General features: G+C 42.0%; 6 protein-coding genes across 7 annotated transcripts; 3 read left to right on the top strand and 3 right to left on the bottom strand.

Annotated features, from left to right (window-relative positions):
* Positions 1-998: 998 nt before the first annotated feature.
* Positions 999-5,514, bottom strand: cdca8 (cell division cycle associated 8). Its single transcript, XM_022747217.1, has 11 exons — positions 5,441-5,514; positions 5,041-5,133; positions 4,757-4,885; positions 3,527-3,567; positions 3,306-3,381; positions 3,088-3,155; positions 2,870-2,952; positions 2,663-2,761; positions 2,164-2,293; positions 1,795-1,881; positions 999-1,693 (listed from the first exon to the last, which is right to left on the bottom strand). The coding sequence occupies exons 2-11, from the start codon at positions 5,129-5,131 to the stop codon at positions 1,658-1,660; spliced, it is 840 nt and encodes a 279-aa protein (XP_022602938.1). The 5' UTR covers positions 5,132-5,133; positions 5,441-5,514; the 3' UTR covers positions 999-1,657.
* Positions 5,515-5,631: 117 nt separating this feature from the next.
* cunh1orf109 (chromosome unknown C1orf109 homolog) lies at positions 5,632-8,615 on the top strand. The gene is made up of 4 exons (XM_022747218.1): positions 5,632-6,095; positions 6,856-7,035; positions 7,119-7,237; positions 7,918-8,615. Exons 1-4 carry the CDS (start codon positions 5,827-5,829, stop codon positions 7,956-7,958), a joined length of 609 nt encoding a protein of 202 aa, XP_022602939.1. The 5' UTR covers positions 5,632-5,826; the 3' UTR covers positions 7,959-8,615.
* Positions 8,616-8,801: 186 nt separating this feature from the next.
* LOC111223245 (claudin-4-like) lies at positions 8,802-9,991 on the bottom strand. The gene has a single exon (XM_022747312.1). The coding sequence runs from the start codon at positions 9,526-9,528 to the stop codon at positions 8,839-8,841; it is 690 nt and encodes a 229-aa protein (XP_022603033.1). The 5' UTR covers positions 9,529-9,991; the 3' UTR covers positions 8,802-8,838.
* A 6,688-nt stretch (positions 9,992-16,679) lies between these two features.
* Positions 16,680-28,736, bottom strand: LOC111223032 (protein argonaute-4-like). 2 transcript variants are annotated; one of them, XM_022746998.1, is made up of 18 exons: positions 28,636-28,736; positions 28,237-28,357; positions 26,764-26,945; positions 25,748-25,884; positions 25,364-25,498; positions 24,548-24,635; positions 24,212-24,359; positions 23,961-24,080; positions 23,622-23,783; positions 21,219-21,352; positions 20,127-20,311; positions 19,840-19,999; positions 19,243-19,441; positions 18,579-18,722; positions 18,287-18,421; positions 18,084-18,185; positions 17,246-17,445; positions 16,680-16,827 (listed from the first exon to the last, which is right to left on the bottom strand). In XM_022746998.1, exons 2-18 carry the CDS (start codon positions 28,339-28,341, stop codon positions 16,719-16,721), a joined length of 2,445 nt encoding a protein of 814 aa, XP_022602719.1. In that variant the 5' UTR covers positions 28,342-28,357; positions 28,636-28,736; the 3' UTR covers positions 16,680-16,718. The 2 variants fall into 2 exon arrangements, with proteins under 2 accessions (XP_022602719.1, XP_022602718.1); XM_022746997.1 differs by having other exon boundaries at positions 21,219-21,367.
* Positions 28,737-37,424: 8,688 nt separating this feature from the next.
* On the top strand, positions 37,425-49,826 carry clspn (claspin). Its single transcript, XM_022747473.1, has 24 exons — positions 37,425-37,497; positions 38,323-38,440; positions 38,851-39,275; positions 39,398-39,550; positions 39,909-39,971; positions 40,065-40,137; positions 40,350-40,452; positions 40,699-41,276; positions 41,371-41,559; positions 41,765-41,928; positions 42,041-42,231; positions 42,428-42,480; positions 42,644-42,837; positions 43,330-43,867; positions 44,152-44,185; positions 44,413-44,524; positions 44,616-44,767; positions 44,883-45,044; positions 45,334-45,455; positions 45,934-46,064; positions 46,330-46,450; positions 47,645-47,724; positions 48,369-48,530; positions 49,370-49,826. Exons 1-24 carry the CDS (start codon positions 37,471-37,473, stop codon positions 49,493-49,495), a joined length of 4,071 nt encoding a protein of 1,356 aa, XP_022603194.1. The 5' UTR covers positions 37,425-37,470; the 3' UTR covers positions 49,496-49,826.
* A 5,973-nt stretch (positions 49,827-55,799) lies between these two features.
* On the top strand, positions 55,800-59,459 carry cunh1orf216 (chromosome unknown C1orf216 homolog). Its single transcript, XM_022747478.1, has 2 exons — positions 55,800-55,908; positions 57,804-59,459. Exons 1-2 carry the CDS (start codon positions 55,904-55,906, stop codon positions 58,927-58,929), a joined length of 1,131 nt encoding a protein of 376 aa, XP_022603199.1. The 5' UTR covers positions 55,800-55,903; the 3' UTR covers positions 58,930-59,459.
* Positions 59,460-70,498: the final 11,039 nt, after the last annotated feature.

Genomic DNA, 70,498 nt, shown 5'->3' on the forward strand with positions numbered 1-70,498 from the left:
GATGGATACAGATGGAAGGTACCAGGCCCAGTTTCAGCTGGGGGCACAAAGTTCCCATGCTGTGGCTTGGTAGCATATGATGCATGAGAATCCAGTGGGAATAGCAAAGAGTTATGCTTGTCTGTCTGGGCCCAAGGTGAGGCCCGGTCTGACCCAGTTCACCATCCCAGGCGGAAACCCTAACGAGCTCATCAGGCCTAACGAAGCTTAACAAGCTTCTAATTGGCAGCGTTATGATGTCCCCGAAGGTCAGAGAGCAGGTTCCTGTGCCAGGAGTGGAGAAAGGCTGCCACTTCCTGCCAACAGCATGTCACGTGGCTCACTAATGTCCCTCTGTGTAAACAAAGTCGTGAAAGGACAAGAGGAAGTTCTTACATAAGCAAAAGCAAGAGTTTGTTAACCTATAGAGCAAAATTACACACAAGAGAAAAGTGGACAGCTTTGGTAACAAAAGCTATTTTTAGGATACTTTGAGACAATTTATTCACGTCTATCACCAGTATCATAAATAAATCTCAACAGTGGAGCATGACAACAGTGATTTTCATTGTCTCCCGTAACTTTCCATATGATGTAATAAAACTCAATCACATGCACTACATTAAAATAGTCTGCTATGAGAATACAACCGTTAAATGTTATTACAACAGATCTCCATTGCTATTTTTCTCCATTTACAGTAGAACAACTGAAGTCACACTTTTTATTTTTAGCCTAGACAGAATGATTTTCTTGACAACTGAGAATACTTAGGAGAAGCACCGACTGTCTACCAAAGCAGCTATTCCAGACAACCAAACATCCTACAGTGAAATGCTGCCACCTACTGGTTACCATGCAAAGGTACAGCTTGGTGAAGCTTGAGCTGTCCACACAAAGAAGTCTTGTCTAGTGAATTGTGCTAATGACTACATGGGATTTCTTGTGTTAGAGTTACTCATCCACGCCCTTATTGAACCATCAGGTCTTAATGCCAAATAAACCATAATCACACAAACTTAGAGGTGCAGTCAAAATCCTTTATCAGTTTTGCAGACATGAAGATAAAAGTATGTACAAGAAGCATGTATTTGCACTAATAATGCAAATGCAAGCAGATTTATAGAAACATGGAGGGTCATTGAGTTCAACGGTAACAAAATGCAACATTTAAAAAAAGTAGGATTAGAGTGTATTTACAAAAGAACCAAAGAATGTACAGTAAATCGTATTTGCATGGTAGAAGAAGAAATGTTTCAGTTTGAAAAAACCTGAGGGATTTATCCTAACAGGGATTTCCCTTGTTTTCAGGAGGGGTTACAGGTGCTATTGTGAAGGGGGTGCGGGGGGAGCGACAGAAAATCACCAGTAGTTGCACCAGATTTCAGAAATTCCTGCAGGTTAAACTGGGCCAACAAAATGCTGATCAACTTTGAAGGACACTATAAAAACAGAAAAAAAAAGCAACATTAAGTCTACAGACAACCCATCCTGTGACATTCTGTAAAAGCCAGTAGTTACACTTGTACTCGCTCCATTCAAAAAGAATATCTGATGTTAAATATAAGTATATAAGATGAACCCCACTTTTCCTAAACTAATTTCTAGAAAAAAAATAATTTGTCTTATAATTTGGTAAACACGATGTCCTTTCTTCTCAGAGCAGTAGACGGTTAGGTCACTCTGATTTTCCACACAGTGTTGTTAGGCGATTCTGTAATTAAAAAGAAACCGATATGATGAGGGGAAAAGGCAGATACAAATAAACTGCTCTTACTCCACAGTGACACTACAGAGGTGATCAATACACGGTACCTTCAGCAACCGAATGCTCTTCAGGGCAGTGTCATCCAGTAGTGACAGGTCCACGGAGTCCATCTGACTGGCCAACAGCTGAATGCTCTGATCAACACATTATTACAAGACAAAGTGTTGGTAAATTAGCCCCTATGAAATTTAATTTCAAAGACAGATTTTGCAATAATAATTTAGACTTATATGCAAAGTAATTGTTGTATTCTAACTTCAAACATCTGATTTTAAAGCAGTCTTCATTTCTTCCTTCTAGTTATGTTCATAAGAATCTGTCCTTAGCTGACACTCCTGGTTAACACAATTCATTACTTGTATAAAATAATGTCCTGTAGGATCCACAACTCTGAGCCCAGCCAACTGTGCACTCACCTCTCCGTTGCCGATGGGGACGTTGATGACGATGTCCTCATTTCCTGCTGCAATGGGAGAGCCGTTGACTGAAATGCTATAGACCCTCTCTTTGTGGCGGGGAACTCTCACAGCAGGGGTCTTTGGAAGCCTGAGGAAAAGAGGGTCATGGTGAGTAACATGAATCCTTCACTGTGGGTAAAGTTTTACATTTTGAAAAAAAAAGAAAACACAAGATCCAGAGCAACAGCATTTCAATTAGCTAGCTAGTTGTGAGAACAAGTCTCCAATGCCCATTTAATGTATACAACTCATATAAAGATGCTAGGATCCACTTATAAAAAGAGCTAGTGCTTTACAGATCAACCTGAGATTTAATGCAATTATTTAGGTATTTATTTGCCGATTGTGTTCTATGAAAATAACAGTAAATGTGTTGGTGAAATTTCCTCAGTGTTAAATACTTATACTAGTATTTTATTAAAAACTGTTGCAGTGCAGATGTAAGTGTTATGCTTACCTGGGGTCAAAGCGTGGGGTGATGAGGGGAGTGGGTCCCATCATCAAAGAAGAATCCAGCATGCTCCTGGCAGGCGTCACCAAAGGCTTCCTGGACGATCTGAATCCAGAGACATGTTAATATTACATCACATTATTGGACAACTAAATTTCAGAAAAGGGGTTTAAAAAAGCAAAGAAAGGAAGAGAAAAAAAAAAACTTTCTTACCGTCTGATGGAGGTGCTCTGCTTACTGACTGACAGCGCCTTTGCCCTTTTTGATGTAGTTGGGGGCTTTCTTGTAGTTTTCCCCTAAATTAAGAACAAGCATTTTAACAACACAAAGGGACTGCACACAAATGGCACAGATACATTTACGATCAATGAGGCTACAGTTGGCTGTGTATTGTTTCTCTCTCATGTGACTGAATGAAAACGAGCCACTACCTTTCTTGTTGTGCTCGGGGTGTTTTCATCATCTGAACTGGATTTGGCTCCACCCTTTTTCTTTGACGCTGCGAGTTGGAGACAAAATAAATGGATAGGTTATTTTCCAGGCCATAAATTCTTGACTGGGTTGAAAGAATCTGGACAGATTAGCATCAATAGTATTGTCAATAGAACTTCAGTTTTTAGAACTGTTTTGAAAACAAGTTTTCACATACTTTTCTTGACTGATTTCAGAAGGACTGTGTGATCCTCAGCCACAACGCTCTCAACAATAGCAGCTTCCTCTTCTCTCTGTTAACAGACAGAAAAGAATCAAAAACTGAATGAGTGTATAATACAGCATAGGCTGTGCCTGCTAATGCCAAAGAGAATCTGAAACTTGTGTCACACTGTGAATCATGAGACATGGAATGAGATACAGAAATCATCGACTCACCTTCGCATCATCCACTGCTGGTGACTTTGGTTTCTCAGACTCTACAGAGAGAACGGTAAATGCTTTTAATTTAATGATGGTTAACGGGGCTATTTGTAAGTTTTCTCTGCCACCGAACGTGGTTTCTTGCCAGGAGTAGGTGGTGATGATTGTGGCTTGGCAAGAGCTTCAGCCATTGTTGTCTTTATAATACAAGAGGTTGTAATACGCCCTCTGAGAAGCGTGACATCTTCAGATTGGAGGCTACAGTGAGTAGCAATGGGAAGGTGACAAGACATGCTGATAAGGCCTGGGGCTGGCTGGTTAGCGTGCTAACTTCAGTAGAAGAAAAGAGGTGATAGAGACCGGAGTTAACACTGGTGTTGCTTTCCACCACTGGAGACAGCTCTTGGTGAGTAAAGGAAGTTTGATGCTGAACTTGCAATGTTTCTTCTAGACTGGTAAGTAAACAGCTGTAAATGCTAATGTTGGCTATGTAGCAAAAGCAAAACTTACAAATAACTCCTTTAAAGAATAAACCAATTTAGCTGTTAATTTGACAGAATATACACAGCTATAGTGCAGATGATACGTTTCATGCAAATGTGCCTAATATTTGCGACTACAGATATATGTATTGTGTACATATTTTTTAGAAATATTTCACTAGTGATTAATAAAAAATAAACATGTGTAAAATATTAATGCCAAAAAGCAACTCATACAATATAGTGTACAGGGTTCACCAAGTTAAATGGAAGACTTTTTAAGACATGTTTAATACCACATTGAATGCCATTTAATACTTATTTCACGGTCATACCTGCCAAAATATGAGACATCAATGAAAACAATAACTCCTAGTTATATAAACATGTCTAAAATAATCTGGACCTGGATAAGCAGCATAAAATGGATGGATGAATTAACCAATGAAAAAGTAACTCATTTCAGGTATACATTCGAATTTTACACAAGTCAGGTCAGAGGTCTGGAACAAAGTACTGGATTTTGTTCAAATCACATAGAAAAAATATTTCATAACTAATTTTACTGTCAATGGCAGGGTAGATGTTTAAGACCTTTGCAAGAGAATTTAAGACCTTAGAACAACTTAAATTAAAGACAAAGTCCAGACTTCTTAATACTTTGCAAGACCCTGATAGGATTCAGGAATCACAAAACTCAGTGTGTGAACAGTGTTCATAGAATCAGTGTAGTTTGGGTTTCAGAGTGTCTGTGTCAACTTACTGCAATGCTCCAACCAGGGCATCAGCCTGACAGCCTTGGGAAGCTTAATTAGTGCCATGTTGTAGCTGTTGTCAACATCTTTCAGCAGCTGATTGATCTTCTCTTTCAGTTGCCCAACCCTGGTTTTCACTACAAAAACAAGATTATTATACTAACCAGTAACCAAATTGGCTCCACATTGACAAACTACAACCATAACATGCTCCGTCATGATGCATTAGTATTAATTACAAAGTAAAGTAATAGCCACGACCACAAGTGAAAATATATATTATAATATATACCCTCGCTGTCGAAATCCTCCAGGAAAGCTTCTAGCTTGGCCGACTTAGGGTTGTTTTTCCGTTGTTTGGTGGTCCTTTTCCTGGGAGCCATGTCTGCATGGACATGCAGCGAGAAAGAGGTCAGTGCAAACTCGACAACTCGAAACACTAATATCATCAGATTACATTATTATCCTTTTAAAAAGAAACTGCAGACATGCGGCCGGCTGGTAATGAAGCTAACTTAACGTTAGCGAGCTAACCGTTAGTGCTAGTTCGTTAGCAACATCCCGAGTTTGCCCCGAAATTTGGCCGACTTGCTTTATTTTATCGTTTCATTCACACGCACAAACATGTCAAAGACTTAAACAAAGTATTTTTTCCAGTCATTGTGATTTATATTTGACAAACAATTCATTACCTGATTATGTTTTTTTCCCCCTCGGATCCTCGTCTCTCCCTTCTTCACAAAGTCGTTTTCAAATTTACGCGCGGGGAGGAGCCAACACTGCGAATCAGCCAATTAGGACGCGCGTTTTCCAGCGTCACAGTAAAATAGTTCTTGACCTATCATAGCAGCAAACGTCAGTATTTACATCAGGGGAACGGAAATGGTGTTCAAGCAACATGGTAGAAATGTGATGTTTTAGTAGCAACATATTTACACTACAAAGCGATTTAGAAATCGTATCGACGAAGTCTTTTGCTCCAAAACTGTTGAAAACAGACTGAAATACATGGATTAATTTATTGTACAAATGCAGCTTTCTTTTTGGTTAAACTAATGTATAAAAACCGTCACCTGAAATGTCCAAACCCACAGTAGCATCACTTCATCAAGCGCTGAGGAAAAGCTTCAAGAGTTTGGAAAACAATCAGAAAGTATGGAAGAGTGCGTTGGTCGAGTGCAGCCCTCTGATGGAGTCTCTCGGGAATTTGGCAGAGCAGTCAAGAGCGCTTTCAAACGTCCAAATCTCCAACACACCGCTCAGAGACTTTCCTGACCTGGAGGATCGGCTGCGTTTCAAACTCTTACAAGCCACGGACACCGTACTGGGCAAACTCAACGAGAAGATGTAAGTTACTGGGCAAATAGTGCAACCTATATTATGACTGTAATACCATGTAGTGCTATGTGCAGACTCATCTCTCTGACTGTCTACAGTCTACCTGAGATGTACAGCATTACAGACACGACTTATGTTTTTTTGCCATCTGTCTGATGTGGTTACTATATAATCACACATAACAGCAACCATGTACAGCCAGCTCAGCCTGTCCGAATATGAGCTATGTGCCTTTACTGACCCTCCAACTCCTAGTGACCCTGAGATTGAAACTTCCTCCTGAGTGGTATATCACTGTTGATTATTGGTATGCTGCTGCCATGTTACTGGCTTATTGCACTTAAAAACATTATGTCACTCATCCCACCAACATATACAGATTTTTGTTGTCACATGCCACCACTGATTATGAAATGGTGCTGTTATTTGTGGTTTATAAACTGAGTCACTCCTCTGTCACTAACAGATGCCACTTTCACTGTCATATTGTTCATCAATGGGGTACCACTCTTGTTATAGTGATTGATTCTTATTGGTATGCCACTTTGACTGGCATCTCGCTGCTGTTCTCCTGGCATGTGGCACATCTATTGTCACACATCTACTGGCATGAGACAATAAAACAAGTGGCACACCACTGGTAAATGGGAATATGTTACATGTGAGCTGTGCAATATCAGCTAAACAATAGTTTGAAACCATACTTTGGGGCACAGGGTACATATACTATCTATGTACCTATCCATCCCTCTCTACCTCTTTCCTTCAGGTCTTCTCTCCAGTCTGCCCGAGATGCCATCAGTAACCAGGTCTGTGCAGTCCTCCAGCTGTACGAGCAAAACACAGACAGCCTGGATGTACTCACTGTAACTGAGCGCTCGGCCACCACCCCATCTATCGCTGACATGCTGGAGTGGCTGCAGGATGCTGAGCGTCACTATCGGCAACAGTATCCTTTATCTTTGGGTTTGCGTTAGTTTTGGTTTGCAATATGTTCGGGGTCTTTTTTTTCTCCTCAACTCGTGAGTTCAGATTTCTGAGGAGGAAAACTCTGCTTCAGATGCTGAGAGCAGACAATCTCTCCCTTTTGGAATCTGCTCCCAAGAGATGGAAAACCTTGGAGTCTCCCAGTGCAGAAGACTGCATCACAGGTAAAATGTCCCTGTACAATATTGATTACTTCAGTGTAATGTTGATATGCAAAAATAACTTAATAATTTCATGTTGACTCTTTCAATTAAGGTTGTATTTACTTTCTAACCATTTTTGTTATTAATGTGTTATCCTTGTTTTACTGCAAAGTATTTTGCAACATTGTTTTGTAAAGTGTTGTGCAGATAAAACATGTACCTTGAAGCATTAGGTTACACCTTTAGAGACCATTTGAATCAGCCAACCTCTATAATCTGTAAATCAGGTACTGATGATGTATCATGCATTTCTCAGCCTTTTTTGGTTTTGATAGATATTTCATTTATTAATTTAGATAGTGGGTCAAAGCAAATGTATGTGCAGTCATGTGAAGCTACCTTTAAATATTTAATAGGAAAACTCTTTAAAAGTGTAAAACAAAAGCAAAAATGACTTTCACTAAGACTTTTCCTTTCATAGTTCATTGTCTTTTCAGTCATCCTCTGTATGTTGGGCCAACATGCATAAAATAGAAAATAAAAAAGTGGAAAACTTTTCACCTGACTTGGCAAACCCATGTTTTTGTAATGTCACTTTATAGAACGTTTGTTTTAGTTGAAGCTGGCCAATGCTCCGCATCGTTAAATAAATGGTGCTGAAGATCTGTAGGTGAATTAACTACTTCTCCGTCTTCTTTCAGATACAATTTACAAAGTGTCCTTCTTCATGGAGTCCCAATGAAGAGACTGCAAAGTAACATAAGTGAAACTCAGACCATGAAGAGGCTGGAAGAGAAGAACCGGATGAGAAAAACTAAACTAGCATCACTTAAACTAAACTGACTAAACATACAGGTGTACATTGGATCGATGCTCTTGATGCTAGGGTGAGGACTGGATTCTTATCTGGTCAGATAAAATGTCTCCAGATCTGTTCATGGATGGTATCGTATCTACATTCACCAGACTGTATGTACAAATATGTAAAACAAGATAAAGAGGAGGATTTCCACATATCTAAGTAAACCTCTGTCCACAAAAGGACATTATGGCATCATTTGATACTTGGTGTTGAATCAGTGAAAATCACTGTTCCATTTTGTTGTCTTGTTAATGACAAAACGATCCAGCACACAGAAGGAGAAAGACAGGTCCAACAGACAGGAGTTAGTTAAGTACACTTTACCAAACTTATTTTATTTCACAATTTTGATCTGTCCACACTCAGTCAAGGCTTTATGTGTCATATCAAGAGGTAATGACACTGTCAAAGAATATCACTGCAGTCTTCACGACACAAGCCATCATAAAAGCCGTCTTCACATTCAGACGTTTGTGAACGCTGTTGATTTGACAGTAAAGGCAGAGGGCTTTCTTCAAGCACTAATATAAATCACAGTGGAAGTCAAATTTCAAACAAACATGAATCTTTTGAAATATTGAAGACAAGTTTCACATTACAAAGAGATGTACAAACAAAGCAAAAATATAGGTTGAATATATATAATAAATATATAGATCTCAAATTCACCGACCTAAAACCTGGAAAGAACCAGAGTTACACAGTTTTTAACAGCATCCACTTCCTCCTCTCTACCTGCTGGTATTCCTTCCTCCCCCTCCTATACGTACTCCTTCAATGGGAGACTGTTGGTTGTGATAGGTTTAGGGGGGTCTGGTGCCGAAGCGGGTGAATTAGCAAAGCTCCGACCTATGTAACCCCTGCGATATCTGCCACTCCTCTCCATGAGGGGGCAGGTGCTGCTCAACACAGCCCCACTGATCATAAGAATGACTGCAGCTGCCCAGCCCAGATAAATCGCCTGACCCAGCTCTCGTTTGTGCATCAGGGGCACGTTGGGGTTGTAGAAATCCTGGACAACTGTGTTGGCAGTCCAGGAAACGGGAATCAAAACGCACAGGCCCGTGAGAATGAAGAGAACCCCGCCTGAGAGCGCGATACCGGCCTTGGCCCGGCGGTCGTCCCCAGCGCAGGTGGTGCACTTCATGCCGCAGCAGGACACGGTGCAGGAGAGCCAGCCCATGAAGATGGCCAAACACATGAGGGCCCGGGCCGCCTGGATGTCCGGAGGCAAGGCCAGCATGGAGTCATATGTCTTGCACTGCATGTGACCGGTGGTCTGGTAGATGCAGTTCATCCAGATGCCTTCCCACTTGATCTCTGAGGTCAGGATGTTGCTACCAATGAAGGCCGAGACCTTCCACTGAGGCAAGGCCGTGACGGCGATCGCCATGATCCAGCCGGTCACCGCGCAGGTGAAGCTGATCAGCTGCATGCCAGTGTTCACCATGATGACAACACTTCTTTAGACTCACTGCTTCTACTGAGTGATTACCAATCTTGAACTACTAGAGTTGTCTCTTTGGCAAGATCCTATTTTGTTCTTGTCCTTCTTTTGGTCTTCAAAGTCCGCTGCTTTGGTTTACTAGTCTTTCTGTGGTCTGGCTTTGCCAAGCTTCTTATGGTCCTCGCCCCAGTGTCAGTTTGTCAGCAGCCATTTTTCTTTTTCTCTTCAACATCTGTTCACTGTTTTCACCTCCACGTGTCCTGAAGTCACTGTGTTATGCAGATGTAATCGCCTGCTTTCTCTTGACAGTCATCCGCCTATTGAGAGCATCAGAGGCTCGCACACTTTCCCCTTCCTTTTCACTCCTGAGCTTGAGTCAATGCATTATTGAGTAGCCGATAGCTGTGCAGCCACCTGTGGCAGGATCAATCGGGCTTCACAGTCCAGGCCGTGTGGATGAAATGGATCTCAGCCAGGCTGGTTTCTTGTACGTGGATGTGGTTCTTTGCCTTCGACTGTGGTTCAAACCCAGGAGGCCGATTGTTGAACTGCACTGTATTTCAGTGTCACTCTGCTGGCTTGGTGTAGCCTTACCGAGATGGATCAGGCTGATATAACCTGATACTTGGATTCAAGGCCACTGATGCTGCTATGAGTGTATCCTGTCACAGCAAGGGTGAAAATAATGATGCTCGCTTACACAGAATAAAAACCGGCGTAGCTTTTTACCTCTTAGTCGACGGAAATCCAGTGTTTTGTCCTCACACAACAACTATCCGCTGAAGAGGAACAATTAGCTGTAAAAGAGTCAAAGAGGTTCTTCCAGTCACTTATTTGAGCAGCTTTTTAATCTGTGTTATGTAATTAAAAAATAAATAAATAAATAAAAAGCAGTTTTCCAGAGGGAAACAGGCAGCACACCTCATCAGACACTGCTGCTGTTTCCAGCTTAAGAGTCTCCTTGTTGACAATGAACGCGCCGGGGTCCAAGCCTTGACAAGGCCACTTCAGACTTCAGCTGCCGCTCGGCTTCACCCTCCCCCCAGCCGCTTCCTTTGGTATTTACGCAGCCCAAATGGGTCAATCCGGTTCCAGCAAGAGCATTAATAACAAATCAGGGCCGCAAAGTGAGACTTCTGGGTAAATAGAGCATCAGTTCATCTTTAGTCCCGCTGTTGACAGTCAAACCTACGAAAGCAACACTGAACCCCAGGGGAAAAAAAAAAAAAGAACACCCAGTGATGCGGGCGGGCGGGAGGGAGGGAGAGGGCAAAAGAGGGTGAGACAACAAAAGGAGGGAGGGATGGATGGAGCAGTGTCTGTAGGTGGATCACTTAACACAAAGACAATATGGGGGAGGCCTCTACAATGGGGATTACACACATTTGTGTTGCTCCATACCGCACAAACTCATGTATTTTAAAGGAGCTTTCACAAAAATTAGCTTCCATTTGCCCTTTTTGTCTGAAACGGCATTGAGAGGGAGAAACAGCTTTACAAAGCAGGCTCACGGTTCCTTTAACAATGAGGCTGAAATGCTGAAAAGCCACAAGAGAAACACACAGGTTACAGGTAAAAAGTCACTCACCTCTGTATTATGACACAGTTTCAACCCAGAATTCTGACGCTTTATTCAACATTGCTTTTTGTGTTTAATCTTAATTATTTCATCAAAATGAAGTGTCGCAAAATTGTGGCTGAAACATAAATGGTTTGAAATATATGAGGTCATTTATTATAGTTATTGTCAATATATTGTTAAGTAAACAGCTAGAGGAGAAAAAAAAATACTTTCTGTAACAGAAGGATGTGACAGCAGCTCTTTGTCTCCAATTCAGAAATTTCCCTTCTACCCAAGACCGCTCTCACTCAATCTGCATCACACTGAACCTTGGTGTTCCATTGTGCCGATGAATTAAATATCGTGGCATCAAGATCTGTGGTTCAGGTTTCCCTTTCTTCTGTAGCCTCCGCTCTCCTTGGTAACGGTGGTCATGACAACCAGCCGGGACACAGGAAACGGGAGAGGAGATGATACACAAAGGGAGGCAGAGGAAGGTGACACATACCAATGATGGCCATCCTGTGTGAATAGGATAGACAGATGTATGTATGTGTGTGTGTGTGTGTGTGTAGGAGCACAAGTGCAGAAAAGGATTGTAGTGAAATTACACTTTATCTTGCACTATCTTTCAGTCTTCTATGCATTTTAATAAATAGTTTAGATTCCCAATACAACTTATATGTCATAATATCATCACATAAGGGGTGAATGTGGTTTGGTGTTTTTTAATAACATTTTACACCTAAAAATACAGAATTTATGGCAAATGTGTTTTAGTCCAGAGAGGTCATACCTGCTGACTGCATGAACTCTTTTACCTGAGGCATCAGAAGGTGGAGGCATTGCCATCACAGCAACCACACCATCATTTCTGAAGTTCTCAGGAAAAATTAAAAGTTGAGTGAAAGATTTTGTGTCTGGCAACTGATAACTATCCCAAGACTTGAATGTGAAACTTTTTAAGACATAATTTTTTGTGGGTAGTTGCCTGAAGAGGACCTGCTAGTTGAAGCAGTGATAATAAAAAGGGAGCTGTGGTGTGTGCAGGTATCATGGATCTTTCTGTATCCAGCACCTGAGGTTTGGTGGATGTGCATATGACCATTTAGAATTGTTTTAACACGATAGGAAAACAAGTCTCTAATAAAATAACTAAAAAAAAAAATCATTAAAGGTGCTGTGATCACTTCATGCGACTACCATCAAGGTCAGGAAATGGTTACATCATTCATGTTTTACTGTTCTCAGTAATCATGTGATCATTTACCTTGGTAAAGAATGCCATCTAGTGACAAAACACACACACACAGGCCTTGGTGTTAATTGGTCAACTAGCTCCATAGAGGACGTCCAGTAAGAAACCATCTTCAATAGTACAACGTGTCATCAACCTGTCATCAATGATGAGAACACACACGCACACACCGTGTTATAGGCATAAAATACCAATTTATTACTTTGCACATTAACACAAGAATTCCCTGCAGGCTAAAAAAAAAAAAAAAAAAAGAAAAAAAAAAAGATTTATTTGAACATGTCACATAATAGCAATAACAGTGAGTGAATGGCCCTTTGCTGGTGGGGTGGGTGGGTGGAGCTAGAACATGCCCCGCCCTCTCACAACTGGTCAGAAAGGGTTCCGTTCATTCACAGGATTGGAACGTTCCATTCACGGAATTGGAATGTTCCAATTCTACGGTTCTATTGCTATTAGACAATCACACACAGCTTCAGAGACCACTAGCAGAAAAAAAAGAAACAGAGCAGAGCTGTAACAAACCCCCAAAAAAGGAACCAAAAAGGGAAAATAAAACAAAATTAAAATACACAATACACAATGTCAAATTACAAATCTGTTAAGATATAACAATATATCAAAGTGAGAGGAATTTAAAAAATAATTCATGCTCTCTTTCTATCGGGGCACAGAAAGAATTACCGATTTTTTTATTTATTTTTTTTAAAAAGGTTAAAAAGAGGTAATCCTGCTCCGCTGATGCCACGGAGACCCCTTCACAAAGAGGAAGTGCATTTGTGAGGGGTCAGCAGAGTTGCCATGGAGACAGGAGAGCCCCCCCCACCCCACCCCCATCAAAAGGTGTGGCCACAGGTACATTCCAGGAACGAGGAGACAAAAATGGATGCTCGCTACGGTAACCTGGCAAAGAGGAGAGGGGTTTCGGTCTTTAACGGGTCCAGGTTTGAAGAAAGTACCTCGTTTGAATTTGAACACGACGCAAAGAGCCGGCCCCCCCCTCACCTCAGAAAACAGCTTGTACCTCCCAAATTACTGACGTTTGTGTAGGAATCTTTAAAATACATCTTAGAGAGACTGGACAAATATTGCTAGCCTAAAACAGTCCCACTAAGTTGATAAACATTTACCCAAAAATAAAAAGGAAAAAAAAAAAAAAGCATTTATATTTTTTTCTTTCTCATAATAAATATGATTCCAAAAAGGTTTTTTTTCTTTTTTTTTTTAAAAAAGGACAATACTCTGGCATGCAGGCGAGCAAAGTCTAAATTTTGTTACTTTAAAAGAAAATTGTCTAAAGCCTACATAACTATTCCACCAAATGCACATTCCCACTGATTGATACAAGCAAATGAAATAAACAGAAAATTAAAAAAATAAAAGTACAGAGACACAATAGCGAGAGTAGACCAACAACCACAATGAGTAGAATTATAGCTTTGTTTTTCCACATTTGAAAACTAGAACTGGGTTTATATTGCTTTGCAATGTCATGTTACAAACAGGGAGTGATCATTTATCTGATTGGAGTTCAATGATCAAATCATGTGATTTACAACATCAAATCATTCCCTATTAGAGATGCCAGATGAATATTCAATCACAGCCCGCTTGGCTTGGTAAAACTAGTGCATGTTTGAGAAACTGATCTGCCCCTTTTAAACAGAGTAAAACTTATTGCATGCAATGCCTGGACAACACCCTCCCTATCCCCCACCCCCCTCCACTTGTCCTCCTCATTTGCTGCTTCTCTGCTCTCGGTCGATGCCAGCGCCCACGCCTTCAACAGGCAGGTGCTCAAACTCATTCATAGTAAACCTGCTGCTTTACGGGTGGTTTATTACAAAAGGGTTTTCACTGAGCTGTCCCCCCCTGATGAGGCGTGCACGCCGACTATTTCTCCAAACTCTCTGTTCTGCATCTTTATCCAATCGCAACACCAGGGGGCACCACTTGTGCAACTGTCACCACGTCACATCACTATCTTTTTCCCTCTGGTAACAGTTTGCTGAGTGTTTGTACAGGGGGTCCAAGGGCAGTGCTTATGCTTATTGTCAATTCATTTAATCCAGTGTTAAAAATGCATAAAAATAGGAAAAAAACACCGTTAAATAGTAGAGACTTTAAGATGGGTATACTTCAAATACACACAGAGTAATAGAAACCATTTTTAAAAAGTCTAAAAATTCAACTCATTGCCTATCGCAAACCGTTTTTTAACAAATCGCTTAATCTAGGTTCACTCCGATTACAATCCCTGATTGTCTCCAACTATCTGATCAAAACCAACCGATATCAGCTGAGTGACGAACACCGCGGCAGATCTGTCTAACCAGTTGGAGTGCTACACCACACCTTAAATCTGCCGCTAACCTTTACTCACATCAGAACCTACAGAGGAAGCATGAATTCATCCATCCTGGGGCCTACTTCTTCTCACCATAAGCCAGTATGCTACAAAAAATGTTTCCAACCCAAAGCTCTACTCCTTAACCTGCAGCTCAACAACCGAAGTCTATTCCTGAAGTCGCACTAGTAACTATATAACTGGCTTTGCTGCCATCCTTAAAATTTCATCACAATAGTAACAACATTGACAACAACGATAACAACAACAACATCAATGGTAAACTACTAATTCTAAAACAACAGTTTTTAAGATAACCACAAAACATCTTATATTAAACTTTTACAAATCTGCTTTGTTGATTCATATGTATAAATGCATAAAGGTAAGAGAGATTGAGAGTGCCCTCTGTTGCTTGCCTAGCGTCCCGGGTCAGTGCAATGAGTTGGCCAGTATTAGCAAAGGAGACCTCAAAAAACTACGTTGGTTTCCGGCCCTTGAAACTACAAAACTCAAAACTCAAAAAAAAAAAAAACGCAACGTCCAGCTGTGTCGTCATCATATAATCTTTCGGATAATCAGGTCCAAGGAAAAATAAGATCCTGCTTTTTCCACACAGAAAGCAAGGCTGATAAGACCATACTCTGTGTCTAATGCCTTCAGCCATCAACAGGTCCCAATACTGAGCCAGTCACAGGCCAGACCACAGTTACTACTGCTACACATCAGACCTGACTTCACTTACTACTTGAAATGGATGAAGCCACTTATTTTTCCTGGGATTCAAATGATGTTTTGAGGCACAAGAAGGAGCAGCTGGCTCCCAAAGGTGCGAATCCCACACATCTTGTACTAATGCACAGACGTTCAAAATGTAACTCAAAGCATTTCAATTAATAAGTGACCCAGGACTGCTACAAATACCCACCACCAGCCTCTATGAGGCCAGTTTAAGTCATATGTCTCAAAGTTGCTCTATAGATGTAAATATATGCTTATTTGTACTGTATGTGTGAATATAAAAACAAATCTGAGGCATTTACAGCAGTTATCTCCTTGATTTCCCTTTACAATTCAGTGGCCTGCCATGAAACACGTGAACACACAAACACACACTCATACAGCAGTACATGTATATACAGAGATGCACGCACACACACACACACACACACACACACACACACACACACACACACACACACACACACACACACAAACACACATGCACACGCGCGCACACACACACACACACACAGACTTGCGTATTCTTTGTTAAAATGGGAGGAAAGTAATAAATGGGCATGGACACCCTGGTCACCTCGCTTGTAAAAGACTGTAAAGGAGAAAAAGTTAAAACACACGCTCATAAAAAGGAAAAAATATATATATCATTCTCAAAAGGTCAACTCCCCTCCATCTCTTTTCATGTAGAGTTCCCTCCCCACTACCCAATAAACCCAAGACCTTGTGACAGATTTCGCCCAAAGGGGCTTTGAGGTAAAAGTAGATAAGAGTCCTGCTTAGCTGGGAGAGCTGAAGAGCTGTGCTGACAGATTGTGTCAATCCACTCCCTTGCTCAGTGTATTTTACAAACACAAGAGTGCAGACATTCAAATAGAAAAAACAAAAACAAACTAAAAAATAATGGCTCAACTTATAGTATGTGTGTGTATGGTTTGTTTTTGTTTTTTCGTTTTTTTTCCTTTTGTGCACTGGGAACCCTCGGGGTTCACAGTGCTGGATTGCTGGTTAGAAAGGCAGCTCAATTGGGAACGCTGGTTGGAGATTGTTCCATAAAACAGAAACTGCTGGACATCAAGACACAGCAGATTCTCCTGTCCAAGAGCTGCTTTGGTGCAGATTCAGAAAATGTAGAGTGAGTGTGAAGAGAAAGAGACAGACTACAAGGAGAGAGAGAGAGAAATGGGAGAAGAGAGAGACTGGCAAAAAAAAAAAAGGACAGAAAAAAAAAAAGAAAAAAAAAAAAGGGGGAATCCGCGGATGGACTGGCTGACGTGCTCGCTAGTTCAGGCGAAGTACATGGTGTGCTGGGTGTCATAGTGGATCTGAACTGCCTTGGCCAACGCCTGGGGGTCCCGGCCGTTACTCTGGCCCGACACATGGCTGCCTTCAGCGCTGGAATATAGAGAAAGGCAGCGTTTACTCCCCGACTCCATCACGAATGATATCACATCACAAAAAGCAGGAAAGGAACAGTAGAGAGGTGAAAACTAAGTGGTTGACGTCATAACATTCACCAGCTCCAGGAGGGTCCTGATTGACGGATTTAAAAGCTCAGATGTGTATACACTGTCTGATGACACATGAAAAAACAAGCAAAGATACAAATGCCTCTCGATGCATCGTTCCTCTAAGCTTTATCAAAGTTGGTTAAGTGGTCGAAGCAATTATGGTATTGACTATTTTGAGCATATTATCCCGTCAGCACAATCGCAGCCTTTCAAATAGTGTCACACAGATGGATTTCTATTCTAGTTTTAGTACATTTCAGATATGAGCTCTCCTGAACCACAACTATCCAGGAATCCCTTACCTGTCATGGTCTTTGTCCACCAGGTGGTAGCGGGCTCGGAAAGCCACTAGCCTGGCGTAGTAGGCTGGTGCTGGGATGGAGACGGAGCGAGTGCAGCGGACGTAGGTGTGGCACAGCTGGTAGGTGAGGAGCTGCAGTTCATCGGCCGTGAAACAGTTGTCATCCCACAGGACGTGATAGTGGGAGGGGCGACTGGTTCCCTGAGGGGGGGGGGGGGACATAATAAGTTACATGTCAATAGTGTCCTGATGATTTCATGAAACGCAGTGTGATGAGGTGGCCTACATTTATCTGGTGACACAAAAAAAAAAAAAAAAAAAAAAAAACACTTGATTTTTCTGAAGTAGACCAACCACTGTGCAATGAAATGTTCAGATCAGGCTCGTCAGTGAGTGAACTGAGGAGTTCTCCTGATCATGTGCTGTATCGTTACAAATCACTGCAAGTGTAACCCTCTTTTGTTTTTTGTTTTTTTTACAGCCATCTTTTAAATTTAAATTTAAAAAGGGAGAAGTGTTTTATGAAAAGATCTGTGGGTAGTGTATCACTTTAGATAACAGCCAAACCATCTGATGGGTCAAAGAAGCATCTCAATCACGCCGTTTATTGTTGTTAAGCATCATTACTGTGGTAACCACAGAGCAAAATTGCTGTAGCCCTGAAGACAATTTCCACTGAAATAATGGCCTTTAACCATAATTTTATTTTATTGTGCAAAATCCCTGCAACATTTCCAGCTCCCTCCAGGTCTCCACATCTCTTTATCAGCTTTGAAATAATTCAAAGTTGCATTTGAATTCTTATCAAGTTCAGCCATTTTATTTAGCGTATCTCTCACCTGAATCCCAGCATGGCTGCACAGGTAGAAGTCGAACTCGGACGGGTGTGTGATGGTACTGTCCACTGTGGTGCCGGCTGGGACATTACCGCTCTTCCCAACCTGTAGTGGGCAATCAGTGACATGACAGTTCATACAAAGCAGTGTTGTACAGTAGAAAATCATAACATGAACACGCCATGGCAGAGTGAACTCCCACTGACCCGCTCAGCTTTGTCAGAGCAGAAGAGACGAGTGTGGTGACGTTTCTGGACCACGATGTAGGTAATGCCCGGCCTGTAATCCTCCTCCAGACTGATACATGCCTTGCGGATGGCTATGAGCTCTGGCCACGCCACCTGAAAATACACAAAAACATGCATACACTTGAAAGGTAACCTATGCATAATGACTCACACTTAGTGACTTGGACACAAAAACGCCAAAAATATAACATACTTCAGACAAGTATAAAAATATGTGGTAAAACTCTGCTACATACTGCCAATCTCTCACCTGTTTCATCTGTCCCTCAGACACGCCGCCACGGTAGTAGATGATGCGTGTGGGCTTGAAGCGTGTGGACTTGTAGAACTGGATGAGCAGCTCCCGCACCATGTTGGTCAAGTCTTGGATGACCTCCTGGCTGAAGAGCTGCTCCTGGAGAGACAATAACATCTGATTTAGACTTGGAATGGAAGAAAGAAAAGGGGGAAGGGGGAGGTTCACAAAAAAACACAGTAAACTGCAGTTTATGGATCCATCAGACTTTGATGGAAGAGATGTGTCCATAAAACTGAGTTTAAAACTGACATGATTAAAGAAAATACTTAAAATTGATCTAAATAAGGTAGCAGTGAGCGGTAGGCTGGAACATGCCAAAGTGATTCAAACTCAATTGACAGATTTTAAGGAATTAGTACAAATGATCATCTTCTAGACAGAATGAAAATCCAAATGTCATTTTTAGGTCAAAAGATATTGAAGTTATGATCATATATGATAAAGAAAAGTCTCAAATCTTCATATTTGTGTAGCTAGAACTGGGTACTTTTGCTTGAAATTTCACAAAAACAATCAATTATCAGAATATGATTATTTTCTGTCAATAACCTAGTCAGTTAACCCTTTGACTGTTTCAGCTCACTCTCACTATTAAGTACAAACAGCGTGAAGTTACCTGGGACATGTCCTGTCGAGACGTTACCTGGGACATGTCTTGTCGAGACGTCTGGACACGCACTGTCGCGCAGTATCTGCTGGGGTGGCCGTCCATGCTGCCCACCACAGCCGCGATGGACGGCTTCTTCCCATCACCTGCTGGAGGATGTGTCACATCAGCACCTAAGAAGATGACCGGCTGCTGGAACACAGAGGGCCTGTGACCGAGAACAGGACGCACACAAAAGAGACTTTGAGTAAGAATATGATTTACAGTGCTGTGATGCAAAGTGTCAACCAAAACCAGCGTGACTAGGAAGAAAACTGAGGACAAAAAGATCCAAATATCATTATACAAAAGTTAAATGCCGACCAAATATTTACTCCTCAAGATTCTCAGAATAGAAACACCAGACTGAGTAAATGCCAGGAACTGCAAAATTTATATGAAGATTATGCAGATTAATACTTCAGTTCAGAATGCTCTTTACCACATGATTTCCAGGGGACTATTTATATTCAGAAAGCATCTCAGAAATCTCCAACATTCAAACCCAAGAAGCATTCCAGACTCCCATCTTGACTGCAACGAGGAAAATACAAAGTCCATGCTGACCTCTGATGAGGCACCAGGACGTTGTTGATGCCTCCCAGCTTGGCGTTGATCTTTAGGCAGAGGTTGGAGAGGGTCTGAGGGGACGTCTTCACTACGTTCTTCACCTGCACGCACTGGGTGGCCATGCCGAGGAGGGTGTCGCCCACCCGCTTCACTTCAGCTGCGGATAAAGACGGAGGTGACCAAGATCAATAACACAGAAATTTAGCTGAAAAAGTAATTACCTGTAGAGTCAAAAAATGAAGCTCATCCTACACATGAGACCCTCTTCAGTTTCGGTTCCTTACCATAGACGGGTGTTTTTCCGGGCAGAATGACCACAATCAGCTGCAGACCAACATAAGACATTTTGAGGTGTTTGAACATGGGCTCCACACTGTCAGCTCCTTGGGCGTATTTACAGAAACAAGGCTGGCCTTGAATGGGCATCCCAGCATCCTTTGAGATCTTTCGCAGCTGGTCAGTGAAGCTCCTAGTGACAAGCATTAAAAGCTCATTAGAAATCAGCAGTGTATCAGCAGTGAGAGCATAAGCAGAGACCATCTAAAAAATTCAAAACAGCAGGTACATGTAGATTTATTAAATATAAGCAAGATCATTGTATTTGCAGAGTATAATAAGTCAACGGCTAAACCATCACCTATAGAGGCTGTAAAACTCTTTATTATTAGAACATTAAGAGATAAAATGTGTTTCTGATATTTAGCAGTTGGGGTGATGTAAATGTTATAATTGGCCAAAGGTTGATGTAAAAAAAAAATAATAAAGTGACAAGTAATTTGTGTAGTGCTGTATTGGTAAATACAGAAATGGTTAAAGCCTGTGCCTCCTCCATTCTTGTATTATTCCACTAATTAAATGTGAAGTTAAACATTTTTCTTTTCTCGTCGGTAAATTCGGTGTTTTAGCATCTTAACATTTGCTGACATGCAAAGTAACATTAAAAAAAAAAAAAAAAAGTGCGGTAGAGCAACAGTCTGATGGGTATGTCATTAATTGTGAGGGTTTTTTTGTGATAATAAATGTCTGCAACAAATTCCACTGTAATCCATCCCACAGCTGCCAAGACATTTCACTCTGATTCACAAATGTCAACCTGCTGGTGGCACCAGAGGAAAAGTCAGGAGATCAACAAAGTCATTAAGATACACTGCCTTGGAACTATGAGTGTGTGTGTTAAAATGTCATGCCATGTATACATTAGTAGCTGAGATATTTCAGTCTGGACTGACATGCTGCCATCCTACAATAAGGTGTGTTTGTGTGTGTTATGTGCATCAACTGTATTTGCCTTATTTTGTCACCTTCCCTGGTTGTTGTTTAACACATTTCTGAGACAAGTCTCAACAACATAACATGACAAAAGGTCCATGACTCACTTGAGCAGGTCTTCCCGACACTGTTTCTGTGGGGCGAAGCAGGCCACAGCCCAGACCTTGATCTCGATGCCAGCGTAGAACTGCTTCCCTCTCATGTCCCACACGCCCTGGTTGGGCGTGGCCACGGTTTTATTCTGTGGAGAGAGTCCCTACTCTCTTAGTCAACCCCCCGGTTGGATGAACCAATACAAAAGGTACTACAGCCCAACCCACACTTTTGATTTCCCTTCCATTTGCAAACAAACATAATGTATTAAAACCCCACCCAGCCCCCACTGTACATTGTCTCTACATTGAGTCTACATTACACACTGAAAGGGTCCTCGCTGGTACTTGATATATTCGTACCAGTTTCAGATTTTTCTAATATTGTATAGATGTATTAAACAGGTCTGATATTCTGCACAAGACATCCATTGTGAGGCTTGTTTACAAGAGAAAGGATCACTTCCTTATTGCATGTAAATATCTGGGATTTATGGCTTCTCATATCAGGAGCTCTGACATGAACAGCGAAGCGAACAAGCGGATTGCATCTACTCAAAGAGACATCATTAGGTGAGTGCTCCTACGTCCGGGTTTGGTTGTGAATACAAATTCAAAATGCAGTGGCTTTCAGTTAAGTTAACAAGATTTGCCAAAGGCCATTAAGAGCTTTCATTCTCCAAAACAAGTGACCACAGTGAACTACTTGAGTGTGCCAAGAAAAAGTTAAGAGCTTCTCCATCTCATTACAAGATTGTCTCAAAAGTCTTTAACGTGATCATAGGTACAGGATTCAAAACTACCTAATAAATGATCGGCAGCAATATAAAACATATCATCACAGTGCATGTTACACAGCAAACATACTGTAGCCTTTCCCATCTCAGTCTGTGCATACAGTCTCATCAGGGAGCGCTCATCTCTTAGTGAAAACTTTGATGCAACTGTATGTACATCAACAACCAGCATGCCACGGAACAAAATGAAGAGTGAGTGTGTGTTTCATTCATACCAAGTGATCACAGAAATGGGAAAAGCTCTCAGTCTACATTTAAGGGTATTTCACCGGAAGCCGATTAGACTCGATATCCCAGCAGGCAAGTGGCCAAGCCTTTGAGAGAGAGAGAGGGAGTGTTGTGATAGGATCTTAAATTAACCAGCGTATAGTTCAGGCAGCCAATAGTGGGATTTAAGCTCGGTAGTGGCGCATAAGTGCTCTTTTTTTTTTTTTTTTCCTTCTTCTCAAGCAAGAAACTTCTTTTATTCTGAGGAACAATTTTCAGTGAAGTTCAGAGCACCAGCCAAAGAGGGAACCAATTTCCCCACAGGGATCATTAAAGTTTCATCTCGTCTTAGCAGAATCATTAAACGCTGTATCTGATTGGAGAGTTATATTCCAGCCCCTGTAGTATTTATATTAACCTTTTGATTTTCAGATGTGGGATGAAGTCAGATTTACTCCACGAGCTTTAGTGAATATTTCAGACACATTTTACTTTGATGCTGGGTGGTTTTGAGTCTTATCGTCCTCCTGTTGGCAACACATTCATTTTCCCCCCCTTACACACACAATCCTTGAATCCCAATGCAGCCGTTCACATCTTATAACAAGGTACTAATGTAAGAGTCAGAGTTTTTGCAGAAAATGGATAAAAGATTTTCCCAGATACATCTTCTGTTGACAAGCTGGATGCAAATGATTTCCTTTCAGGTCCATACAGGTCTGCTCAAAAATGTTTACACTTCTCTTCTGTGTGAACCATACAGTCTGGATCGGCTGATTTGAGATTCAGAGGGTGAATCTCAGCAGTCTGCAGCAACTAGCTCCTTGCCTCATTTCCTCCACCTACTTTGACACTACTGAATGTGACGAGTGAAAAGCCAAGCCCTCGTCTACGTGCAACATAATATCATTTACATGCTTACAAGCAGTGTCAGTGAAGGGAAAGAGTATTTTAAAAAGGAGATGCACGCACTGAACAGACTGCTGAAATGCACCAAAGGATTATAACAAAGGGCAAGTTCCAGATCTTTCAGGTCTGCATATTTTAAAATTGAATACCAGATCTGGTCACCACCTGAATTAATCGCTTCAAATAAACTTCAAGTTAATCTTGCATGTAATGGGAATACTGTGCAACATAAACCTTGCTTCAGACAGCAGCCTCTTTTTAACCATTCTGAATATGCATTAATGTTTAATTAGCTGTGGCTCAAAAATCCACCGCTCAATTAATTTGTGATAAAACTGTATCCAATTATCAAAAATCATTTAGCTCATCTTTCTGATTAAGGAGCCCCTTTAAACCTGGATCTTGCCCCATGACCCAGCATTCACTACATGATGCCCCCCCCCCCACCCTGTGCGTTCCCGGTCAGACTCATGCCCCCAGAGTGCAGCCCCTGCCCAGTACTCACCCTGCCACAGTCCCTCCCTGTGTCTGTACTCACCCGGCCCCCATACTGCAGCATGGGCGCTGGGAGAACACGCCCTGTCACCTCTGTCATGTCATTGTGCACCACAATGCCAAACTCCTTCAGGTAAGGGTCTGGGCCCCCGACCATGCTGTTGCTTTTGACCTGGGGAAAAAAAGGGTGAGGAGGAGAAGGAGGACATAAAAGTTTACATGAACCATTAAAGCAGAATATTCTTCTACGTTTCTCATATAAAGTTTTAAACCTACAGTTCCTTAAACTAGACGTTAGCTGATCTACTTGCTTTTCTTGCTCCAACCCCAAGAGGGAAACGGCACTCACCAGTCTGCTGATCTCCTCTTGTCTGTCGGGGGCTGAACGAGCTGTAGCTTTAATCATCGTGGATGTTTGGTTGTCTGTCAGTTTCTTGATACAGCGCTGGCCTGCTACAATGTTACAGACCTACAGAGCAGGAAAAAAAAAAGAAAAGAAAAAAGAAACTTATCAGCAATTACACAAAATCAATCAGATTTAAGGAACAACAGCGGGAAATCACCAAAAGGGAGAACGTCTGAAAACAGTCTCTTTCGCACCTCCAGGGGAAGATAGGTGTGCTTCTGTTCCTGCCCCACTTGCAGACAAGGTAAATGTGGATACTTGAGCTGCAGGTTGTACTTCTGCTTGAAATACTGAGCTACTGTGCACTCCATGGCTTGGCCGTTCTCAAGCTGTAAGGGGAACCTGTGAATAAATGGAATATGGAGTCCGTATGAGAGTGTAAAACAACACAAAAAAGGAAAAAACATGACCATGACTTGTGAATAGATTTGATATCCTTCACAATCTTATGACTTTTCACTACACATACAACACTGGTCTTGCTGAGATATGAGGGCAAACAAACTGATGAGTGCAAGAATGGTACTTACGTTTGGTGGCTGGCAGGTCGGCGAGTGACATTACACACACGATACTTCCTCTTCATCTGACCACAATGTGTGACCTCAACTTTCAAGCCTGCTCGAAAGACACAATGACAAAATTATGAAAATGAGCAGGACCCTTCTCTCACCATCTGCAATTTCAAATACTTTGATATCTTTTCTTAAATCTAGCTGGTTGCAGTTGCACTCCTCTGTTCCTCTGCAGGCATTTTCAGGCCATGGTAAAGATAAATGCTGACAGGGCAGCCAGTTGTGTAGAGGGGTTTTTACAGCTCTCTGCAGTTTCCTTTCAGACATTTGTCATAACTCAATTAAACAAACCACATGAAGCATACAGACAGTTTACTAGTGTGTACCGTTGAAAATATGGCCTCTGAAAAATACAAGTAGCTCCTGCAAGGTTACTTTAGTGGCTCTTTGTGCAGTAACAATAGCAGAGATGAAGACAAGAAGAGACCAGAGCTGCTTCAAACAGCAGTGGTTTTTGCATCAAATTAAATGTGAACACTTGTGAATCTCATGGATGTATTTTCTGATGTGAGACTCTCCAGTTTCTGTTAATCCTTTCTTCCCCAAGGTTAAGAAACAAGTCCTCAGCACTGGTGGAGATTAAGCAGTGAAAATACAGCCATGAGTATGTGTCAGGAGTGGGTGCAGTTTCTTTACTTCTTTGACACTGCATAAAAACAAACATGCGTGTGCCTCGCAGGCTCACACCTACATGTAATCTCTGAGGTGAACTGAATACACACTGAGTCATACAAGTTGTGTGTAGTGTGTGTGCTGGTAACGAGTGCCCACCTCTTATTTCCTTAGTGAATTTGACACGCTGCGAGTCCGTCAGTGGTTTGGTCTGTTCGTTGATGTTCTGGATATCGAGCACCTCGCACATGAACTCTATCACAGGCTGAGCACGGTAGAAAGCAGTGGCTGACACTGTGGGGTAAAAGAGATACGAATTTATTTGTGCATAGAAAACACGTTAAATCTTACTGAGCAGAGTATTGAGTTGTGGCAGAGGCTGCAGCATTAGACACAACAAGACTCATCATATCAGTTAGTTAAAACTTACATGAGGTAACAACCAGAGAGAGAACACAGTAGGTGTAGTCACACACAAGGTGATTGTTTTTATGAATGGATTCAGAGCAAAGTTAAAATCCCCCACAGCGCTGAAGGTCTTACCATCGATGTTGAGCATCATGTTCCACATGGCAGGACGGACAGACTGATGGAAACCAAACCACACCTCCCGACCTCCACCAAGAGGATGGTAATAGCCCTCCGGAGGGGAGAAAAACGAACGCCCCACTGGAGTGTACCTTTGTGCACAAACGCAGAAGGTCAATGACTGACATCATCGACTGAGTCATTCGGGCGTTCTGCTTAAGAGATCACAAATTCTAAAATCTGATAGTATCACTAAAGTTTCCCCATTTTATTTCTATAAGACTGCCGTCATGGAATTAAGATCTTTTGTGTTACAGAAATACAACGGTGACTAAGGCCACTATCCCACTTCATAACTGATAAATTAACATGGACTCAAACAACCTTACTGAAGCTTATAAGAGCATCATTATTTTCCAGGAGTGGCAGGTGCAAAATATTCATTCATGTCCCCAGTTTATGCTATAAAATATGAGTTCTACAGCTTACAGTTAAAATTATTTTGATGAACTGAAATGAATAATTTTGGTGTACCTGGACACTTGTAGCATGCCATACATTTGCAAAACTGCATAAAATGCATATGAAATCAAGTCTGGGGAAGATGTTTGTATTGTTTTTGCATCAAGAACTCATCTAGTAGTTTAGTAATACACACAAAAAGACAAATACCAGGTTAATACCATATTAAAAAGATATATAAGAGAGTTTCTCATAATGCAGTAGTGTCAAGTAAATTTGGTGTGTAAGCTGAAGTAAGATGATGTGAAGATTCATTCAGTTGTTGCATTAATGTTACAAAAGCTGATGTAAGTGAGTCAATTCCCTGAAAAAATATCCATAGCACTGTAATGAACTGTGGAGAGACAAACTTATAGCAGAGTTAGATTTGATTTGATTTGATCAGAGAGACATGTGACAGCAGGAAATTAAGTAATACAGACGAATTCAAGATGAAAAGCAATAACTCTGTCTAAGAAAACGTGGCTGATGTGTCAGTTAAAAAGACACAGATGGATGAATCGCGATACCTCATGGAAGGCAGATGCCGTGTGATGACATCCAGAGCCTGGACAGAGTCTTCGGGGACCTCGTTAAGGTGGCCTGACAGGGCTTCCAGCAGCATCTGAAGACTGACCACAGACACCCACTGCAAGGACACCTTGAACGTCTGATCCTTCCCCTCGCCAGGCAGGGTCACCTCCAGATCCACCTACGAGTAGAGAGAGAGCGAGAGAGAGAGAGTGTCAGGGAGGCGAGGACAGAGAAGGAGGGGAAAAGGACAAAGGAAGTGAGGCAAACAAAAAAAACAAGTGAGGAGAACATTGATTGAGGAACAGGATGACGGAAAGATATGAGTACCCAAAAGCAAAGTAAATTGAAAGAAGACAGCAACACCTAAAAATCCCTGGTGGATCAATTTGCCTTTGAAATGACAAAAGATGAGGCAGCATTAAAACATTTCATTAGTGCATCCACATCGAGTCAACAGGTGTAAAACAAATTCTCTTAATGATGGAAAGATGTAATTCTTGTTATTGTAGAAATGTGAATGATTTTTTAATGTTACATTTATTGCCTTTGCTAAGCATGAAGATATTTAAAAAAAAAAGGAAGCTTCATTTCCACTTCGCTCTGGTTACTATTGCTACATTGTATTTTGCAATCATGTTTACATTTTCGGTCTGGTGGTGAATTTCTCATTTACAGAGATGAGGTCACAGGCCAAACACAGACAACTAAATGTCACATAAAAGGAACACCTCCACTGACTTTTTCATTTACTGTATCTTAACATTAGTATTCTGATGTTGTCTCTGGAGGTTCAGAGTCAAAGAGAGAAAGGCTCCAAGAGAGAAATGTATTATTTAGAGGTCAGACACTAATTTCCCTAATTAAAGCATCCATTGCTCATAATGCAGCAGCCAGACTATTTGAAAATGACTAGTTTCAATAGCTGAGAAATTATATCCTCAGAAAAGTGTGCTATAAAAACACTTACCAAATCACATAACCATAACTGAACGAAAAAAACGTCTTGATATTCTTGGGCATTTTTCAGGCGGATGTTGGTAAAAGGTAGATTCAGGAAAAGTGGCTCGCAGAAAGACATCAAAATTGCTTTCCACAAAGCAATCAGCCGACAGGTTAATGAAATATTACAGCCTAAGAGTGTCTGCGGTTATATCTTCTTTTAGAAGTATTAGGAGTCTCACATTCTTGCTCCTGATTTTCCAGGCTAATCTGGAATCCAAGCGGGCAGCCGTCCAATCACAAATCTAGATACATCTAGTCTGCCTGCTCAACCTAATCCACTAAACCATTTTATATGTTTGACACCTCCTAAAATATGAAATCAAAATATGAAATCATTTGGTTTATGTTCTTAAAATACAAACCATTTCTCCCTTCATGAATCTTTAGAGCTGACTGACTTTTCCATTCACACACAGTTTTTAAAAGACATGAATCTGTGTATATGTTGAAGTGTTTCAGACACCAACCCTGTCTCTCCCTATTGGCAGTGGATGTGCTGTGTACATGTTCCTCTTCCCATCGTAGCCAGGCTGTCGGTCTCCAAAGATCTGCATCTTGAAGTGCCGCACCATGGTGTCCACCACCTCCCTGGAAGGCAGAGCTCTCAGGATGGTAACACACACACACACACACACACACATTAGAGACCATGTAAACACAAATAGGGATACAGTTTCATACTGCAATATAGTAAATGATGCTATTTTCTGCTGTTACTAGAATCTAAAACCTCAGAGACAAGTTTCTCCTTGGGCAGTATGTGGTTATATTGGCTACAGATACAACTGGCGTTTCAAAGTCATAAATACCTAAGATAAAACTTCCAATGAAAAATAATTACTGCTAAAAACTATCTGAGGTTTTACCTGTTGACCCTCCGAGGCCGTTTCTCAGGCTTGATGTCGATATCATAGTGATAGACATCAATCTTGGGAATCTGCACCTGAAAGTGGTTGGCAAGGAGCCGGATGGGTTTCCCCACCGTGCCGAGGCCGGGACGCCGCGGAGGCTGAAACAGAGAGGTAGGGGCGGGCGGGCCTGGAGAGAAGGTAGAGAAAAGGGGGGTTATATTTAATATGCAACATCACAACAGTTACATAATGATTCTCTACATGGAAATCAATGATTAGCACCAGCTCAGGGTTCAAATGGACATTTATTGACATTGCAATCAATATAACCCAGTTTAGCGAGAGTATCAGTGTCTTTATTTTAAAAAGGTGAATATATACATTAGTCCTGTTCCTCCTCTCAGTGAAAGCTAGTTTACCAGAGTCTAGTAAAGAATGCACAGATCCTACACCAAGTTTCAAACGAAGCATGTATGGCATTTATTTTGTACTGGAACAAGGGTGGCGTCAGTGAGAGTGTGCGTTCATCTCTCAATAAACATCAGATTTGAAAGACGAGCGCGTGCGGCGTAACGCCAAGCTTGTTGCAAACCATCTCGTCAGTGACACCTGCTTGAATGCACTGAAATGGCCTCGCAGCCCAGAGGCGCACATATACGCTTTGATTGATCTGCAACTCCGGCCCCTGACCTACATGGGTCAACGAGGGGGCTGGCGAAACAATGACCTCCAATTATCCTTCAGCCCGCCCCCAGCTCCACCCAGACACACAGGGCGCCCACCCCTCACGCCGAGACAAAGACACAGCTCCTCTCAGACAGAGACAGCAGGGCCACATGGGGAGGGGGTTCCACGCAGAGAGTCTGGGATTACCGTTACAAACAGTATGCGCCACGCACGCATCTCACCCACATTACACTTTACATACAGTTATACGCACGTGCAGGTGTCAAAACACAGGTGTGGTGCCTGTGACTCTGACACAGCAGCATAAAAAAAGCTGCTGGCAACAGAGGCGCACAATGTCTGCAACGCTTTAATCACAAGTTTAAAAACAGCACATATGTAATTGTGACCTCAGGCCGCCTCTAGTTACAGCAAACCTGATAATGACTCATCTCTCTCACACATCAACATTACTCGTTTACATCAACATGGAATGAAGGAGGCCCTGGGACGCTCTGTCAAAATCTACAAAGAGGAAACGCATACAGTACTTTGCTCTGAGTTCGGATGGGATAAAAGGAAAACAGAAGTCGGCATACTTCAGACAAAATATATATAAATATAAAAAACAAAGTTAAAAAAATATTTTGTTGGTGCTACTGAAGGAGGTTGGAGGAGGCTGCTTAATGCTTTTGTCAACGGAGAGCTTAGAGACTGCGGGGGTCCTCCTGAACTCCATGCACCCACACGCTCCAGTTAGCAAGTGAAGCGCGAGAACACAGACAATCGGGACCCTCCCCATCGCTTCCTGAAAACACGCTTCCCAACATGCCCTCATGTCGCCTGGGCCCCAAATCACCTCCCCTGCTTCCCTATCAGGCCTACCCACTGCTGCTCCTCCTCCATCATACAAACAAACCATTAGCTTGATTGTAACATCATTCAGCTTTTCTAACTCATTTTGTTTATGACACAGTCTTAAATAAGAAGCCATTGTTGCATGTCTGAGGCTCTTTGTCATGACTTGGATTAAAATCATCTGATGATTCAGTCTACTTCGCCCTACTGGCCTTGTTGCTGATAGCAAAAAAGACATGCCAAGTGCTCTGTGCTATGCTGCAAACTGGCAAGCACAACACATTGTGTGTATAGCTCTGCATTATGTGCCACAAGCACACTACAACATTTCAAGTGTACTGCAACTCAATGGTAATTCAGCATTAATTTTTCCCTCCATACTGGTGCTTTGTGTTGATGATGTGTATGGAAAACTTCACATGCAGGAAAATGTGTTTACATAAGATTCTGTTGTATGTCCAAAAAGAATCTGAATAAAATGCAGCCACCATACACCAAAAAACAAGACACTACACAGTTAAATCAAAACATTTTCCAAACAATCTTCACACAAAAGATGACCTTTAACAAAGCGAATACATTTTATAGGTCTCCTGTAGCGCAATTTAAGACCTTTCTAATACCAAACTATGCAATTCAACACCGATTTCACCATCATACCAGTACGGACAATACAGCCTAGATTTGTTCATCAGTACATCACATTTTTTCAGTACTTCCCAGCAGTATACAACAGTAATTCTTAATGATGATTAATTAAATCAACACATCTATTAATTCACAGTCACAGCATTAATTAATTTCAACATTTGTAACAATCACACTTGAAGTTTATAGGTGTGTAACGTCTTCTGACAGCTCGCAATCAGTTACAAAAACATCTTGAACCTCACATTGCTGTCTACAGCAGCCAGGTGAAAAGTTTTAAGACTTAACTAAATAAAATTGAAGACTTCTGAGGCCTTTTGTTTTGAGGACACAAAATTCAATGCATTTATACCTGCGGATTTTACAGTCTTGAACTGCACGGATTTGTAAATCCGTTTCTATGTTTTCTGCTCATTGGCTGCATGTACAGGTAGTACAGAAAGGATTTTACTCTGTGTGTGCGCGTGCAGCTCAGTGAGTTCGAGGTCCTCCTCTTCCACTTTCACCAAAAACAGAGCTGTACCTATATATAGCCTCCTCAGCTGCCACACTACCACGCTGTGGGCGAGTGCCTCAACGTGAAATGCCCAAACCCATCCTTCCTCTACAACCCGCCTTCTCACCGCTATCAACACCACCACCACACCTACCTCTAAGGTTTTAATTACTTAATCTGCCAGTTATTTTCTTGATAGGCATAATTATTGTTCAGTGTAGAAATTTAAGAAAAAGTTTGTTTTTTTTTTTTTGGTTTTTTTTTTTTTAAAAGCCAAAGTTGATGTCCTAAAAGTGTCAAAACCCAAAAGGTATTCCGTTTATAATCACAGAAGACAAAGAAAAGCAACAAATTCTCACAACCGAGAAGCTGGAAATCAGAAGTGTTTGATTGTTTTGTTTACAGAAAAATAAGCTTAAAAGAAGACTTTGATCATCACAACAGTTGTCTGTCTATCAGCTAACAAAAAAACCAACCAGCTCTAAATGAATGTCTCACTTGTACTATTATGGGTTTGTTGTTTTTCTTCATTCAGGTAGTTTAGGTGCGCAAACAAAATGGCAACAAGTGAAAAAGGAAATAGATACAAATATGCAGGTGATAAAACTGAAAGAACAAACTGTGGAAAAATACAAGCTACGGGGCTGCGATTGAGGATTATTTTCATTAATCTGCTGATTACTTTTACACTTAATCAAAGAAACATCAAAAGAGCGTTGAGAGAAATGCCTATCACCACGTCCAAGAGCTCAAGATGGCATCTTCAAATGTCTTGTTTTGTTCATCCGACAGGCCAAAGCTTTCAATGATACATGACAAACAGAAGCAGCAAATCCTCACGTGAGAAGCTGGAACTAGAGACTGTTTGGCAGGTTTTCACTATTTTTGCTTGAAAAATGACAAACAATTAACCAATTATCAAAACAGTTAATGGTAGATTATTTCTCTGTCCACAAGCAAATGGATTAATCTTTTCAGCTCTCACCAGATGACATCAAAACGAAATCAAAACACAAAAACTGACCTGCATTGGTATGTTGTGCAAGTAAGGAACAAGAACGCAAGAGATAAATGTTGGGTCACTTCAGTATTTTGTACTGCCACTCCCAGCGACGGGAGAAAAAAAAAGAAAAACCCCACACACACACACACACACACACGTTGGCCTACATTCATGCAAATGAGGATATTTTAGAGCCCCAACCTGGACGGGACCTGTCATGGGGAAAAGATGGGCACAGGCAAGCAGACATAAAAAATTAACCAACAGCTTCTAATAGGAGAAAACGAAGCTATTTGACATCAGAGAGTACAACTTCATTACAAATTAAAGCTATAAAAGTGTAAAAGAACATTATGTCCATCAAGAGACCCGCTTTTAAACGACTTCTCTCCGGAGTATGTCCATCTTCTTCATGCGTATTTTGATATCTATTACTCTAGTCTTGGAGAAAATTTACATTTGGATGTCAATTGTGTGTTTAATACATCCATTACATGCATTATTGATTAATATCACTGAGCTGAAAATCTGATCTGTGAAGCATTTTCTCTCTGACAGACTAACTTATCAATAAAACATTTTAAAAAAAGAGCTAGATATCATATAGAAGAGACCCTGCAGACTTTTCAAAGGTGGCATTTAGGGCTCGGTTTAAACAACCCATCAAGTGTGCTTCCTCCATAATTGTATGCTTCTGCTCTAAGTGAGACAGAGCTGCATTTACTTTGAGTCACAGAGGAAGTGAAATTAGCTTTTCCTGGCGCAGAAAATGACAGATGCACTGGAGGCAAACAAATCTATCTGCTCCCTGTGTTGTCCATGTGCTTCCTTCAGCTTTAGGTTCAAATTGACCACTAACATGTTCAAGGAGCAACACGGTATCAAGATCATCGCCTGCCTGTCTCGCTGTGCCGATTTTTCTCTTCACCGATTTAAAAACCATTTAATTGTGCGCAATGTACTCACATTTGCTGAGTGAGGTTTGCTACTCATGCACCGTGGAGCCTACTAATGCTATGCGTGTCCCTGGTAACCAGTGTGATCATGCTGGGAGACAGCTGGGCTTAAAGCTAAGCATGAGGATGATGGCTTGGCCTGGTGATGAGTCAGACTAACAGCACTGAGCAGGGAGCACACTGACGCCCACACCTGCAAATCACCTGGATTAAGGTACTATACACTGGACTGCGGAAAAGGTAGATGTACTGAGAAAAGCCTGACCACTGACTGATCACAAAATGGAAATATCCACTCGCCAGTGTAAAAGTGACTATATGTGGCAGCTCATACTCAAATTTTTCATCAAATGTAGCCATTTTATTTATTTTACTCCAGGCTTATGCCCCCCCCCCCATATTCATGAAGTTGAGTCATATTATTTGGGAAAATCATGAATTTCTCACTCAAGCTTAAAATGTCTCATCTTCAGTGGACTCATCTTTGGGAAGCAAACTGCTCTCCTCCATTTATACGTTTCCTGTGACAATCAGTGTATTTGTGCCAGCCTTTAATTTGCATCAGTTTGTTTCTGAACACACACCGTTTTCACAGATGGACCCCACAGATTTGGAAACAAAGAAAACCCCCACACAGATTAAACCTGCTGCTTTGTGAATACACCTCAGACCTACATCACATCATTACACACAACTTTTGGGAGCCCTGCTTAAATAATTCCAGCCACACCAAAGCCAAAAGCCACAAAGTGCATGTTTCTGAAGAAATACCCTACAACTGAACCAGAGAAGGCTCTAATGTTGAGCCATAGCACGACAGGACATCCAGCTGTGGCGCAATGCAGCACCATCCTAGTATGATTTGGCTGCTACTACTTGGCTGATTTTAGAGATGAAACTTATTGTGATCTTATGTTTCAAAGCGCGTACCTCTAAATAAAACTGTCTAAATAGCAACAAAAGTTGGATTTCTGTAATATAGATTATTTCAGTAAGGTGTGATTTAAAAAAGATGCTTTGTAGCTGTAATCTCCATTTTGTAAACCTAACATTTATGTTTGTACCTCTAAACTTAGATGCCTAAATGTACACGTTTTCTTGTACTTTCTGAACAATCTAAAAGTCCATATTACACACCTGTTTTGCAACTGCATTTTTTCCCCCCAGTCTCCTACACTGGCGACAAAAAAAATTATATTGCTGAGGCCACATTTTCAGTGTGTGTTTATCATGGGTGTGATAGGGATTCTACATCCACACTTGACATATAAAAAGGCAGACAACATCAAATGCTACTATAAAGAAATTTGGCCCAATGGTATGGTTTAACATTGAGAAGTACAAGTTGAATGTTGTGATGTAGGAGTCGCTGAATTAAAAACTTACTGGCTTGCACTGGTTATGTGTGACAATGAATCCACACACCTGTGGATGCTTGTACAATACTGTTGTCTCCAATCAGTCTCAGACCCTCACACAGCTTCTTACATTTGTGTGACACTTATCTGAATGTTGCTGCAAATAAATACATGTACTCCTTAAATAAATAATACATATGTTTTCCTAATGCCAACACATTCCTTCATGAGCTAGAGGGCGAGATGTGTGGACAAAAATAAACAGTTTACTCCCAGTCGCAAAAATGGCGATTTACTCTGCAAGATGCGTTCAATTCCTCATTCATCAAAAGGCGCGTTTCACACAGAAAAAAAAAAGAATAGCGAGTCTTTGAGAGAAAAAAAATGTAAACATATTTTGCTGCATGTGACAATAAAAATGCATTCTATTGCTTGTGTGCAGGTGTGTGGCTGCCTTCCCTATGCGTGCTTTCTCATAGGGTCACTGCACAGCTGCGAAATAAGTGCCTTTGTTTTCATATAGGAGATGAATAATATGGAGCTGGACTGCAGATCTGATCGATAAAAGCGCCATCCATCCCTGCTGTGCTCTCACAGGCGCATGGCTGCTGCCCAAGGAGAAGCGTGTAAACCAATGACAGCCTCGCATTACACCAGTAAATTACGAGTCAAAAAATACGCACGTCTGCTCATTTAACGCCTGTAACATGTGGTTTATTGGCATTCATCTTGTATTTCCACCCATCGCTGTCATCTTGGACGGTGGCAGCCTGAAGAGTCGCGCCGTTCCTGACGGCGATAGTTCACATTTACACGGTTTAATAGAAAATTCGATATTTTGTCAGATTTCGACGGCAATGTGTAGTCTTTTGATAGAAAAATAGGTGGTAGTTATGCAGCCATGAAGAAACACACCGTGAACAAACACCAACGTAAACACACCACGACGCGGAAGGAAGGAAGAAGGAAGGTCCTAGTTAAATCCCCACTCACACAATGCCAGCCCCGACACGACGAGCTGTGCGCGCTTCAGATAAATAAAACCTCACAGACACGACTGAGTAGACGATAGAAACACAAACTCTTTCAGTACAGACAAGAAACGTGGCTTCTGCTCGATGTAAATATAGTCACACATACATATTTACACAGACACACGGGCTGGGCCTCGGTTTGTTTTCCCGTCAGCGCGTCGAGGCCTCGCTGCAGCCGCGGCCCCCAGTGAAGCGACGCATTTGCGCACACGCGCCCCACACACGGCTCGCTCTCTCCGCTGCTGCTCGCTCCTTCTCGATTTTATTAAATCTCTTACCGGGTCCGAGCGCTTCCATGGCCGAGGCCTCTCTCTCCGTCTCTGTCCCGGCCTGGCGGCTCCGTACCGACGCTGAAATTGGGGGCGGTATCGCGAAGCTTAAAGTGGCTAATTTAAGAAAAGGGAATATAGATAGATGCGTGGATGACTGCTGACTGGACCGACTGACCTGAGCTACCGCTGCTGCTGCTTCTGACGATTTGTAACAACGCATGCGCCAGTTAGAAGCCGTTTAACCTGCTGTGCGCATGCGTAATTTTTCTTTACCGCACAAGCAGATGAAACTTCACTGATCCCAGTCAGTAGCGGGACAATAACAGGATACAGTAAAACTGATCATGGACATTTATCATGAATATACATTATGATATAAGACAAGAAAATATAATAAGGTGGGAATGCAAATATATACACGTTACCTGACAACAATTATGTGAAATAAAGCGTATGAATTAATAAAAAGGTTTGGAGAAAAGCAGTAGTGTTCAAATATTTGGGTTGGCCTTGGCAACTGACAATAGGTAAATGAAGTCACAGCATGCATGATTTAGACAGAAAAAAATATGCATATCCCAAGAGGAACTGCCCAGTTATTTCAACAAACTTTGAAAGCTTGGATTCTTTTAATTATTTTATTATTATCATTCTTTTTTTATCTGTTGTTTTCGTTTTGTCAAATGTAACTATTTGTAATGGTTTTCCTTTTTTTAATGCACTTTTATTTGTAACAGACTAGTGGTGTTGATATTTCAATTGAACTAAGACGTCTGAGTAGTACTTATTGTACCATTGAATCAGATACATTAGTTAATCCACTAATGTAAAAATCCTTCATCACAAATAAAAGTCCACTATTCAGTATCTTTCTTAAGTAAAATACATAAGTATCACAAATAAAATGTAGTAGAAAATGAAGTAGAAGTATTAAAATGTAATAAAATGTAGTAGAAGCATTAAAAGTAAAAGTACTTGAGGGGAAACTCATGGCATTGTGTATTGTATTATTGTAGTTATTATATCATTAAATTATTATTACTATCACTGATTTGCATGAATGTGTAACAAGTTTTTCATTGGTATAACTGACTTAGTTCATTTATTTGAAAATCTGACGTGTTTTTGCTTGAGGACAACCAAAAATCACCCTCACTTTCATTCAGAGAAACCCTCAGCCCCGCCTGCCCGAGCACTCCCGGTGTTTAAAATATGCTCCCAACTAGCTGTGGCGTCATACTAGGCGGATGCAAATCTCCGCAAAGGACCAATGGGAAAGCGAGAAGAGGGCGATTGACACCTCGGTGACGAAAAACTGCGGACCAGCTGTCACGGCGCGCGAAAGATCAAAATTTTCTATTCGATGTGTGAGGAACAGGCGGGAGGAAGAGGAACAGAGCGGCTAAAATACTTTCTCAATGTGTTTTAAAAGTCTAAAATAGCCTTTGCCACGCAGACATTTAGTTGTCGACGTCTGTTGTGGCTACCGAGATTCGTCAAAGCGTTGTCTGCGCTGGCTTCCTTTTTATAAAAGAGCGTAAACTAGTCGGCGGACAAAGATGAGCCTGGTCGTTTCTCAACAACAGGTAAGGAAATACTTTCAGATATCACCAACTAATTTGGGTATCTATCTAACGTGAAATTATCAGACTAACACATGTCCTTGTTAGTTATAAGTTATCGTAAAAGTATTCTCAATCGAAGAAATGCTGCACATTGCGGATATTGTTAGCGTTAGCCAGTTAGCCAGCTCGCTAGGTTTAGCGAGCTGGGATGGTAGTTATCGACTTGGCCTGGTCACATCGAGTAAATACATGTTAGTAAGGCATCTTACTTTATTGACCACTTTCAAAATCTTATTTATAATCTAAGGGACTATTCACGGATATCAATGACTTGTGCCAGATAAGTTTGTTTTGACGAAATTGTACCTTTAGCTAACTGCAAGCGGTGAAAGGACGCCATGGCGCTAGCTAACTTCTATGCGTATTGTTTAGTTTATTGCAAGGCGCCACCTAACTTAACAGCCACCTGGCTCCCTAAAGTCACACAATCGATCTCCATCTTTCATGTTAACTTTACACAGCAATACTCTTTTTCAGACTGTTTTGTGACAAAAACAGACACATGCTACACTCTGGTATCCGAGTAGTTATGCGGGGTTTCACAGCTGTGAGCGGTTGCAGTGAGCTACTTTTATCATGAAATCAATACGCAATACCCGTGGCTTTCTTGAAAGTACAGATTTAGACATTGCAAAATGAAAACCTGTATTTGTAAGTTTATGCCTTTAGAAGATTATAAATGTATTACATTGACTGTGGAGCCATATCAAAGTACAGTGCAGTGCCCCCATATTACAGAAAATACTCCGCATGGTGGTTGAAACGTTTTTGGATTATTGTACCTAGGCTGATGAGCTCCCAGCTGTGGCCCAAACAGCAGCAGAGAGTGATTCAGACAGCGGGGTGGGCTCTCCAGCAGAGGAGATGGTCCCGGAGACAACCAACAAAAGAGAAGAGCTTCCAGGTGAAGTAACACAACAATTGATGATGATTCAGATTCAACCTGAGACAGGGCAGCGCCATGTTGGCTGTTTAAATGAGGGATCCATTCAGGTTAATGTCTGTGAGATTTGAGTAAACTTGTTTCATTTATATTATACAGTTGAGGTGTTTTATTGGCGACTTAATCAAAAAGTTTACAATAAGTAGTAGTCAGTCACATAACAATTTGAATGGTATCCTATGATCCACAATATTCAGCTAAAGACAAAATCTGCCTGTGCCATTTCTATAATATAATAAAATGCTGCAATTAAAGAGCATATGTGCATATTCAGGGATATTAAGAATGCTTATATTATTATTTCTCCTCACAAAAAATGATGATGACCATTGTGCTATGTGACTGTTTCTAAATTGTTATTTCGCCTCCAGATTCTGATGAGGATGAAGACATCACGGCTCACAGAAAACCTCGCCGTAATGCCATTAGAGACAGTGACAGCGAAGAGGAGGCAGCTGCAGAGAACAGTGTCCACATGGCTCAAGCGCTGGTCTTATCTGCTTCCAGCGGAGAGGAGATGGAGACGGGAGAAGCAGAAGAGAAGAATGAGAGGCAAGAGAAAGGGCCGCTGAAGAGCAAGAGAATAAGCCGTGCACCGATTGACAGCGAAAGCAGTGAGCCTGAGCAAGGGAAAAGTGGGGAAATGGAGGAGCAACAGGAGGAGGTGAAAGGGGAAGCAAAATCAAAGGAACGGAAGAAGAGAGAGAAGAGCCAGAGGCATCGGGAGAAAAAGGAGAAACGTAGCAAAGCGGTGGAAAAGCTGAAGAAGAAAGAGAGGTTCTCTGAAATGAATGAGGTAAGCGGAGCTTGGTCTTTTCTCTCTGTACTTTTTTCTTCTGCTTCTGAGCTTTTTTTATGTGTGTTCCTACACATGGATTTTATTGTATAATATGAAGACAACTTTACCTATTTCCTCAGGACACACCGCTGCCTCAGTCTCTGAATGACAGTGGGTGTCCACTGGGTGACACAGACCTGTTTGACACTGGTCTGGATGATGAGGAGGAAGAGGAAGAAGAGTCTCTGGATGCCATCCGAGCTGCAGTCAAGCACAAGATGAAGAAACATAAGGTACAGAAAAGATGGCTATTTGCTACTGGAATGGTTCAATCAAGACTTCAACATTATTTCTTGTGATTTAAGTTATTGTTTGTTTTCTTTCTTTCTTTCTTTCTTTCTTTCTTTCTTTAGAATTAAAACCACCATTGTGTTTATATATAAAAGGCTTAAACTGTTTCCTTTTGGTTCTTTTGGTTCTTTCACTGTTCTCATCTGATTGTTGAACAAAATACTTGTAACAGAATTTATTAAAGTTAATGAAGTTTTTGAAAAATGTTTTGTTGAGAAGACTGAGACAGTGTTAGGCCTGGGATTTTGCGGATGTTGTCTAGACAGACCATTGTGTAATCAGTGTTAAATATTTCTGCAGGAACCTCTCTTGAATGAAGACGAAGAAGATGATGAGGAGGCACCAGAGAGACCGCAGCGTGTGGTATGCGGTGCCAAATAGCTTGAATTTATTCTAAACACTGTAAAATTAATACCAAATACTAATAAGTGGTAAAAATATATGTGATGTTTTCAGGAGAGGAAAGCTGCACGTGCCAGCAAAGAGGCAATGAAACAACTCCACAGTGAGTCTCAGAGGCTGGTCAGAGGTCAGTTTACAACAGACACTTCTATTGTCTCTTTATCTGTTTTTGCAGTGTGTTAACTGCTACTTTTTCTTATTTGGTTCTGCCCGTTAAACCTCAAGATTTTTTATTTTTGGATCATAATATTAAATGTAAGGTTCACATTTTAAAAGAGGTGCCTCATGTCTTCCATGCTACCGAGACTGCATCTTTGACATGTACTTCTGTCTTTGTAGAGTCCACACTCGGCCTGCCCTACCACATCCCTGAGCCCAAGACCATTGACCAGTTCTTTAAGAAGAGAGCCAGGCCGGACGGTCCTGCCATGGCACTGTTGAAGTAAAGACAAACATAACAGATAACGCACATACACCAGGGCAGAAACTAGCGACACTAACCAAAAATTACTATCTGTTGTCACAATTTTACCAGTCAAATCAGTTTTTATAATAGAATGGCTACTTAGAAACATCAGCATTTAGTTGTTGGACAAGTCTAAGTTGGCATGAACAATTTTCACACTTTCTGTGTCATAAACACTCACTCAAAATTCAATCAAGTTAATTCCAATCTTGTTCTCTTCAGATCTACAAAGTACTCTGCCATGATGTTGGAGACACCATCAGCTCCTCCACCCCCTGTAAACCCATCCAGTGAGCCCCAACAGCCATCCACAGAGCAGGACTCTTCTCCGTCTCTGGATCACCCATGTGCACAGATCCAGCCCTTACCACATCCTGCCGCCACCTCATCCCCACAGAAGGAGAGCCTCAACCAGGCCGGAGAAGCAACTGCAAGCCTAGACTCCAACCAGGAATCTGGTCCGATGCTTTACCTCTCTGAGAGTCTGCAGGAGTCAGTCACAGCAGATGTATTAGTAAAAACTGCTTCTGACTCTGAGGAGGAAACCTCTGCTGCCCCCTTAGAGCAAAGCCAGACTGCAGTAATGTCTGACTCTGTAGCCCTGCAAAAAGAGCCCGTGTCCGCTCAGTGTGGGAGCACTGATTCAGCTGCAGCAGAGGCTTCAGTTCACCAAACCACCAAGCCCAAGAAGGACAAACTGGCCAGACTGAAGGAGCTTGGGCTGCACCCCCCACCTGTTGCTAAATTGTGTCCAGACGATGGAGCCTTTGTTCAGCTCGAGCCTCAACAGCTCAACCCTGGTGAGTCATGATTCTCTTAAGATTTCAAGACACGAAGAATGAGAATGTGTCATGAGTTTGAATAACCTCGGTATTCCCGCTCTTCTTCAACCAGGTGTGGTGGCCCTGAGGGAGCGTTACCTTCGTCATGTCCAGGCCCCCGTAAGGCCCCAAGGAGAGCGCACAATGCAGCTCAACATCATCCGCAAAGACAGCACCCCGTCTGGCCAGGAAGAGTTGCACACGGAGTCGGTCACTGTCACTGTTAAGGAGGGGGTAGATGAGCCAGTGCCCACCAAACCTGGTAAGGATACATGTGTGACATGTACTTAAAGGCCAGGATTTAAACTGGTCCTAAGACAGGGGGAACCAGATTGTTGACCATCCCTCCCCCAAAGGAGGGATGGTCCAGATCAACCGATATGGACAGGAGGGTACACAAGCTTTGACTGGGAAATTGAGATGCATTTTCTTCTTACCTCACAAGCCTCCTCTGGTCTTTTGTCTAGGAGAGAAGCTGCTGACTCTGAAGCAGCGTCTGCAACTCGCCATGGCCCAACGGAGAAAGGAGGAGCGGGCACGCAGGGCCGAGCTGATTCGCCTTGACAATGAAAACTGTGGAGAGGAAGAAGAGGAGGAGGAAGAACTGACAGATGAGTCAGATGAAGAAGAGGTGAGATGATGTGTTTGATTCTCGCTGTTCTGAGACGATCAAATTACTTGATACAGATTTGTGCTTTTGTCTGTTTTGTACTCACGTCAAGTCCAATCTTCTTTTCTCCCAGGGTGTAGACGACCTACTGGGAGGTGGGGAGGAAGGAAAGGAGGATGAGGCAGAAGAGGAGGAAGGCAGTGTAGCTCAGAGTATCAGGAGCCCTTCTCCCGTGGCACTGACTGGACCCTCGCCAACTCCTGACCTTGTTAACACAGATGGCACACTCATGCTGTTCCCCGGCAACTCCTGCTCTCGCACTGGGTGAGTGTGTTTGGAGTTTGTGGTTGTGTGTATCTGACTTTGTAAGTCACTGTAGAGCATGCACCTTTTTAAAATCATACTGATAAAACTGCCTTAATTGATAAATTGTGAGCGTGGCTTTTATCGCCTTGCCTGCATGTTTACGTTATATATTCTCTATGTGGTGAAGCTTCACATGTACTATTTTCCATTTTAGCGATGGTGTAAGAAGGTCTGGTCCCTCTGGGCAGGACAGCAGTAATAAAATGGGTGAGTAGAGCGAGGGAACTCAGTTCTGTTAATCTTCACTTCATACACTCAAAACAGACTAATGTATAGTTATTATTGACTATTGATGACAGAAAATTCTTTGAACACAGTGATTTTATTCACACTCCTCATCTTGTCACTCTCTTACCGCTCTCGTCTCCAGAAGAGGACGACTCTCTGTCCCTGGTGAAGGACAACAGCCACAACAGCAGCTTTGAGCTCGCAGGATCCATGATTACCTCTTACCAGCCTGTCAATCATCAGCGCTCCACAGGAAGAGGTGTCTCCAACTCCTCCATGTTCCGCTCCCCTTCTCCCTGCCTCTTCAGGCCCAGCTTCCTCGGCTCGGCCTCTAAGGTAAGATAAAAGGTTTTTTCAGTTTGTTTGATACTTAGAGCATTAAAATGATATCATCAGGGGTTTGAATTCACCCAAACCAGGGTTAAACAAATGTGGTCACTTCAGCCAGAATTATAAGGCACACAGAAAGTACACTTATTATAAAGGGCTACACAATTTAAGTGTCACAATTTATTTGTTTGATCATTAAAAAAATAAAATCATCATAAAAGATACGATATGCGCACAGACATTTCAATGCAAATATATTGACGCTCTTACACCTACATACTCGCATTCCCTTGAATTAAAAATAAATGAGCTTGTGTAGGTGAGGCAGGAAGCTCATAAAAACAGAAGGAAAGATAAGCAGGATTACATTAGATAAAAATAAGGGAATGCAACTACAAAACACAGAAAATTAAATGAAGATGCTTCTTTCAGCATTTGTACCATATTCTTTGCTTCAGAATCGTGTCTTAATGTTTCTTCTCTTTTTTTTCCCATCAGAGTTCAGGAAAACTCTCCGAGCCCTCTCTCTGCCTCCCTGTTGAGGACTCCCAAGACCTCTACGCGCCTCCATCCCCAGGTGCTGACTCAGGGCCCCTGGGTGGAGCGGCTTCTGGCCCTGGCCTGGGAGGAGACTCCCAAGGTCGCTTCTCCTTGGAGGACGACGCCCATTCCCAGTTACTCGATGCGGACGGCTTCCTTAACGTGGGGCCTCGCCCCGGTGCGCCTCGCTCCCACAAGAGACAGTTAATCCTGGACAGCCTGGATGAAAATGCAATGGATGCCAACATGGGGGAGCTGTTAGGGTTGTGCTCGGGTGTTTTCGGGACAGCAGAGAGCGGCTCCAGTCGGGGCGGAGGCCTTGGATCAACACAGGAGGATGAGCTGCTTGGGTTGTGCTCTGGAGCGTTTCCACCAACACAAGCAGGAGAGGAGCTGACAGAAACCGACAAGAGTAAAGAGGGAGGACGGGATGAAGAGTCTGACAACACCATGGATCAGCTGCTGGGGCTGTGCTCGGGAAAATTTCCTAGTCCAGGTAAAGGAGGGTGTTGTCTAGGGGAGCACATGTACAGAATTAACATGCACCATATTTAATTTTAAAGAATCTCAGGTAAAGTAGCCTCCACTGCACTAAATCCACCTTCGGACTGGTTGTTAAAACTGGAAACATCTCAACATGTTGGGCTTTCTGTTTTTAAGTCCTTTACAACTTCATACACATTTGTGGTTTTAAAATATTCAGAGCATCTGTTTTTAAGTTGTTTTCTTTCCAGTTTCACAATATTTATTTAGATTTGTTTCCTTTGTCGTCGATTTTAGGTTCTGCTCACACAACTTCACCAGCACAAGAAAGGTACAGTACAAAAATCTGATAAAAATCTAACATCAGTAATCAGTTGGGATTTGATTGTTCATTGTTCTGTGGATATGTAACCCATCTGTAAAAGTTTTCCTTTTGTGATTCTTAATGAAACTGCTCTTGTTTCTTTTTTAACTCATTGCCTCAATTCCTTTTGATAAAGGATTAAAGGAATATTGAAATGCAATATAAAATTCTCATAGTGATTTCTCTCTATAAAGTAAAAAGAAGAAAGAGGAGGAAGAGCAGCAGCAGCAGCAGGAGGAGGAGGAGGAGGAGGAAGAGGAAGAGGACTGCGAGTTCCGGCTCCTGTCAGATGTAGAGAGTGAGAAGGTAAAGTCTGAAAACGCAAACACACATGCACATTAATGTCCTTGTTATGATTTGGTTTCTAATGCAACTGACAAAAATTGTGGCTTTATAGGAGGACGATGATGAAGATGGTGTGGAGGAGAACGAGGAGCACCAAGATGGAGGGGAAGAGTCTGAAGCTGGTGAGGAAGAGCTCAATGATGTAGAGGAGGAAGAGATGCAGGGTGTGTTTGCGCCACACCGGGTCAAGAAAAAGAAGAAAATGTAAGTAAATCAAATCAAACACCCTTCATGTAACACTGCAGAATTAAATTTCCACTGTAGAAATAATCCACACTGCAGCACAGGTTTTTATTCACTTCTTGCATCTTGTTCACAGGCGTCTGGCTGACTACCTGGAATCAGAGGCTGAGCTGTCGGGGAGTGACATGGGCAGCGACGACGAGGACGATGACAGAGGGAGCGAATACGAGGAAGAGGAGCTTCTTGAAGAGCTTCCCTCGGATGAAGAGCTGCAGGACCAGGTCAACAAGATCCACATGTGAGTAGCGGCTGCTTTTACACCACGTTTGTCATCTAATTTCAGTATAATTCAGTGAACTGTGGTAGTTATTCTCATAGCTGAAATACGCTTCTATCTTTTGGCAAAGATTCACTAATGCAAGTACAAAGGGAGCCACTGTTGATAAGCTTGTTCCAGTTTTCCTCTACTGTTGCTCTAAACCAAAGAGGAAGCCTTCAAGGAAAAACCTGTGTCTGGATTATTTATATGCGTAATTGTTTTTAAACTGGCAGATGAAAGTTTTAAAATGCATCTGTTGTTTTTACAGGAAGCAGATAATGGATGATGACAAGCGTCGTCTGAGGCTCTACCAGGAGCGCTACCTCGCTGATGGCGACCTGCACTCTGACGGCCCGGGACGAGCTCGTCGCTTCCGCTGGAAAAACATTGGTGAGTTTACGGGATGAGGGAATGAATACCCTTAGATACCATGTGCTCCAATTCGTTTTGAATTTGGTTGGATTTATGACAGTAGTTGTTTAAGGACGACATATTTCTGTTGGGCCAAGAACACCTCAGATTCTTAGCTATTTAAAGTTTTACATGTTTTTTGCATTTGTATTTTACATATTAATTGATTTCAAACTCAGTACAAATGTATTGTATTTAACTGCTTGCCACACAGATCAACACACACACACACAAAGAGACAGAAAAAGAAAGAAAATCATTGTAAATCACAAAACAATGAAAGGCTCTGAGCAAAAAAAATGATATGGAATTGTTAATACATAATAAATACAAACCAAATAGCTAACTATAATAAGATAATAAACTAACGAAAAATATGTCTAAAAGTCTGGAAATAAAACGTCTCTGTGTCATTGCATTCGGTCATTTAGAGTTTCTTCTTGAATCTTTCCTCCAGATGATGGTTTCAACATGGAGAGGACGGGAGCGGAGGGTGAGGAACAGGAGGAGGAAGACGAAGATGTCGACCAGAGTGAGATCCAGAGGAGGAAAGAGAGACTGGAGAGAGAACAGTGGCTCAGAGAACAAGTATGTCGCACTGTTTGTTAATTTGTGTTTGCGAGTATTAAGAGTCCTGCACACAGATACTTGAGGAACCATTCATTTAAAAAAAAAGAAATACATTTGCAGTATTGACTAGTGATTTCAAATTACTACATTTTGTAAATTCACTACAGTTTTAAAAGCCATTTAGCCCAGTAAGGGATATACATGCTAAAATCAAGCTGCAGGACGTCAAGGGGGTGTTGTTGTTGTTTTGTCTTCATTCCTTTCTGTGTGTCTCCTCTCACAGTCCGAACAGAAAGCCAAGAAAGGGGAAGATCTGGATGCAGACGATGAGAGGATTGGAGAGGAAGACAGTCATTTCATGAAGCTGGCCAAGAAACTGACTGCCAAGACTCTGCAGAGAAAAGGTCGGTTTGATACGAGGCCTCACAAGAAGAATCCCGTGGCCCTCAAAACACCCAGACAATGTTTTGGTCCAGGATAGCTACAGAAATAGCTTTCTATAGCTGACAGCAAAAAACACGATCACTTTTAAACTCTGGACCCAGGAACAACCAGAAGGGAATCACTTGAGGATTTCAGGGAACAAGGGTTGAAAAGTCAGTGCTGTGACTTAAGTCAGGCCACTGAGGCTTTAAAAGTTGTAAGAAATTTAAAATGAACTCAATTGAAAGCCAAAGCAGGATCCCAAGGATTTGTGAAATATACTATTATCTTGTTTTTTTAGTTCCAGTTAAAATCCTGGCTGCAGAATGTTTTAACAAGTTAGGTAACGAAAACTCTTCTTACTACTAATATCAGTCAACGTGGTGTTACATTTTATTACATTAACAGATTTTTACCAGAGAGAAAGGGTCTCATCTTAGAGATGCTCCAGAGATTTGGTTTGTGATCTTTTTGATCAGTTGAGAGGGTCAAAACTTCAACTGATTTGCTGCAGCCCTGTGGAAAGAACGCAGAGCTGCACACACGCAGATTGTGCCAAAACACTGGCACGAGTAGACTACACCGGACACAAACAGGAAACTGCTGCCAGTACTGGCATTGCTAAATGTCATGTTACTTCAGAGTTTGTTTCTGGAAAGTTCTGGCATTTTTGTGTTCCCAGAATCAAAGAAATACATAAATTGCTTTTCCCAGCAAACTAAACTAAACCAGACACAGACAGGAAACTGCTGCCAATTCTGTCACTGCTAAATGTCAAGTTAATTTCACAGTTTGTGTCTGGATATCTGTGACATTCTTGTTTTCCCAGGAGAAAGCAAAACGGATAAACTGGGTGGCTACATGTGATATTCAGGAGGTTCAGATACTGATAACTTCATATCTTCAGATACAGACGACAAAGTTGGCTCATTTATCAGTTTTAAAGAGTGTTTTAGGTATTTGCACCGCTCTGTACAAGTTAACTAAAGACATGAATGTGCCTTTTTTTTAACCATTATTAATCAGAGTTTCTGATTAATAATAATCATGCAACACATTTCAAAGCAAAGAAAACAATGCTGTATGTGGGTGAATAAAGATCGGGTGATTTGACTAGAGGGGTCTCTTTTCCCTCAGATTATTTCACTAATTGATTTCCACAATTTTTAAAGCAGAGCCCCCCGTGGCACCACAGCCAGAACAGAAGACATCATCGGCTCTCAATCCCTTCCAGAGACCCTCACAGCCCTTACAGGTAAGTCACTGTTGATGTAAGAGGCAGAAACTGCTTGTTATTTTAAAAGTGGACTTTGATTTTATTTGCTTTAAATGCTGCCATTCTTGGTTGCTATCATTCATTTGTACAACTGCTTATAAGGAATTTCTCATTCCATTGCTCTGGAGTCCGATTGCAAAAAGCTTTTAATGTGAAAGGTAGCTCTTGTGTAACTTTTTTTTGTTTTTGCGAGCGGGAGGCATATGACTTTATAAAGATAGTATTACTTCATCACTTGTTGCCTGAGGCCGTTTTTCTGGCTTTTATTCTGATAAAATATATTTTTTCACTCGGGTCGCTACAGCTACTATTACTTTCATCATTTGGAATTTGTGCTAAGGGTGTAACACTGTGGCGAGTCTGATTCTGTAAGTGAGAGGCTTGTTTGCAGCTGTGAGGGACAGGACACTGTGGCTGGCAGACTATAAAATAGATTTTATGTCCTGTACTTAATGTTCCTAAATAAAAACCTCAAATGAAAAGGCTTCAAAATGCTGCAGAATGAGAGGTGTGAGCGTATGTTGGTGATTGGCTTCGTATGATTAATCAGCATAGTTCATTACTGAATGTCTTTGATCTGAACAAGGTCGATGTAAGATGTATGTTTTATTGATTTCTTCCAGGTGAGGAGAGGTTCACTACTGAGTCAGCCTCACTCCGTCCTGCAGAAACTGGCTTCAATCTCAGAGGGGAATCCTCTGGCGCCCAGAAACAGCCGTGGATTCTTGTTTCAGACTCTCTCTCCTGAGAAGGACAACGCCACCTCAAAGGCTCCTCAGAACCAGGCAAGTGAGACGACTGAAAGGATAGAAATAGTAACACACAGGAAAACAGATGTTCTCACACAGATAAATGACCACGTGTGGTCCAAACCGAGAACAGTTCACAGAAAACAGTAACCAACAACAGAAGTGGGCTGTTCCATGGAGTGTTTATGTTGTAATAACTCATCAAGAAGTTGGTTAGAAGTAAAGCTTAACTCTTTTGTTGTGAACTTCTCACTTAAGGTCAAAGGAAGAATCTTTTTGGAGCAACTACTTTGATAATCAAGTCATCGTTTAGTCATTTTAAAATGAAAAAAAGTTGTAGAATTTTATTTCAATAACCATTGTTTAATTTAACTGCTATACTTTAATCCTCCTGATGAAAATTCCCTCTGCCGACTGTGTCTGTTTGTGTCGCTCCTGCAAGATGTTGCTGTGCTAAAATAAGCACAAAAACAAACCTCATAGAGAGACTTCAGTGTGATAGTCATGTGAATGTGATGGGTGAATTTATTGTGTCTGATGTATTCTAAATATGACACTAGGTGGCGCCAAAGCCCACTGCTCCTGTTAGATCCTATTATGTAGAGATGGCAAGAAAAAAACTGTGTTGCTTGACAGTTTTTCTGAACATCCTTCATTGAAAGAGCTGCAAGTAAAAATAGAGTTAAAACTTCATTTTACTGCTATTTTTGAAAGTGATATGGCAGGTTATACAGCTGTAAATTTAACAGAGAGACTGGACAGAGAATGATCTTTCACTTTCAACTTGCACTGATTGATTTTGTCTGATTTGTTCGTCAGATTGTTTTGTGTGTTTTGTGAAAAAGGCTTTAACTTTGCATGTGTATGATCCTCAGATGATGAAGAAGAGGAGGCAGGTGGAGGCTGTGAACCCAGCAGCCAAGAGGGTCTGCGGGGAGAACAAAACTGCTGGACAGACTAAAGGCCTCCAGAGGAGCATCTTCAACTTCCTGGACCATTGAGGATGCAGTACACTAAGTCAATGATAATCTACAGCTAAGCTGGTAAGGGCCAGAACTTAGGAGCCACATCCAGCTATTTCCCCAGCCAGTGACACTTGGAAATTAGATATGGTCATGTGTGTGTTTACATGTTTACATTGCCTTAAAATGGCAAACTAAAGAACACCAGTGAAGCATCTTTTCATGTTTCACTTGGTGAACTTTGTCTTACACACACTCCATTAGCAGCGTTGATCTGTCACATCGTATTCAACTTAAACTGATTTATGTTTGTCCATTTAAATAGTTTTATTGTGTAAATAGGAATGGGTTTTTTTTTTTTAGTTTTTAATAATTAGGGATTTTTTATATGATGATTTAAATGTATTTGTTTTACAGTGTAAATAAAAGTGTATTTTAAGACATTGCTCCGTCTGCTTCTGTCTGCCCTGCTTGGGCTGGATGTTGCCAGTCACAGAGCGGTTACAGTAAACAGGTTTAAAACAAATATGATACGTATTCAGTGTGTTATTTCCTTTACGTGGCTTAAATTCTTGTTGTGAAATTATGTGGCCAGGGAGTGTTGTCACAATGGGCTTCAATCAGGTAGTCATACAATTAAAAGGGCAATTAAAATCACACGGTTTTTGTCTATATGATAACTCAACCTGAAAGTCGAGTAATTATTTTTTTAAATATCTTTTTTACCCAAATGAACAATACATGAACTTGTTTAGCTTGGAGGGAATTTAAAACACAAGAAACAATTTGAACAATACGGCGAGCGGTTTTACATAAAGTACAGCAAATGAATGAGGCCATCTGTAAAGCTTGAGATACAGAGACGCAGCTTGCATATGAGCGGACAGCTGAATGCACAACAGCACTGTCAAAAACCTCACTGTTCTCGTCATGCTGAGGATTTAATTGGAAATGATATGGGGTTACAGATGTATCCGATGAAATTTGGCATGTCAAATTAGATAAAACCCCTATTATAAGAGGCTTCCAACTTCTAACCTTATAACCCTATTAATAGACTTTAAGGCATTCGGGATCTTGCAAGTAGATGGTGAAGCAGCTGTTAGAAATCACTATTTGTATTTTTTTTCTTTTTTAGAATGACGTGGGTTTTCATTAACTACAATATTACACATTTGCATGGACAATATTTCTGTTTAGCTGTTTAGTTCAGTGTTGGATCTAAAACTGGAAAGGTGGGTTTAAGGCTGGATAAGTTGCTAATGTCATTTGTAGGATTTACATTATTTCAATGTGTTTCTGAAAAAAACAAAACATGTCAGTGTGTCAGAATTCTTTTATGTAGGGAGGAAATGAGTTGCAAACATTATTTGCTCCGTTATTACTTGTTGCTTCTTGGTATATAGAAATTGCATTAACATACTTTCTGTTTTCCTAACCACTCTTGGATGCTACCCTTCCCTAAATATACTGTATGTACTCGCCAGGCCTCTTGTGGAGAAGACAGTCCTCATCTCATCCTAGACTACCATTCATTTCCTCTACAGTAATCCCACTTCTGCTCACAACAGAGGCTGCGTGAAACCAGCACAAAAGACTAAAGATGACTTCCGTGTGTGGTTGTTTGTGGAAAGAAAATTAGACTATTTGACTTCAACGGTTGGGGAATCTTTTAAACAATTAAATCCACTTAAACAGATTCCACCTCACAGGGGAATGTTAAATTAAAAAGCTCCACTTCTCCACCTGTCCTTTCCTGAAAATCCTCACACTTCCTTTGACTCTTTATTTCACTTTTTCTTCCAGGTTTGAAGTATAATTGCAGTTTAGAGACTAATGATTTGGTAAGTGGCTAATAATAGGCCGACATTAAAGGGAGGGTCTTCTAACGAGGCCTTTCATGTCTCTCCATCTCATTAGTAGCCACGGTGATTAGGAGGAGGTCCCGGGGTTAGGAACGGGCGCAGGAGGCCCCATTACACATCATTAGGGGCCAACGCCAGGAGGGTCTGGAATGAACCCCATGGTGGGGCCCTGCTTATGGCGAGCTGTTGTACCTGCAGGCAGACAGGCTTAATCCTGGTGGAGTTAAAGCAGTGATTACATTTTTACCTTTGTCAACGAGGTTCTGTTGCGTTTGTTTGTCAGAGTGGAAAGTCTGGAGCACATGGCTGGATTTCTGAAAAATCTGTAAGGGCCAAGAGGCTTCACGCAGAGGAGCAATTTAACAGAATTTGTTGCGGAGCTAAATCTATCATTACTTTTGAGCCATTACAATGCAATTAATCGAGATAAAGACTACTTCAAATCCCAAGGCTGTGTTTGCAGGGTCAAGAGATCATTTCTAATTAGAATTTAATAGGAATTATTATGTCTTTGCAAGTTGAGGAGTAAATTTGAGCTTTGGCAGTCCCTATCTCTCTGCATCAACAGCATACCCACTACTCCAAAGTGAATTTCACAACTTTGTTTAACCTCCAAGAGGGAATTACAAGGTCAACACAATAAAGCCAACCCCCCCCCCCCCCCCCCCCCATTTCACTCCACACTTGGAAAAGGAGGAAGGTTACATGTTTTGGCATTGAGGCCCGGCTTCTAAATATCTAGAGGACACGGATCTGGCTTTATTCAGATTATGAGGAGGAGAGAGGGCAGAGGGTGGAATAATTGAAGAGAAACATGAGCTGTAGCACCCAAGGGTGTGTTCGCTTGTGTCATGACGTATGCACTGTACGTGTGTGTCTACTCACATCTATGCCTAAAATAAAAGTGTATAATTAGTGTGCAAAGCGACCCCTCGTGCTGGATTAGTGGTTCAATTTAGCACGTCTTGGCTGATTTGGATGATTTTGTAAGAGCACTGGCTGTGAGCTCGAGGTCCAGCAGGCCTCTCTTTACAGTCTCTGTGCATCTCAGCACCAAGGATCTGACAAGAGTAGCCCATGGGTGCTGCTGGCCGCCCTCGGCCACTGTCACAGCCGAGACTGGTGCTGGAGCAGATGTGGAGCTGAACTGAGGGAAGTGGGTCATGGCGCTGGAGGCTGTGTACAATTCAAACAAGGTCTTATTATGCACAAGGTAAGTCATGCTCCTTTTTTACTCTTTTCATGTGTATGTGTGTGTGTGTGTGTGTGTGTGTGTGTGTGTGTGTGTGTGTCAAAGGGAGGGAGGGTGGCTGGTGTTAACATTACAATAATCTTTCTTCCCTCAGGAGGCCTCACAGATGACCCTCAGTCCTCCGAGTTCATTCTATCTCTCCTTCTATCAGTGTCCTCTGTAGTTGTCTTTTGTAACTTGTGTTTTTCATTTTATTTTTTAGAGAGAGATGGAGGGAGAGATGATTTTGCGTGTGACGAGGCCTTGGGCGGACGGCTGTGTTTGATGTATTTTTTATGTGCTTAGGCTACTAGTGAACGGCGGGGGGAGGGAGGGAGAGAGAGGGAGGGAGGGAGGGAGGATGCCTGGAGCTGATGCACTTGAATGGGGATGTTGTTGAAGGAGAAGAGGAGGGAGAGTGTGTGTGTGTGTGTGTGTGTGTGTGTGTGTTGTGGTGTGGGGGGGGGGGGGGGGGGGGCATTGAGGTTTTCTTGCTGCCGCCAGCGACGACATGTCAGGGGGATGAGAGCAGGGAAGAGAGAGACAGTGAACACTTGTTAAGTCTGTCTGATGTAGCCTCCCTATACCACACACACACACACACACACACACACACACACACACACACACACACACACACACACACACACACACACACCTCCAGAAAACACATCTTCATGCACACGCACACACACTAACACACGCACTCTCTCACACACACATTCAACTGCCATGCCCGTTGATCTGAAATTGACAATCATGAAAGCAGCCAGTCACCAGTTTGGAGAGATATCACACTGCAACAAATCCCGCAGTCTTTCCTTTGCAGAAGCTGGAAATATGACGTCGCCTGTCATTGTTGCATTGTGGGTAACACTTTGGACGCCTTAAACACACCTGTAACTGTTGACATCTTGTGGTGTTGTGATGAATTTTGAAAAAAAACAAACATCCTCAGACACTGATGCAGGATGGTGTGTTCAATGCCTGACTGGAAGTGTTGGAATTTACTCTTCTGCTTCAAATTCAAGTAACACTTTCCTCCATTTCCCAGCAGGCACAACCTTCTTATTGCATTCAATAAAAAGAATGTGAGGAGAGAAAAATGAACTGTAAAAACACATGTAAAAGGAACAGATGATGTTTTTTTCCCACAGAGTGAATGAGAGTTTTGTCTTTTCATTCAAATCACAGCTGTAGGGAAGCTCTGTAGCCTGTTTCTCCTATGATGGAATTTCCCCGTGTACGGTTGTTAAAAAAAACACTGACTGACTATAAATATTAAGTCTTTCCAAACGTGGGACCAAAATCTTTTTAGTTTTGAAGTTATAGAGAGCAAAGGAAAAACTCCAACATCTTTGCCTTAGCTGGAAACATCTAAATATTATATCACATCATATAAAAGGAAGGATCAAACAACAAAAAGAAGCTGCTATTGCGAACTGCATTGGCTTTGAAGAGAGAATTTTAGTTTATTTTCAGGCATTTCCATGTGAAACTGCAGCTAGGTCTCAAACTTTAAAGTCCCCCTCCACCCAAAAAAAGTGTTTTGCTTGTTGTTATTTTGATGTTTGAGCCCAGCTGTAGTGAATCGTGTATGATCAGTTTGTTTTAGCATTCACCTGCTAAGGCGGTGAGGTTTCTCTATCCGCTCCTTCAAATCCCACGGTGAAACATGTATGTACAACATGATCGCACCGAACCATGGATTCATGCTGTCGAGGCCAAATTCCAACCCTACCATCTGCTGCCTCAGCAGAAATCCAGATCACTCAGACAAGGCTACACTTGTTTTTATTATATTATATTATTAACCGTCCAGTCTTAGTGAGTCTGAGTCAACTGCAGCCTCAGATTTCTGGGCTTCACTGACAGGAGGGGAGCCTGATGTGGTCTTCTGTTGTTGTAGCCTTTCTCTCAGCTCCAACCAGTCTGACCTCTCATCAACGAGGTGGATTTTTTAATTTATTTTTTATTTTTCACACAATTCAGAGTAAAAACTCAAAGAGATTGTTGTGTGTGTGTAAATCCAATAAGATCATCAGTACAGGTATGTTTGTTTTTTTAAGATAAAACACACAACACACACAAGACTTGAACATAAGATAAATAGAAAAATTAAATGTATTTATTTATATATTTTGTTATGTTTTATTCTACAGTTTTTACTCAGAATTGTGTGAAAAATAAAAAATAAAACATCCAGTGAGCAGCAGTTCAGTGGAGGGAAACACCTCATTGATGAGAGGTCAGACTGGTTGGAGCTGAGAGAAAGGCTACAACAACAGAAGACCACGTCAGGCTCCCCTCCTGTCTGTCAAGACCAGAAATCTGAGGCTGCAGTGGACTCAGGCTCACTAAGACTGGACGGTTAATAATATAATATAATAAAAACATGTCGCTAAACCCACTATACGCAAGCTCATCACATAAAATACAGCAACGATGGGGTTAAAACTGGACTCAATTTGGATTAGAATAGGTGGGTTGGTTGATAAACAAACACATGCACATCTTTTTGTCAAGAAACCAAAATAAAAATAAATAAATAAATAATAAAAAAAGATTTCTGCCTCCCAAGGCTTTCCAAATCTGTCAAACTCTCCCATTGAGCCCAAATGACCTGTCAATTACAGAGGATTCAAACAGGTTTCAGAACTAGATAATATGTAATTAAAACTAGGCTATGTAATAAAAACTTCCTTTTGTGTCTTAAATCATGATTCTAACACAGAAACACTGTAAGCTTAGTGGGCATATTTTTTGCAGTAGGTCTGAATGAACAGGAACTGTGACCTTGTAATGAGGTGAACACTGTGCATCATGTTGCTGATGGGGTCGTGGTACACAAAGTATATATAGGCTTCTTGTTGTATGGCTTGTTGCTGCACATTCAAACCTGCATTAGAGTAAAAATACAAAGGCATCGCAGTAGCATGACAGTCATCTATGTCCTCACATTGTTTCTACTCATTCTCCATGGTTTCCCTCTTCCTCGAGTCCCAGCCCAGTTTAGGAAGTGATATTAGTCAGCCAGTCCTTTCCCAGAACCACAGTGGCAAGGAGCGGACGGGAGGAGGAGGAGGAGGAGGAGGAGAGAGGAAGAGGAAGATAAACATCACATAGGAGGGTCGGAGGAGGGGGGAAAAAATTGGGAGGGCACAGCGTCCAGCTTCTCCAGCGACCAGCAAAGCAGCAATAAAAAGAGGTAAGAACAGACGTAACCTCATGCAAATAGATTCACACGGGTCCGTGTCAGTCATTTGACTTATGCAATCGGCAAATAGGAGATGAAAGGCCGGGTCTGAGGTTGTTTTTACAGAGAAGGGATAGAGAGGAGACAGCACTGATATGGGGTGAGCGTTACATAACGCAGCGGAGATGAAATATTCCTCTTCTTCTCCGTATTTATCTGATTTGATCATGTTTAGAGTAAATATTGAGTTGTTTTTTAACCTTAGTCGCCGGCTGTGTGTGAATTATGATGTGAAACGGTCGTGTTTTGAGTTGTTTTGATTTTTTTTTAACGTATTCATCACTGAGCCGTAAACATGCAGCCACTGAGCGCCATTGGTCGCCCTCTTTACGTTTTCTGCCGTCGTCGGTGCAAAAACAGACATCTTTTGGTGCAGATAAGAAACATCCACCCAGCAGCGGGACTATATCGGTATTATTTTCTCCTTTTTTCATCGAGTTGATGGCATTGTGTAGTCATTTTTGTTTGGGCAACATACCGATATATCAATAGACATCATAATATCTTTTATATTGCATTTAAAATGCAGCTGAGCAGCGAAAACTATGTCGATTTCACATGGATAATCAGTGTTTTTTTCTTCTCCTCGTGACCGTCAAGCATCAGTCTGTGCCTGCTGCATGCGCGCTCCCGACAAGAGCCACAGTCGCTGTCCTTCAGCACCACGTGAACGCGCGTGCACGGATAGGGGGGGGGGGGGGGGGGTTGATTGACAGCAGCCCGAAGTCAGGATTAGAGAAATTTCCATTCTGAGGAGACATGTAAATATTTGATGCTAATAGAAGTGGAGTGCACAGACCAGCCTGTAGTTATAGACATAAACAAGGAGTTGGGTTCGACCCAGGAGTGTGTGTTTGTATGTTTGTGTGTGTGAGTGTGTGGGGTGGGGTGGGCTGCTGATCTGGATTTCATTTTCCTCTTTTCCTCACTTGTATTGTTTCTTTGGCTCATCCATTTATGTCCAATTGTTCTTATTCTGTTCTTTTTAATCCAGCTCTTCGACTTCTCAAATCTGCATATTCTTTACATTTGTGCTGAACATTTTCCAAAACCTACAACTGCCTTTCAAGCTGCCGGTGACTTGTTTACCCACCTTATATGCGACTGCTGGTTTTGACTCATGTTTGTACACAAACTCAGCTTGCAGAGGCTGGAAAATTTCTTGAGATTGTCTGTCACGGTAAACATGCAGTCTGCTTTATTTCACTGCCAAAGTCAATTCATCACATCTTGCTAATGCAGTTGAAAGCTTGACTTGTTTTGAAAACTCTTCAGCTTCTGGGAAGTGCCATTATCTAAGAATGGAGAGTTTACTATGGAATAACAGGAAACACATTTTGTGAGAAGGACGGTGTGAACTTGGAGGGTTTCTGCCTTAAAAGGGTTGCTGTTAGGTCTTGGATATCAGAGTTTCCCATGCTACCAACGCAGAAGTGTTTGAGGACATATTCTTGTCTACTCTACGTTTGACATTCATTGCCTTACTGTCCAACTTGGAGGAGGTTGTCCTCCTCTGTTTCTCTTCCTGGAGTTTCTTAGTTTTTTCCCTCCCATTGTTTTTGGTGGAGCTTTTGATAAAGCTTACGTGGCTTAACTTTCGATACTCGCTTGGATACGACACCTCATGTTGAAACCTTACTTTGAGTCAACAAACCCTTTTTTCACGTAGGTCAAACTTCTCAAACTTTATATAGTTCGAGCTCATACAAGAATGTGGAGAAATATGAGTCGGATCACTTATTTATTGCTTTCAGTACTTCATTTTTCGATACTCGGTGCTATCGGTTGATTTCCGTTGGTACCAAAAAGTTTCAAGTCTCTGCAAGTTGATTTTCATGTTGTACTGATATGAACTGAAGCTTTTGACTTTCTGGAAAAAAGGATAAATTAATTCACAAATCCAAAGATCCCACTGAAATATGTTTGACTAACTTGTAGTAAAACACATTTGTACGGTCCTGTCAGTGCTGTAACGTTGTCTCCCTGTCGTTTCAGTGAGGCTCAGTCGAGGTCAGTGATGCTTCACCATCAGGACCAACCTCTGAACTCGGCGTACGGAGGGCAGGGAGGCACAAATGATAGTTCTTCCTCTTCGTTTCGAAACAGGAAGTGCGACAAAGATGGCAACTTCAACTTCCTGCCCGGAAAGGATGACGAGGGACTCACAGGCAACGGAGGAGGAGATGAGAACCGAAACCAGGTGCGTCCCCGTAACTTGGGCCCATTGGGTCGCGACCCTCCAAACTCCTCGCCGTCTTCTGGGTATCATCACAACTCAGGGATTCTATCGCCGCGATCCCGCCTGCCCTGCTGGAGCCCCCTGGAGCCCCTGCCTGAAATCGAGAGCACGGATGACGGGTATGGTCGAGTTCCCCCCGATGGAGCGGAGGAAAGGAGGATGGAGGAAGAGGAGGGGAGGATGATGATAAGCCAGAATGAGGACAAGCAGAAAGAAATAGGGAAGCTGCAGAGGAGGAAAAGCAGCTTGGGATTCAGAGGAAGCGAGGAAGCGGAGGAAGAGGTGGGGCTGGTGGAGGATGATGACGAATGGGGAGACAGCGACTCGGAGTCTGACTTCAGCTACCGGTCCGGCAGCAGCATGTCCTCCCTCAACTTGGAGAGTGGGGGAGAAGGGATGCTGATGGGGGGTTGGGACCGCATCGGGGTCGGGGAACCAAAGTCCAACTACCAGGAAACTGACCAGAGCAGAAACAGCAGCAGAGAACCACCTGTAAGACACCGCAGCTTCAGCCGCAAGTCGCTGACAGCAAGCAACCTGGCAGATCTTCAGGAGGAAGGAACAGAAGAGCAAGATGACCATGACCAGTCTTCAGACTCAGACGCTGAGCTGCCAGAGCTGATGGACGCCGTCTGGACGCTGCGGGACCGCGAGCGCTTCAAGGCCCAGGAGATGGAGAAGCACCAGGTGCAGCTGACCATGTATCGCCGCTTGGCGCTGATCCGCTGGGTCCGCACGCTGCAGGGACGCATCCAGGAGCAGCAGAACCGCCTGCAGTCCAGCTTCGACGTCATCCTCACACACAGGAAGGAACTGCTGCGCATGGGTGCCGCCGCTGCCGTCACCAACCCCGCCCCCACCGCTGCTGTCGGCCAGTCATAAACAGAGAGAGAGAGGGAGGGGAGGAACTGACAGGAAGTGGTTAAAAACAGCATTTTTGCTCTGTTTGCCATTTCCCCTAAAAAAAAAAAACAAACAAAAAAAAACAGACTATCTCCCATCATCCTGTTTGATGTGACTCATTTTGCTGATTGTAATGATGCAAAACCCTTGTGTTTTTGTTGATTTGCGTTACTGGTTCTCCCACCCAGAGCATCGATAAATGTATTCAACTCATCTTCATTCAGGAGGACCCAAAGCCTGTCCCTTCACCAAACCAAAATGTCAGACTTAAGATATATTCTGATCAAAGCAATGGCAAGATAAACACTTAATTGTGAGATTAATAAGATGTTTATATCAAAAATGTTCTACGTGTGTATGCTGTTACTGTTTGTCTTGACTGAGTAGAAAACACCTGCTGTACCAAAAAAAAAGTATCAGAGAATATCATAGATTTAACAGTGAGTTTAGAGATGATTTATACCCTGAGATGCTGTATAGAATTACAATAAATTAAGAAATAAAATGACCTTATACCTCAACATTATGAGTTCTGCTTTTCTTCATACATTAACAGGACCTGATCTAATGAATTTTCAGTTTATTTTATCACATTTCTAACATATTAATCTGAAGAGATTGGAGATAGCTGTCTGATAATTCCTCTTTAAGAGCCCACAGCCTTCATTTCATTCCAGATCAGCATGTTGATTTCAAGGAGCAGGTTTATCAAAGCTCCCTCAGTGCAGATATGACTAAAGAAGGGCAGTTGTTATCTTCTATAGCTGCACTTTCTGTATTGAAGCCCTCGGGCAAATGACCTTTCAGCTCACAATTGCTTCTTTGTCAGTTGAACAAAGTTGGTTTGTATCGGCTCATCACAAGGGGCTGGGGAGTGTGTGTTCTGCAGGGAGTGTGATAGCCGTGTGAGGCTCAAGCGTCAATCTTTACGGGCATGGCTGCCGCCGCGGGCACTCCGACATCATCTCACCTCTTCCCGTATATGTGTGTGTGTGTGTGTGTGTGTGTGTGTGTGTGTGTGTGTGTGTGTTTGTATGTGCGTGTGTTCACAGAGATACCAGCCGCATTGCCACCCTATAATCTCCAATCCTGAGCTGAGTCGTTGGGGAACCTCGCCGCGCAGGAGGCCCCCGGGGAGCCTGCCAGTCTGCGCCCCGGGGCCCCGCAGGTCCCATCCGGCCGCACTGAACAGACGCTGGTCCGGTTGCGCGCAGGAGAGCCAAAACCCCGGGGCAAGTTTGGGATAATCCCCGGCTATGCCTCCGCACTAACTCCCGTTTATTTTTAAAGCTTATCGCCTCTCTTGGACGCAGGCATCGCAGCGAAAGTCTGAGTCCATTTACATATTGATCCCTTGTTCGCTGGCTGAAGGTGGATGTTTGCGAGGCATCAAAGCTGAGCGGATAACACGTTTACACCGGAGTAGTGAATTGTAAGCAACGTGCGAGCAACAACCTCTAAAAAAAAAAGGGACACAAACACGTCTTTGATTTTGATTTAGTAAACCACCGAGACGTGATTTCAGGCTGGTTAGGGGACGTTATGAATGCTTCCAAATAAAGCTCATGAAACCACGGAGATAAATGAGCCCAACAGCGGCACCTGATCAGCTTCGCCTCAGGAGAAAGTGTCAGTAAACTCACAGCGACGACGATGTTTTAGCTGCAGTGTTTCAATGTTAAAATATCCCCTGGTGCAATAGACATGTTAACCACTTCCTCCAGGTGCTGACATTAAAAAAAAAGGTACAATTTTGGTGCCACTCTAATAATTTATAGAAGGTTTATTAACAGTTTCATTACTGATTAAAAGACCATTTAGGCTACAAATGCTTCAAATGAAAAAATAAGCCATTAATTGACTTTTAAGTTTCCAGGTTGTGGAAATTCTCTCTTGGCTGGTGAAAAAAATAAAAACACCTGCAGCCATAAACGTGAATAAGTTATTACTAATTACTGTCACATGTTTAGCACTTTCCAGTAGTGCAAACAGAAAACAGTCCGTCCTCTGTAATTATAAATGTTAATAGCTTAATAATTTTCGTTTTACAACATAAATGGATTTTGGTCCAGATGCTCTTTTCTTGAGGCTTCCAGAAGGTCAGAGGTCAAACGGTCTCATGAGGTGGTCTCCCTCATGAGCTAAAGAGCTAAAAGAAAAAAGTCAGTGTGTCCACGCTGCAGGAGGATAACCATCTCAAACAAATGATTTATTATTCGACAATAAAGTCATTCATTACAAAATGGTGCTTTGTTCTAAAATGGTGCCAAAAATGTCAATGATGTTTATAACCATTTAACATTAAAGAGCAGCATGTTAACTGTGTGGGCTTCCTCACCATAAACACTCCTCAGTGTTGTTGTGACCGTCGGGGCTTCTGCCGCAGGCGCGCTGACAGAGCGCGTTGAGCACACATGGGTGCGCTTCTGTCTTACTCTGCGAAGCTACTCATTCAGTCAGTAATTTAGTTTAAAAAAATGGAAGGAAAACAAGACATAGAAAAATAACAGGTATGGTGTTAGATGTGTGTGTGTGTGTTTTTTTTTTCTTTCAGCGCAGAACTTCCTGGGGAGCAGAGAGGTGCGCACAGCTGGGCCTTGTGGCACCCCCATGGTGACATGGAGCAGCAGGAGGAGGATCTGCATTTTTCTGGTCTGTAACACACTTCACCTTTTTCGCCTCCAAACAACAGTGAGAGCACAGATTTCCTGCCTTTCAATGTCTGACAATGGGATTTCAATACTCCCCCCCCCCCATTGTATTCCACAGAGAAATGACTGTAATACTTCTACTTATAGCCTGCATCGGGTTCAGGGGTTGTAATGAAGAAATTACATTGTTATATTTTTGAGCTGTTTCTAATCCTTTTTTTTTTTTCACATATTCCCAAAACAGAAATTTGACATTTCTTTTACAGAAACCTGACCTCTTAAAATACATACAGCCTGCGACTAATATGTTTACCATTATACATCTTTTTTTATATCGGCTACATTTAATCTAAATTCATTATATTTAAATAAAGATTTAAAGACAGGTAGTAGGTAGTAATTTGACAGTATCACGGATTTATGCTATTTGATAGGCCTAATCAAAAACACACAACAGCCTGATTCAGTGCAGCAGTAAATCATCATGGATAAAATCACAATAAACCAGACAGCAGTGTTCTTTTATCCACTGTGGGCCAACTCCAACATTCATTCATTCACACTTTATTGTTCACTTAATCACTTCACCTAATCTCCAGTTACACTTCACAAACAGAACAAATATAAACTCACACCTCACATGCAGGACAGAATAAATAATCCAAATGCTTGCTCCTAAAATAAGTAAAAGAAAGAGAGATTCTATTTTTCTCACATTTCATGGACACACAAACACACACACACACACACACACACACACACACACACACACACACACACACACACACACACACACACACACACACACACACACACACACATATCTCTGACCTGGAGGACAAACCAGTAGTCACACTGTCCACTAGGGGGAGACACTCCATCACAGACCTGCTCCCATCAGCCCGTCACCTGCTCTCGTCTCTGTGTTTTGGCGCCAGGGGGCAGCAGCGTGCTCGTGGGTTGATCACCCCGGCAGTTTGCGTGTGCAACAGTGGTGCACTAAACGGGGGACCACCTGGGATCCATGAAAGGGTTCCCACTGGGAGGAGAAGACTGTTTTTCACTACATGTTGAATAATGAAATGCAGTGCGACATGGGGGTCAGGACCAAGACTAACACAAACAAACAAAAAACACATTTTTCTTTTACACAAAACTAAATTAATCTTTTCAGACTCTTTTCTACTCTGTGCACATTTCTGGGCATTTTCGCATTTGAATGCCTTTACAAATAAAACAAGGAAAAAAAAGTCACAGTTTTGTTGATCTGCTTTCAACCAGCAGACATGTGCAATGGTTCTTTGTGTTGCAGGGTCAGAAGCCAAAAGGGTTGGGAACCGCTGACGTAACGTGGCAGGATGGCTATTTGATAGTTATTGTAAATTTTAAGGGTTTTTATAGTTCTTAGTTGGCCTTTTCTCCTCTCCCTCCCACCCCTGACCTAGAGTTTCCAGAGATTATATAGAAATGTTGGAGTCTCAACCTGCTCGAAATAATAAAGAAATAAAGAAAAAAAACGTACACGTGACATATGATTAATTTAACTAAAGAAAAAAGAAAAAAGAAAGCTGTGACTCTTTGGGAAAAGTCTGCTCTCAGATGCAGATCTACATAGAAAAGTTGCCTAAAATATCCATGGCATATTCCTGATATTGTGGTGCAGGTCCTCTATTAAAACTCCTCAACATGCAGTTTTCATCTATTAATTGCTCGTAAAGATCTTTAAAGTTGGGAAAATCATCCTATTCCTCACTGTCTGACAGTATCATGTATTTACTGTTTATTCTGTATCAGTTTGTGCCATGTCTTCCTTGAAGATGATGAGGGAAATATTCAAAATCTTATACACGTCCCTAAAATTCAGATAATTCTGTGTCTTGAGAAACTTTGGGATGTCGACTAGAATTTGAAATAAATATTTGTGGGTCTGAGCAATGTTTGGCTGCCCACAGACACACACACACACACACACACACACACACACACACACACACTCTCTCTCTCTCACACACACAAACACACACACACACGCACACACACACTAAAAACTGTTGGGTTAAAAATGACCCAGCGTGGATCAATATAGCGTGGCCACAGTTAACTGTACCCAGTACCAATGGGTAGACAACCACCCAAGACAATGATTGTTCCAGGTCTGACCTTACTTGTCACTATTTTATTATTCATTGTTAATAACATGTGGATCCACTCTGAATGTCATTTAAACATTGTTTTGATCAACTAAAAATAAATTTGTAACAGTTTCAAGGTAAAATTTGAGGTTGTGTTCAAAGAACCATATTTTAGTTTGAATAAATAATCCAACCGTATAAAAGTAACACTGGGTCCAAACCACACATTGTTCTGGGTGGCCCCCATGGCGACTGGAGAAAGTTAACTTACAATAAATGTGTGTCCGTTTTATGCTTAAGTGTCCAACACTGGGTAGAAATAACCATATTTTAGTCATGGCAAATAACCCAACAATAAAATAAAAAACAACACTACACACGATAAATCATTGGTTTAAAGATTGACCCAGTTTTTAAAGGTACATGTTACTATTTGTTACTGATTTACTGTTACTGCCAATAATGTGTATCCTCTGCAGTTTTATACAGCTAACAATACATTTGTGACGATTTTAAGGTAAAACATGTTCAGTCTGTGTAACTGAACCAACGGTGATGTGTAAATAACGCTGTCCCTCGGACAAGACAACCCATTTGTACTGGGTAAAGTATTGAGACTGCGCTACATTGACTCAAACCGGGTCGATTTTGACACAGTGAATGTGCGGCGTGTAAAGAGGTTAAATATTCCTCATTATTAAATGTCCAATGGCTCAAAAGGCTTCTCTCCATCCGATTTGTAACATTTCCTACGCTGCTTTAAAAACAAGTTAAAGATAATGTGCTCTGCCTGGATTCACCTCATTTCTTTACTGTAATGATATTTTGTACATTCACGGCTGTGTAAAGCTTTACGTCTTCCTGCTGTCAGATTCAGCTCCCTGTCTGCAGTGGTTTCAGACAGTTATATCATTCTCTCCCAACACGACAAGTCCTTTCAGATTAAGACTCCTCAGGACAAAATCTGGGGTCTGTGGTTTTACATTCGGATGCCCTTGACATGAAAAAGTTCGGGAACCCCTGCTGCAGCCGTGGCTTTAGCTGTTGTGTGGAGCTTTTTGAACAGAGAAATACATATATACCCTATCATACACTCTCTCTCCCCTTCTTCCCTCTGCCTGATGTAGTGTGACAGTGTGTTCGCCTGCAGCACTCTGCTGGCGTGGAAACAATCAGCTTTGACAGAAAGGGGGTGGTGGTGGTGGTGGTGGTGGTGGTGGTGGGGATAGAGGGAGGTAGAGGAGTAAAGAGGCAGGGGAGGGAGGGATAAAGGGAGAGGGGAGGGGTGAGGAGGGGTGAGGGTGGGTGGAGGGGAGGGGAGGGGAGGCTGCGGCCTGAGGCCTGTGTATGATGAACTGGATAGAAAGACCTGTCGTCAGAGGAGAAACAACACAACAACACAGATAGATAGATAGATAGATAGATAGATAGATAGATAGATAGATAGATAGATAGATAGATAGATAGATAGATAGATAGATAGATAGAAACTAGTTATATTAAGTTATTTTAAACAAGAAATGGGCAAGTTGAGTTATTTAATGTAGAGAAATAATTTTTTTTAATGGTTTGCTCTTTCATTCCCCCTCTATTCTTTATTCCTGTTCCTTTGTGTAATTATTGGGACTGTATTGATTTATATTAATACAATAGTCAAGATGGCTAAACTTTCCCAAAAAAGAGATTTGATCTCATGAGACCAGCCTGGTTAAATTAAGGCCAAATAAAAACAACCAAAAATTATAACTCAAAGAAGAAAGTTTGCACATGAATTAAACTAAAGGGAAATTTACCTGTTTAATTAAATTTCTCATCATATTCAACTATTAATTATGATTTTGCATTATTTTTGCTCATTCCAGCAGAGCCCCAATTATTGACTTTAAATAATTTACAGGCTCATCAACAACATATTTTTCAAACATCAAATTCACTTATTGTGCTCAAGATCGTCTTAATTTGACTTGACTTGAAGCCTAAATTGAAAACCACATAGAAAAACTAAACTTAATCAAAACTTTAATTTACAGAGGAGACAAACACAGATCCTCCTTCAAAATGTTGAAAATTTTACCCAGCAAAACATCTAATAATGTGTTGTCACAACCTGTTGACTGAAAGAGCAAACGCCTTCATGACCTCAGTGTCACTTACCCACTTGACTCCCTTGACTAATTCAGTTAAAGCAATCAGGTCCATTATAAGAGCCCCTCTCAAGATGCTTGTCAATCTCTGATTCCAGGACTTGAAGCTTGTGTGTGTGGTGTGTGTGGTGTGTGTGTGTGAGGAGGAGGAGGAGGCGTGTGTGTGTCGATGGTTCAGCTGCCTCGTCTGCTATAACCAGCTAATAAATATGAAAACAGCAGGTTAAAACTTTTTTATTCGTCCCGTGCCTGAAAGGATTATACCCTTCTATAGAGTCCCGTGAAAAATCCCCCAAACCTCATAATGTCCAATGGTGTCCCATAAAACTGTGTTGGACAAAAGACGGAGAAAGGGGGCTTTTTCACGCATAAGGGGTTTTCTCAAGAGCACATTGAGGGGAGCCCCGGCTGGGATCCGCCCATAGATTATCTGGCTGTTGGTGAAAGCACGGCTGGGAGCGGCAGGTGCGTGTGCCAGACACACGGGGGTCGCGGGGGCCCGGTCACCGTGCAGAGGGTGGGTGAACTATGGAGAATGCCGCGCAGCTGCCGGCAGGAATGTTTGCAGATTGTCACTTCCATTTAACTTGCTCTTTTTCTTTTCTCCTCTCCCTCCCACCCCTGACCTAGAGATGGAGCTGGTCTCCCAGGTTTCCCTCCCACCTCCAAGCCGTGGAGATGGGGCTAAACGGTGACACCCGGTCCACAAAAGCGACAAGCGGCGAGGGTCGTCCCCGCCTCAGCGCCGTGAAATTGTGGATTAAACTGATAAGCAGCGAGAACGATCGAATACCACATTTTTTGAAGGGAGTTTTAAAGGGCTAAGTGAACGCCAAGTAACTCATGAGGCAGGTTTAACGCAGTCTTTAACTCCATCTCACTAAAGTCCCCAGAGGCCTCTTTCATACAGGTTATTCGATTTCAGATTTTTGAAGTGCAGACATCAACATATGGTGGCGTATAGATGAAGCTGAAGCTGTTTAATAATGCAGCTCATGAATTTATCTCTGCACCTTTGCCAAAAATTAATCAAACAACACAAAGAATTGCAAACCGTCTAAATTCACAGACTAATCTCTTGTCATGTGGCCTTTTATGGAAGAATCACCTCTTATCTTTATTTTCATGCTTTCACAATCAAGTCTGTGTCTTATTACCAGAATGAATTTATCAAACAAGATAGTGGTCCCCCATGTGCGCTGTATCTTTGCCTGGAAATGGCCTCTTTGCACCATACCTTGGTCTCTAATCTTTACTATCCCAACTGTGTCCCCTTCCAAACTGTGGCCCAGGGCTATGTGTGGGTTCTCAACATAATCCCCCTCAAAACTCTGCAGTCCCTGTTATTCCACTGGGGTTTGGCACAAAAAAAAAAGTGCGACATGTCAGAGCGACGCAGCGCTCAATGCTTTTTCACACCATCTTCCCGCAAAAAGGGATTAATGTCCCCACTATTATGAATAATGAGAATGAATAACAAACAGGCGTCTGTTTATCCGGCACGATTGAATAAAGGAAAGAGTGTCCTTGTGCTTTTTTATTGAACTGTCTTTAGGGTGTTTGCGGAGGTGACACAATCAACAGAATGGGCTGAAATCAGTGAGTTAAGTTGCCATCTGATGCTTTAAGCCAAGGTTTCTGTCAGTCAATTCATCTCTTCATTAATGTGTAAATAGACACATTCACTTCAAGTCTCCTTGTGCATGCAACGAAGGCAACAAAAGAGCAGATTTATTATATGACAATAGTGAAAAACTCAACCAACATTGTGTATCTCTGCTCATGCATGGGCAGGGATATAGCTACCATTGATGACACAGAAGTCATTTCATCTGTATTTTATGCATGTATGTTTAGATATATATATAGAGAGAGAGTGTCTTATTTGTGAATCGGGGCATTTTAGCAACTTGAGGGGATTTAGTAGTGACACTCTCAAAAACTTAGACCTGGTGTTTGATTCAAGTATTTTTGTGCAAATAATCTGTGACTGGCTTCCCAGATGTGTGCACAATAATGGACCGATTCATGTTCACAAATGTGTGAAATTCAAGACTAGGTGGCTTAAGACGGCATCACCAAGATTTACGTTATACTCTTGATTAACAGGCCTGAACTTACAAAAACAATACTGCAGCCTTATGGTCACATTTTAGAAAAAGGAAGTGACCTATATGGGGGTAAATCAGAGGTGGAAATTCATCATTATTTCATTCAGCTCAGTTCAAAGTCACTGACCGTGTAGTTTGTTAACTCGTTTCTAAGTTAAGCGATCGCACCACTGTTGATGAGCACTTCAGTTTGTATGTCTCAAAATATTTAAAAAATCTGAGATCTTTCTGGTTTGTGTGCATTGAGGCCACTCATGAACTATTTCTAAAATCCTGTCCTAATGCCCTGTTCATGGGATTTTATATATGACAAGACTTTCTTTATGCTTCTCCTTCCAGTTTTTCCTTTCTATTATAGCCCCTTGCAGTTCAACAGTAGTATCACTGCATTTATACTCTCACATGCACTGACTCATAACTCGATGTTTGCAGCTGTCAAAATGGACAGAGCATGGACAAGATGAATGATGATCAGCGTGAAAAAGAAACATAAACCACACAAAGAGAGAGACACTGAAGACGCTCTTATATGTTGCTAAATGTCCCTTATGCGTCTTTTTTAAAAGTGTCTCCTCCATCTTTTCCTCTTTTTGCTCAGTATTTTCCAACACGCACTGGATCATAAAGTCTGTATCCACAGCTGCCAAAACGGACAATGAAGCTCGGAACGAGAATATGAAAATGAAATATGAAACAGTGGTGTGATAAACTGGTAGATAATCATCTTTTCATTAAACTTTCATCCCCAGTGACTTAAATATTCAAGAGCCCAATTACAGAGCTTGTATCTCTCTCTCCCTCTCATTCTCACTCACTCTTGTTTTTCTTAACAAGAGCAGTCGGGAGAGAGGGGTGAGAGGCTTTAGGGTTGAGTGAGAGCATCATTATGAAGCGGTCACACGGGGGGAGAGAGAGAGAGAGAGAGAGAGAGAGAGAGAGAGAGAGAGACTGAGGGAGAGAGAGAGAGGGAGATGACCCCCTGTCCCCTCATCGAGGACATGGAGCAGTGGTCCTGATGCGAGGCTGTCCAAATACAGGGATGAAAAAGGAAAGGGAGATGGAAAGAGAAAGACAGGCAGCAGATAGATATGTAGAGTGCAGCCATGCAGGTCTGATGGATGGAGGGATGGTGGGAGACAGAGGGAAGAGACAGAAACAGACAGACGAGCTGAGAGGAGTATAGATTTTCCAGGCAGATAGTGGAAAGATGTGTGTGTGTGTGTGTGTGTGTGTGTGTGTGTGTGCATCGTGATGAGTGCCACAAACAGGGCGCATGACTCTCTTGTCTGCCTGTTTCTGTGTGTTGTGTGTGTGCAAGTGTGTGTAAGTGTGTGTGTGTGTGTCAGTGTATTAGCAGTCAGAGCACTGAAGCCCACGGGCGATTCCTGTGTGTGCTCGCGATAAAGGGAAAAAGGGAGGAAGTATAACGGTGGAAGCGGGGCGTGGAGGAGGGAGCGGGGGAGTTGGGGAGGGATGGGGTGGTGGGGGTGGGGGGGTTGAGAGGAGAGATGAGCGAAGTTGGTTGGGGGAGGTGGAGGGAGGGGAGGGAGGGGTAAAGGGGGTGGGGGTGGATGGGAAGAGAGAAGAGAGAGAGAGAGATGATGAGAGAGAGAGAGAGAGAAAAAAGAAGAAGAGAGAGGAAAGAGCATCCAGCAGTGCAGGGAGCTTCCTCTGTGCTGTCAAAGCCTCTGGATCATGTCCCCATTGGTCTTTCTCTTTCACACACACACACACACACACACACACACACACACACGTTCCCTCACCCAATTGCTCTGTTCTCTCCCTCAAACCAACCCCTCTCCTCCCTCTCCTCCCTCTCATGAAAAGAGTGTCTTGGCAGGGTAATTAAGAATGGCCTCTAAACACAGGAGTATGGCAGGAACGCTCCAGATGAAAGTAAATGATTAAAATAATTACAGGCTGAGAGCTGACGAGCCGGAGTGTGGGGTGGCCGCCGGACATTTGTCGGTAATTAGATAATTAATCTGAATGCAAATGATGAGCCCTAACGAAGCAGTCAAGCTGAACCAGCGACAACTGCCGTGAGTGAAATGTGGTGGGTGGTGGTGGGGGGGTATGTGTATGTGTGGGAGGGGACCTGGGGGGGGGGGGGGGGGGGGGGGGGGAGCAGAGGGAGAGATGGGTAGAAAAAAAAAAAAAAAACACATGAATATGAGTGTAAAATATCCAACCTCCCCAAAAAAATGAACAGACTCCAAAGAAAAAGCAGCAGCAGCAGCAGCATTGTAAATCAATAACTGTTTCTGGCAGTGACAGCTCAAAAAAAAAACACCCTCCTCCTTCACTCTGTTTGTAACTTTCAGTGGAAGTGTAAAGTAGACATGAATACCTTGTTAAAAATATACAAAAGGCATGCCACCATGTGTTGTGCTGAAAGCAACCTAGGGAGCTGAGATGCCAAATGAAGAGTATGAAGATGAAATGGCACCTGCGGAAGAAAACAGAGCACGCTTTGCACACCCTAAAATGCGTGAGCAAATTGTGGA

This window comes from Seriola dumerili, unplaced genomic scaffold, assembly GCF_002260705.1.
Source record: "Seriola dumerili isolate Sdu_G_001 unplaced genomic scaffold, Sdu_1.0 BDQW01000110.1, whole genome shotgun sequence".
Classification (NCBI taxonomy): domain Eukaryota; kingdom Metazoa; phylum Chordata; class Actinopteri; order Carangiformes; family Carangidae; genus Seriola; species Seriola dumerili.

Excerpts from the sequence above, each read along its gene's own strand:
- LOC111223245 (XM_022747312.1), bottom strand. The coding sequence starts at position 9,528 with ATGGTGAACACTGGCATGCAGCTGATCAGCTTCACCTGCGCGGTGACC.
- cunh1orf109 (XM_022747218.1), top strand. The coding sequence starts at position 5,827 with ATGTCCAAACCCACAGTAGCATCACTTCATCAAGCGCTGAGGAAAAGC. Across the intron at positions 7,036-7,118 it reads GAGCGTCACTATCGGCAACA|ATTTCTGAGGAGGAAAACTC; the intron begins GTATCCTTTATC and ends TCGTGAGTTCAG. Across the intron at positions 7,238-7,917 it reads TGCAGAAGACTGCATCACAG|ATACAATTTACAAAGTGTCC; the intron begins GTAAAATGTCCC and ends GTCTTCTTTCAG.
- clspn (XM_022747473.1), top strand. The coding sequence starts at position 37,471 with ATGAGCCTGGTCGTTTCTCAACAACAG. Across the intron at positions 39,551-39,908 it reads ACAAGATGAAGAAACATAAG|GAACCTCTCTTGAATGAAGA; the intron begins GTACAGAAAAGA and ends ATATTTCTGCAG. Across the intron at positions 46,451-47,644 it reads CAAGACTCTGCAGAGAAAAG|AGCCCCCCGTGGCACCACAG; the intron begins GTCGGTTTGATA and ends TTTTTAAAGCAG.
- cdca8 (XM_022747217.1), bottom strand. The coding sequence starts at position 5,131 with ATGGCTCCCAGGAAAAGGACCACCAAACAACGGAAAAACAACCCTAAG. Across the intron at positions 2,953-3,087 it reads CCCCGAGCACAACAAGAAAG|GGGAAAACTACAAGAAAGCC; the intron begins GTAGTGGCTCGT and ends TTCTTAATTTAG. Across the intron at positions 2,762-2,869 it reads CAGAGCACCTCCATCAGACG|ATCGTCCAGGAAGCCTTTGG; the intron begins GTAAGAAAGTTT and ends CTCTGGATTCAG.
- LOC111223032 (XM_022746997.1), bottom strand. The coding sequence starts at position 28,341 with ATGGTGCGGCACTTCAAGATGCAGATCTTTGGAGACCGACAGCCTGGC. Across the intron at positions 26,946-28,236 it reads TGCCAATAGGGAGAGACAGG|GTGGATCTGGAGGTGACCCT; the intron begins GTTGGTGTCTGA and ends CTCTACTCGTAG. Across the intron at positions 18,186-18,286 it reads GCTCTGACAAAGCTGAGCGG|GTTGGGAAGAGCGGTAATGT; the intron begins GTCAGTGGGAGT and ends TGCCCACTACAG.